Source organism: Lepidochelys kempii, chromosome 2 (assembly GCF_965140265.1).
Source record: "Lepidochelys kempii isolate rLepKem1 chromosome 2, rLepKem1.hap2, whole genome shotgun sequence".
Lineage (NCBI taxonomy): Eukaryota > Metazoa > Chordata > Testudines > Cheloniidae > Lepidochelys > Lepidochelys kempii.
The window spans coordinates 23,981,159-24,053,247 of NC_133257.1; the positions used below are offsets into that span (position 1 = coordinate 23,981,159).

At 43.2% G+C, this 72,089-nt stretch overlaps 1 protein-coding gene across 2 annotated transcripts; it reads left to right on the forward strand.

Moving 5' to 3' along the window:
* The first annotated feature begins 8,076 nt into the window (after positions 1 to 8,076).
* HAS2 (hyaluronan synthase 2) lies at positions 8,077 to 31,125 on the forward strand. 2 transcript variants are annotated; one of them, XM_073329342.1, is made up of 4 exons: positions 8,077 to 8,249; positions 20,844 to 21,470; positions 25,037 to 25,138; positions 29,649 to 31,125. In XM_073329342.1, the coding sequence occupies exons 2-4, from the start codon at positions 20,844 to 20,846 to the stop codon at positions 30,576 to 30,578; spliced, it is 1,659 nt and encodes a 552-aa protein (XP_073185443.1). In that variant the 5' UTR covers positions 8,077 to 8,249; the 3' UTR covers positions 30,579 to 31,125. The 2 variants fall into 2 exon arrangements, with proteins under 2 accessions (XP_073185443.1, XP_073185444.1); XM_073329343.1 differs by lacking the exon at positions 25,037 to 25,138.
* Positions 31,126 to 72,089: the final 40,964 nt, after the last annotated feature.

Here is a 72,089-nt window from a genome sequence, read left to right on the forward strand (position 1 = left end):
TCCTGGCCATTCCTGCAGTGCATGGTGTGACCAGAAACACTGGTCTGTAACAAGCCTTTGCTGCTGCTTGGAGACGAATTGGGTTCAGAGCAGAACCAATGGCCTGTTAAATTGTCTACAGTTCCCAGCCTCAGAGGAAGTACAGTCTAGCAGTTATACCCCCATACCTAGCCTTAAGGGGCCATTCAAGAACCCAAGACAGATAGTGCCAACAGGGTTGCTGCAGTGTCCTCCCCGTGCAGTGCCTGTTAGCTTTGTCAGTGCCTGTGAGCAGTTTTTAATGTCTACATTACCCATTACTTTGAACTTCTGACAGGCAGAATATGGGGCGTAAAGGAACCCAGCCCTACACAGTTCATCCTTCTCTCCAGCCCCATTCAGATGCAGCTCAGAAAGCTCATTATTATTAACATGAGCTCCCCATCCTCTGAGCAGCTCCTGGGATTCCTCTGCAGCATGGTCAAGGTTAACCTCCACATGCCCTGGTATCCTGTCTCCCTTAAGGACTGGTCAACCCCATTACATGCAGGAACCCCTTCCCCCTGCAGGACCCACAACATGACAGTGAGTTTTTTCAGGCAGTCCATGGCTTCTGGGTGAAAGCAAATAACCTTGTTTTCATTTTGTACTGACGGTTATTATTACCACCACCTGGAAGAACTAACCAAAAGTACCAAGGTTAGATGCTTAAATGCATGAAACCAAGACTTCAGTTCAAGCAGTGTGGAATGATTTTATTTGAAAAAGAAGGGTGAAATCACCATTTATGGAATAAAGCCATTGTAAATTAGGCTGCCGGCTACCCTCCAACTGGGCTTTATGCTGATAACACAGGCAGTGCCAGCCAAAGGATTTGGGTATATTCACATCCATAAATTGTTGGAAAGTTTCAACTTTTCAATAGTGGTTTAGTTTTAAAGATAGGTGGTTTTCTGCAAATCCTATAAAGCTCCTTCAATAAATCAATGGACATTTAAATGTCCAGAGCACTGGTAACCTTGGCAGACTCTGTATACAATGAAAACAATCTCAGAAGATTGAAATGTCTTGGTCCAAGACTTCATTCGTTGTGAACCCCGAACTCACAGTGATGTTTACACTAAAATCTGTCTATGGATTTCCAGTTGTCAAAAGTCATAACTCAGAGGCCTGATTCTCCTCTCATTTACACCCCTTTTACTTTCTGTAATGCTGCTGTTTTCAGTGGAGGATGCGACACACCACAATATATGCAGACATACCTGTGATGTCAATAGAGTTATTGACTTTAAGGCCAGAAGGGACTATTAGATACTCTAGACTGACCTCCTGTATAATTTCATAGAATAGGCCACAGCATTTGCATCTAGTTAACCCTGTCTTGAGCCCAATACATTATATTTAACTAAAGCATATCTCCAGAAAGGCCCTCAGTCTTGAACTGGAAACTTGAGAGAGATGGAGAACCCACTATTTCTCTTGACGTTTACTCTAATGGTTAATCATGCTCACTGCTAAAAATGTGTACCTTATTCCTCATGTGAATTTGTCTGGTTTTAAGCTGCAGACGTTGGTTTTTGTTATGTCTTTCTCTGAATATTAAGGAGCCCTTTAGTGCCTGGTATTTTCTCCCTCTGAAAGTATTTATGTAACATAATCAAGTCACCGCTCAATCTTCTTTTGGATAAGTTAACAGATAGAGCTCTTTAAGTCTCTAACTGTAAGGCATTTTTTCAAACCCTCAAATCATTTTTGTGTCTCTTCTCTGAACCGTCTCCAATTTTTCAACATTCTTTTTAAAATGTGGACACCAGAACAGAACACAGTATTCACGTATTGGCCTCACAGTGCTGTATGCAGAGGTAAAATAATCTCCCTACTCCTTCTCACTGCTCCCCTCTTCATACATCCAAGGGGCACATTCACTCCTTTTGCCACAGCATCACACTGGCAGCTCATGTTCAGTTGTCTGTCTACTAATTTCTTTTCACAGTCACTGCTTTCCAGGATACAGTCCGTCATTCTGTAGGTACGGCCTGCATTCTTTGTTCCTAGATGTATGACCTTACATTTGGCTATACTAAAATACAATTTGTTGGAATTGGCCCAGTTTAATTAAGTGATCCACATCACTCAGTATGTATGCCCTATTCTCATCATTATTCACCACTCTGTCAAACTTTGTGTCATCCACAAATTTTATCAGCAGTGATTTTATATTTTGCTTCCTGATCATTGATAAAAATATTGAATAGCATCCAACCTAGAACCAATCCCTGTGGAACCCTTCTAGAAACACCCCTATTTGCTGATGATTCTCCCTTGACAACTACTTTTGAAGATCTATCAGTTAGCCAGTTCTTAATGCATTTAACATGTGCTTTATTGATATTGTAGTGCTAATTTTTAAATCAGAATGTTATTCAGCCATGCCTTACAAAAGTATAAGGCTCAGATCCTCAAGGGCATTTAGATACCTAACTTCCACTGAAATAAAGTGTATTGAACCTACATTCCCCTCTAGAATTACATTATCAGACAAACTCATTATCTCATCACCAAATGAAAACGGGCTGTGTTGACTGGCAGTCATTATATTCCCATCCTTCAATTCTCTAGTAATTGAATCCCATATCAGTTCTTCCATTATTTTGCCTGGCACAACATTAGCACTGGCTGACACCAGAGTAAATGAAAGGAGAATCAGGCCCAATTAGAAAGCTTCAGTTTATTTTAAGAACCGCTTATTACTGCTGGTAAGGTACACAGGACACAAGGATTTTTTGCATGATTGGGACACCTCTCTTCATACTATAATACATTTAGGATGCACAGAGAATAGAGATCTGGGCCCAATATTTAGTTTAGAATTACTTATACCAATGGAGAATGTACATGTAAAGCTTGCAAATGCATTAGAAGGCATTCAATCAAGAAACATTTACCCACAAATGACCAAAAATAGATTTCAACCATTTAAAATTTGAACAAGGAGAAATAGTTCAAAAGAGGACATATGGTAATGAAAAAACCATCACTCTCAAAACATTTAAGAATGTTACATTGTGTCTTTAAAGTCATCTGCACAGGACATGCTTGAGGGCTCAGGCAAAGGAAGGTGAAACAAGCTAGCAGTTTTCCCTCAAAGGATATCTCAAGACTGCAAATGCAGACATATTCAAACATGATTGTGGCCAAGCAGTGTTATAACCTGGTCCCTTCTTGCCGCTGTACAGAGAAAAGCTGATGTTAGGAAATCGTGTTTTAGGACTTACTTGCACTGATTCATGGGACACAATTACAACACAATTAACATCTGTAGTTTTGGCAGAACCTAACTGATCATCCCTAGCCTGTCCACACTACCAGTGTTAATCATGTTATAACCAGCGCTTCCGACTCATTCTTCTACATTAAAGTTTTTTGGGACTTAGCAATGATGGGAGTGATAGGCCTGGTCTACCCGGTTATGGCAACACAAGGCAACCAACCGCTAACATAAGCGCCTTTCTACGTTGATTGAATAACACCACCTCTCTGAATGGTCTAGAGTCATGGTCAATGTAATTAGGTTGCCGCAGTGCCAGTGTAGACACTGCGTTACTTACATCCAGTGCTGCAGGCCTCCAGGAGCTGTCTCACAATGCACCACTCTGATGTCTCTGATCACTACTGTGAACTCTGCTGCCCAGGGCTCTGGTAGACAGGAAGCCACCCTCTCCCCTTTAAAGCCCCACACATTTTTGAAATTCCTTTTCATGGTTGCCCAGCTTGGTGAGCACATCTAGCAACTCTCCACTGTTGAGTTTAACTGGCCAGCTGCCCAGCTGGCTACACGCTGCAAACATGCTCCTGCCTGGAGTAGACAAGAGATGTTCGATCTCCTGGGCCTGTGGGAAGAAGAGATTGTGCAGGCTCAGCCATAGAAACATTGACATCTACGAGCAGATTGCTCAGGGCATGGGGGAGAAGGGCCACAACAGGGACCAACAGCGTTGCCGCATGAAAACCAAGGAGCTGCGGCAGGTGTGCCAGAATGCCAGGGAGGCCAACAATTGATCTGGTGCGGAGCTGCAGACCCGTTGCTTTTACAAAGAACTGCGTGCCCCCCTCAGCGGAGACCCCTCCTCCCCCAAGATCCTTGTGGATACTTTGGAGTCACAGGTCCCACATGAACAGTGAAGAGGAGGAAGTAGACGAGGAGGAGGAGGAGTATGGGGGACAGATGACCGGGGAATCCAGCTGTGCAGCAAGCCAGGACATGACTCCACTGTACCACCTGTCCTGAAAGTCAAGCACAGGCAAGTCTGATGCAGGGGAAGGAACCTCTGGTAAGTATGTTGTTTACTTTGAAGTTACAGGGCTGGCACCCCCATAGTATCAGGATGCATCTTTTGATTTGCTCATTTTTACTTGTGCTAGGAGTGGCAACGGAACAACCAAGAGAGGTGGAGTTACTATCAGCCTTTCATTCCCCTCTAGAGTTAGACAGCAGGAACCACATGGAACCACATGGAGGAACCACATGGAGCAGTTTGTTTATGTGCACCGGGATGTCCTATAGAGATCTCAATTAAACTTTGGTACTCTGCAATATTCTGACAAAGGTTTCTGGGAAGGGCTGCCTTATTTCTTCTTCTGCTGTAGGACACTTTCCCACACCACTCTGTGATTACTTCAGGAGGCAGCAGTGCAGTACACTGGCTAGCAGGGTATGGGCCTGGGTGGCATCAGGATCCCAGCAGCAGCTGTGCTCTCTCTGCATCTGTTACCCTCAGGAGTGAGATATCAGCTAAAATCACCACCTCCTGTGGAAAGTGGTGTCAGTATTCAGTTCCCTTGCCCTATACAACTAGAATCATGCAAGTGAGCTAACCCCTCCTCATGTCCCAGACCCCTGGAGGACCATATTCACCACAGCTGGTGCTGTGACTGGCACCGTGCTTTATCAATCCCAAGCAGAAGTGAGAATGTAGTGCTTAAAACTTGTGTGGAGCAAGGGGAGTGAGTTCAGCACCTTAAGTTTCAATTTCCATCATGAGGACATTGACAATGGCATCTCTGTGTGTTGTATTTGCAGCTGCATCCTTCAGGGTCTTCCCCTCCACACCTGTGGAACGCCTGAGCCAGATAAGGAGGAGAAAGAAGAGGACTCGGCTGACATGTCCCAGGAGATCCTGCAAGCCAGTGCTGCATCAGAGAACGAAACCAGGGCCTGAAGGATCACCCTTGCAGACAGCATGAACAAGGATAGAGTGGAGAGGAGAAAGACACAAGAAAAGGAGCAGGATGTGCAGCAGAAGATGCTTGCGCTTCTCAGACAACAAACAGAGATGCAGGCAGCAAACAGAGATTTTGGTGGACCAGCAGGTTAAATAATCCGGTGCTCTCTTCCCTCTGCAGCCCATAGAAAACTCTACATCAGGACCTCCTTATACTCTCCCTATACCCTCCCTCTACCCACATTCCATGTGGCATCAGGGTTCAGTGCATTACCCTTACCCGGGGGGACATTAAAGAAAATAACAGCTTTTGCATACACTGACCTGTGAAAACCATGGTTGGTGTATGTGTACCTGAAATGGAAGTGATTGTCTTTTCCCCTTCCTAAGTTCTTTCCCCTTAATTTATTAAGTTTTATTAAATTCTAAATGTTTTTAATTGCCTGGCTAATGTTACAGAATAAAATTATATTTTTGGAACATAATTCATCTTTATTAATTCACAACGTATGCTGGCTGGTGATGAGCAGGTCTGACAGCAATCAATTTCAAGTCACTGTGCTGTGTCACAGAACCCATAACAACATTCACAAACAATATTAATAGGTGCATTGACAATGTTATAGTCCTACATACACAGCAATCACTATAAGATTCATTCTGGGCCACAAAAGAGAAAGATCAGGTAAAGAACACTTCAGCAACACATGCTACTCTGGCTCACTATTAAGATGGTCTTTCAAAGCCTCCCTGAAGCCAGATAGCTCTGTGTTGAGCTCTTCTTATAGCTCTGGTATCTGGCTGTTCAAATTCAGCAGACAGCTGCGCCACCTCTGCCCTCCACCCTAGGGGAAACTTTTCCCCCTTGGCTTCACAGATATTATGCAGAACAGAGCAGACATCTATAACCATTGGGGTATTTTTGTCATTGAGTTCCAATCTTGAAAGTAAACAACACTAGGGACCCTTCAAATGGCCAAGGGCGCATTCAACTGTCATTCTGCACCTGCTAAGCCTGTAGCTGAAATGCTCCTTGGTGCTGCTGAGGTGGCTGGTATATGGCTTCATGAGCCATGGGAGCAAGAGGTAAACTGGGTCATCCAGAATCACTATTGGCATTTCAACATTCCCACCGGACTTAAAATAGTTTCCTAAGTATGCATCCGATGAAGTGAGCTGTAGCTCAGGAAAGCTTATGCTCAAATAAATTGGTTAGTCTCTAAGGTGCCACAAGTACTCCTTTTCTTTTAGCATGATTAGAGCATGCATGGTTGTTCCTCCCCCACACTAGCAAATATGAACGGTGATAATAACTCAGTGAAGAGTCACAATCATGTTTCACAACTGTGATTAAACATGACCAGGTCTGTAGACTTAAAAGAACGTCTAGCCCAGTAACTACCTTATCAAGACGAAAGAAAACAGCATGGCTTAAGATAAAAATTAAAATGATCCCTGCCCTCAAAAGATACAACTGTTACATGTACACCAGTATCTGTTAGGCTGTGTATATGTGTGTATATATATGTTCACCCACGTTTACCCTGTCTATTTTAACAACCTATTGATGGCTGGCTGCTGTGATTCTCCACTCAGCATGTGTATCTTACTTCTTATTATTTCCTAAACAGTGCCACCTAGTGGTCCTTTTGAATAACTTCCAGGCTTCCCCAGGAAAAAAAAACGCTCTCCGGATCTGAGAAAATTTACAATGAAGTAGCAAAGGGACATAAAGATAACGATCTCCTATATCAGAGCTAATAATATTTACAGGTCACTGTGACTCTGGAAGCTGATGGAAGGGTTGCAGTTAACCACGTGAATAGATTATTAGAGTTAACTGCAAGCTTACAATACATGTATAGACGGAGAGAGAGAGACAGATCAGTATAAAGATTCTTGGGCAAACCTCCTATGACAATTTGAGGCTTATCTATTTAAACAATATGGTTTATTTCCGAGTTTCTGGAAACTACATCTGCAGAAGTCAGCCATGCTAGTGGGAAGGTTCAATGTTATTTCTTAGTGCAAGTAGTTGGAGAGACAGTGAGCGTGAGGTAATCCTAGAAGCTTGGATAGATCAAGAAACTGAAGTTAATTCAGATCAAGAAGAGACCATTAATTCATAAATCCATAGACGCAGTTCACTTATAAGAACTGTACTGTGTGAAGTATGGTCGCAGGAGAAACTTCTGCAGCCCCAGCATGCAAATACAGCTCAAGGGATTTTAAAAGCAAGGCTCTCCTTTCCGACCTGCTGTACGTGAAGAGGAAATCAGGTGGTGACAACATATGTGTATTGCATTTTTCTGCAAATGTTTGCCGTTAGGCTAATTGAATTCACTCCGTTGAACTGGTTCTAGACCCAACTTAGTCCGAATGGGCAGTTCTTCCTCCCCCCCCCCCCACCCCTCCCCACAGGACCTCCCTTCCTCCTCCCTGTCCCCATCCTCCGCCCTATTAAAACAACCTCCAAGTCTCACTTGTTAAAAGACCCCATAACGTGGAGGAGGCAGAAAAGCAACGGCAGGAAAGGAAAAGTCAAGACGTCTGGAAAATATTACCCGCCCGCCCGCCGCTGCTGCGCCTCACTGACCCAGGCGCTCGAGCTGCGAGGCATCACCACAGAGACTTTCGGCGATTGATGCTGCCCATCCCGCGACTTTCAGAGCCCGCCGCTTCTCCGGGCTCCTGGCGACTGGCGTTTCAAACAGGACCGTGCGCTCGAGCGCCAGAAACAAGCCTCACGTCGATTATTTCGAAGCCGTGTGTTTTGTTTTTTTGTTTGTTTTTTTTTAAGAGAGAAACTTTTGAGCTAGAAACTGAAGCAGAGAAAGGAAAAGGGGGGAGGGAGGGAAAACACGTGGGAGAGAAATGAGGGCGAGTGAATAATTTCCAATGATTATTTGTATTTCTCCTTGATGCTCAATCCTTGAGACCCCCGCGATTTGATCTGTTACCTCAATCCTGGAAACTGTTCCGCAGGAGCTACAAAATACAAGACCACCCAGCAAGCCGAGGACCCTTTATGAGCAAAGGACAAACAAGGTACGTGATTTATATTTATTTCGTCTCAAGAGGAACAAACCGTTTTAAACTTCGAATTAAAGTTGTTGCAAAGGGGACTTGAGATCGATTTATATGCATCTGAATGGTATGTGGGGGGTATTTACCCTCCCCTCATGCACACCTATTCTGGCAATGAACGAGAATGCAGAGTTGCCTTGATGCATTTTGTAGACTAACCTCTCACCTAAAAACATGCTTTAGACCTTGCCGAGCTCACGCTCTTTATCCGCTGGAAAAGCGGGGCACGGTAAGCTGCAAAGGTGCGTTGGAGCTGGAGCCTCCCCGGCCATCCTCACGCACCATATCCAGCCTGCTGCTGGGTTTTTGGATTGCACACAGTGTAGTCATTTATACACTTGTGCAAACATGACCGTGATCCCCTCCCTCTCCGCTGTGCGTTCAGGGGATGGGGGACGTGACAGGAGCACAGGCAGGGATGGGGCTGCAGGGAGGCCGAGTGGGGAGGGAGCTGGGGGGGGGGGGGTGTCCTCCAGCCCCACCTCAGAGGGCGCAAACGCGATCAAGACGTCTCGCTGAAATACAAAGTGGGGAGAAAAGAAAAGGAGTACTTGTGGCACCTTAGAGATGAACTTAGATCACTGCATCCGATGAAGTGAGCTGTAGCTCAGGAAAGCTTATGCTCAAATAAATTGGTTAGTCTCTAAGGTGCCACAAGTCCTCCTTTTCTTTTTGCGAATACAGACTGACAGGGCTGCTACTCTGAAAAGTGGGGAGAGAGAAGGAAGTTTCGGGGGGGGGGGGAGCCTGGGAGGGGGGAGGAGGGGAGAAGAACCTACCACTACCAGGAAAACTTTTAGCACCTCCCCTAAGGCGCCCGGTGGCTGCACAGGCTGAGGAGGAGCGTGTAACTCGGAGCAGCCCTGCTGGGCTCCGATGCCAGCGGTCACAAGTCCCAGCCACGCCAGTTTGAATGGGTTCGCGCGTGTGTGTGGTTGGGGAGGGGGAGATACGTGGCATGCCAGCCAGCGAGCTAGGCACGTGTTTTAAGAGCAAATCGGGGACAGGCTGATTGGCAGGCGGGCTGCCGAGCCCCACCACTGGAGCGACACCCCTTCGTTGTGCCCCCGTCCGCAGGAGGAACCCCCCCCCAAACGCGCCCCGGGGGGGGAGCAGGAGGGCGGATCTGGCCCAAGACGTGGTGCAGCCAGGGGGCGAGCGGCGGGGGTGTCAGGGACAGCCCCCGGTGTCACGTTCCGCGGGGTCCAGCTGTCACGGTGTTGCGGGAGCCCATCCCACGCCCGGCAGTGGCTCAACGCCAGCGGGAGGCGGGTCTCCCCGGCGCAGGAGGCGCCCCGGCCTGGGCTACGTACCGGGCAGGGAGAGCCGCGGCCGCCGCACGGGGTCAAGAAACGCCGGCGCCCAGCGAGCGCCGGCTCCGCTCCCCGGCCCGCTGCTCCAGCCGGCCGCCGCCGAGCCAGCGCCGCCGGGGGAAGACATTTACAAGCGGCAACCCACGTGGCAGAGCGGGGAATACCTTTGAGGTCACTGCATTAGGGGCCGCCCCCCTGTGATGCAAGAGCCCGCCTCTCCCTGATTGGCTAATGCCTGCGGCAGGGGGGTTCCCCGGGAAGTGGAGGTCCGAGCCCAGGGCTCGCTAGCTCAGTCGGGGGAGGGGGAGTTCGCTGGGGGAGGACAGGAGTTGGGAGACTGGTGCTTTCTAGCCCTTTGGCATGTGCCGCTTTAGGAAATGGAGCTGCTCTCTGGCAAAGAGCCCTGGAGCACTGTGCAACGAGCACTCAGCTTCCCTTGCTTAAAAGGTTTGCAGCCTGGGAGATACATAAGTGCCTGGGGGAGACCAGCCCAGGAGCCAGATTGTGATCTCCCTTAACCTGATTAGCCCCTATTGACTTCAACGGAGCTTCTGCATATTTGCCCCAGTGCAAGAGAGATCGCAATCTGCCCCATGCACACTTCGGAACCACGCAGACAACACAAAACAACATACTGATGTGGAGGTCATTATGGATTAATGTTCCTACATCGCTCCTGCCATGAAAGTGTTACGTTAATTTTATTTTGAATTTAATTTTATGTATTATGCAGATGCTCCATCTAAAATAGCAGAGAACCAAGTTCCAAATTTCAGTTGGTCTTCCAGTGACAAGATAGAAGAGATCAGAGGTTTCCTTATCACACATTGGTAGAAGCTGTACAGACTCTTAATGTTTGCTTACTTTAAAATATTAATACATATCACAGTTTTCAAAATGAAAACAAACGTTTTCACTAGTACACACTGAGGCATTCAGCATGAGTGCCTCCATACGTTATTGCAGTTGTGTGTGACTGCACACACATACTTGCATGAGTAATCTCATTAGAACATAAGAACCGCCATAATGAGTCAGACCAAAGGTCCATCAAGCCCAGTATCCAGTCCTCTGACAGTGGCCAATGGCAGCTGCCCCAAAGGGAATGAACAGAACAATCCCAGTTTCTGGCAAACAGAGGCTAGGGACACCATTTCATTACATTGAATGGGACTCCTCATGCAACTCAACAGGAAAAAGAGTTTGCAGGATCCAGTTCTTAGTCTTTTGGGGCTTTGGACATTTTAAAATGACCATATTAATATTAAAGTATTAGTTTCAAGATAGCATCTCTCCTTCAAATACTAAAGAGTCATGGGTGAAAACTTAGACACAATGAAGTCAATTGGTCATTGACTTCTGTGGAGCCAAGATTTCATGCCATTGACCATTAACTTCTGTGGAGCCAGGATTCCATGCCAAGCCTGTAACTCTTCTTACACACTTGCCCATATACCACGGACCAAATTCTCTGCTAGTACACAAGGACACAGCACTTCAATGGAATTTCACACATGTACAGGTTTCAGAGTAACAGCCGTGTTAGTCTGTATTCGCAAAAAGAAAAGGAGTACTTGTGGCACCTTAGAGACTAACCAATTTATTTGAGCATGAGCTTTCGTGAGCTACAGCTCACTTCATCGGATGCATACCGTGGAAACTGCAGCAGACTTTATATACACAGAGAGATCATGGAACAATACCTCCTCCCACCCCACTGTCCTGCTGGTAATAGCTTATCTAAAGTGATCATCAAGTTGGGCCATTTCCAGCACAAATCCAGGTTTTCTCACCCTCCACCCCCCCACACACACAAAGTTTGTGTGTTGTGTGGGGGGGTGGAGGGTGAGAAAACCTGGATTTGTGCTGGAAATGGCCCAACTTGATGATCACTTTAGATAAGCTATTACCAGCAGGACAGTGGGGTGGGAGGAGGTATTGTTCCATGATCTCTCTGTGTATATAAAGTCTGCTGCAGTTTCCACGGTATGCATCCGATGAAGTGAGCTGTAGCTCACGAAAGCTCATGCTCAAATAAATTGGTTAGTCTCTAAGGTGCCACAAGTACTCCTTTTCTTTTCACACATGTACACTAGCAGATAATTTGGCCATACATATTTACGGCATTGGAGGAAACAAATTATTTTGTCTCCTCCTCCATAGTTATATACACAGGGCCAAATGATTCCTGTATTAAAGGTGATGGGACCATTCACATGAGTCAGTCCAGTAGGGTATGGCCTATGATCTATGAATAAGCAGTAAATAAATTATAAGATCACAAAGATATAAACACCAATCAAATTTATTTAAGGTGGGTAACATGCATTACTACTATGTAATTAGTTCAGGGGTTCTCAAACTTCATTGCATTGCAACTCCCTACATGGTCCCAGAAGGGCAGACTGAAGCCTGAACCCACCTGAGTCCCACTGCAGAGGGGAGGGGCTAGCCCGAGCTCCACCGCCTCAGGAGTGCCAAAGCCCAAGTGCTTCAGCCCCAGGCAGGGGGCCTCCCTTGAAGCCCTTGGTCACCCTGGGCGGTGGGGCTCAGGCTTCAGCCCCAAGCCCCAGCCAGTCTAAAGCCAGCCCTGGTGACCCCATTAAAATTGGGTCCCAACCCACTTTGGGGTCCCTGCCAACAAATTGAGAACCGCTAAAGTGTTTAACTCCAAATACTTACCTAAACTGCATGACAGGTAAACTGGAAACGATTGATAAAATAGATTTTTTTTGTACAAGCATGGCTTACCTTTGCATAACCCTATGAGTTTGTCACCATTGTTTACATCAGGGACAGAACTAACAAACAACAGAGGCCTTGCTAAGGCTCATAAGCGAATACATTTGTGTAGTTTTTTGGAGGAGTAGTGAGTAGAAAGAGAAGATTCTTGGTCCAGTATTCAAAAACTTCTAAAGGCAGGCACAGTTTGTTGTCATTAATTCTGATATGCTATCCTGTTCTTTCTATTTAACCTAAAACCAGGTTTAACTTTAGTCTTATGTGGACCCTTTTGAAAAGATAAATGGTATGTAAAATCTAGAAGTGACAAATAACTCTAAACAACAGCTATGGTAACTCTGTTGATACAAAGATGTACAGATGTAACATAACTTTTGTTTCCCCTCTGCCAGCTGTAAACTGGAAGAGGGAATGTGGACAGTTATTTTATGCTTATAATTCATATTTTATGGAATCATTTGTACTTCAAAGTTGAAGTATTTATTATGCTGTCAAAATACATCTACATTTCTTTAAATTGGATGCCAATTCATAATAATCAGATACCATTTACACTATATGTGTATATACAGTGTTTGTGTATATATACACATTACAGCATATATCAATCTGTGTATATACTCTTAGACACACCCACATACACACTGGCCAGACCTAGTTGTTTTACTAAAGCCAAAACCAACTAGTCACATGGGTAAGGAAATCAAGTTTTGGCTTATAAAGGGCTAACTAAATTCTTCCCTTGGCTGTATACATACAACTCCTGCTGACATCAGTGGGAGATCTGTTTATATATTGATATGTGTGTGAGACATTAAAACCTTTTGTGATCATATCTCATAGATATCAACAAGAATATTAGCCTGAGTAAGGACTATAGGACTTGCTTTACTCATCTTAATAATTACATTCAAATCAATTGAATTACTCATGTGGGTAAGGTGAGCAAGGTTTGGACTGACATATGGTAGGGGGAGAGAGAGAGAGAAAGATTAAATTACAAAACTGGTGGATTCTGAATGACACTGAGAAGAGATACAAATCAAATCCTTAGCTCTTATATAGAACTATTCATCAGTAGATCTCAAAGCACTTTAGTGCTTTACTAGGAAGGTCAGTATCACTATCCTTCTTGAACACATGAGAAACTAAATTGTGTGATTAATCTGTTGTGTCCCTTACATTTCCAGGAAATGTTATTCAGTATAATATAATTGTAAAGGTTAAAAAGTATCATACAACTTGGATACATTTTTACTAGGGCAAAACTGGAAATGACTCTGCTTTATAAAGAGTGTTTAATTTTAAGCTATGTCCCTAGATCAGGGCCATTTTGTACTACAGAGGTTTAACTATTTCAGTGGTGTTCATCAGAAAAAGCAATGAAATATTATGGCTTGCAGTATTTGTAATCTCATTTGATGTTCAGAACCACATTTTGACCAAACTTTAAATTCCAAAGCATCCTAACTCCCCCCACCCCCATGAGTATTCTATTTCAAAACCCAATTACAAACGTTCCCAAATAGTATCATGATCATACTGTAAAGTTAATCCTCCTTTTTTAAAGCTTATCCCAGAAAATTTGAAATGGCTAAGAAGTTATTAAAAAACAAACTAACAAAACCCCCCACATAGTTTCCTTTGTATTTGTGACCTTATATCTCACCCTTCTTGTTTTCAATCTTTTGGGGGGGAAAAGTGGCTCAGGGTTTCCTCTGAAAAGCTGTGTGTGCATTGCACATTAGGGACTTCTCTTACAACAGCTGATGTAGTGAGCTACATCCCATGTGTTGCAAACAAGTCTGACTTTAATTTGACCTCCTTTAATAGTCACCAGATCCAAATCCTATATTAGCAGATGGAGAGGACCACCTGAAGGTTTTCACTACTTGAGAAAACTGGCTACATAAATGTTTAAGGGGTCTATGGTAGTGAATGCTGAAGTGTTCTTATATCAATATGTGTTATTTTTGTGATATTTTGTTCCCCAATTCTATTTATTATTCTCTTATCTATTTATTAGATTGAACTCTCATTTCTTGGGCCCTACCAAATTCTCAGCCATGAAAAACACGTCACAGACTGTGAAATCTGGTCTCCCCCCATGAAATCTGGTCTTTTGTGTGTTTTTAATCCATACTATTCAGATTTCACAGGGGACACCAGCGTTTCTCAAATTGAGGAGCCTGACCCAAAAGGGTGTTGGTTGGGGGGAGGGATGGAGGGGGGTTGCAAAGTTATTTTAAGGGGGTCACAGTATTGCCACCTTTACTTCTGCACCTCCTTCAGAACTGGGCAGCTGGAGAGTGACAGCTGTGAGCCAGGCACCCCGCTCTGAAAGCGGCACCCTGCCAGCAGCACCTCAGAAGTAAGAGTGGCAATACCATATCATGCCACCCTTACTTCTGCACTGCTGTCTTCAGAGCTGGGCAGCTGGAGAGTGGCGGCTCCTTACTGAGGGCCCAAGTCTGCAGGCAGCAGAACAGAAGTAAAGGTGGCAATACCATGACATCCTTCCTTCTGTGCTGCTGCTGGCAGTGGCTCTGCCTTTGGAGGGCCAGCAGCTGCCGCTTTCTGTCTGCCCAGGTATGAAGGCAGCGCTGCTGCCAGCAGCAGCACAGAAGTAGGGGTAGCAGTACCGCAACCACCCCTAAAATAACCTGGCAACCCCCCATATAGTCAGGGGCCCGAAAAATTATAACACTGTGAAATTTCAGATTTAAATAGCTGAAATCATGAAATGTATGATTTCTAAAATCTTATGACCGCGAAATTGACCAAAGTGGACCATGAATGTGGTAGGGCCCTACTCATTTCTGGCCTTTGCATTTTTCATATGCACTGATCATGTGCAGCTCCTATTGGTCTCTGAGAGGAATACCCCCTCTGCATCTATGGAAACTGATTTACGCTCTCAGGGCCAGACTGCGCCAGCCTCACTCAAGAGGAACAGTACCTTATGTCACTAGTCCCGTCGATTCCATGGGATAACTTGGTGAGTAAGGCCCTGATTCAGGAAAGTATCCCTAGCCAGGAAAGCACTTAAGGACACCCTTAACTTTAAGCAAATGCCTAACTCTCATTGAGAGTTAAGTGTTCTCCTGGATATATGGGTGAACTTAAACACATATTGAAGTGTTTTCCTGATTCAGAACCTAACATACTATACAACATGAGTAAAAATGGCACAACCTGGACCGTAATTATAAATTAGATGCCACAGTTCCACTTTCTATAGTTGTTCACACATTCTTATCCAGAAGCTTTTATGAAAAGCCCTGTAGAATTTCAGGTTTCAGTTACACTGCCAGGTAAGGCTAGTGTAGAGTAAGATCTATTTAATCTTAGCAGTGGTGAGAAACACTATGTTTCATGCACTTACACCATCATGCTAACGTAAACAGACATTATGCTTGATATTTGCAGTGTAGTTGTAGCCGTGTTGGGCCCATGATATTAGAGTGACAAGGTCGGGGAGGTAATATTTTGTATTGGACCAACTTCTGTTGGCGAGTGAGGCCCACTATCCTGCCACATGGAGCTCTTCCTCAGGTCTGGGAAAGGAACTCAGAGTCACAACTAAATACAAGCCCGCCTACTCCTTAGGCTTCACAGCCCCAGCCCCAAGCCCAAGCTGCAACTTCAAAGTGCTGCCTACCGGCCTATTTGTAGAGCATTAGTGCAAACCCTGCTAGCCCAAATCTGCTGAGCTGGGCTGGAAGGCTCGCCTCTGCAGGCTGTGTACCCCTTGATTTTAATGGTGCATGATTAGGCACTTGGGCTCAGTTTGTCAAATATATTTAGGCTCCTACCTTCCATTGCCTATATACCTGGAGGATCTGGGCCATGATCCCATGCTATGGGCAACAAGATTTCACTCTGAGAGCCTGATCCAAAACCCACTTAAGTCAAAGATTCTCTCTGACTTCAACAGGCTCCAGATGAAGCCCTTAATGAGCGTAGTAATTTATACATGTATTTATAGATCTGATCTTGTTCTCTTTGAAGTCAATGGCAAAGCCCCAAGTGACTTCAACAGGAGCTGGATCAGGGCTGGAATTTCTGGTTTAATCAAAACAAAGGGCCAAATCTGGACACCTTTGAACAGTCTTATTTAGGCAGCACTCCTGTTGAAGTTAATGGTTGTCTGCAGGATTTAGGCCTAAGGCCATAATTTAGAAAGGGGTATTAAAGAAGTCACTGAAAAAAAATGGTGATCTGAAAAGTTAAACCTGGCACTTAACCTTCACTATATGCTTGCCACCTTGGGCCTGATTCAGGAGTTACAGCAGTGTAAAATTGGAATAACACATTCCTGAGTTAGGTCTTTGGTTTCTCTGATAGTTTTGGAGTTGTGCTCAAATGTAAAATTCAGTAAAATCATGTTCAAAGTGTGATTAAGGATGTGGCTAAGAGTTATGCAGAAGGCCAGACTATGTTCATAATAGTTCCCATTGGCCTTAAAAGTCTATGACAGAGCAATTGCCTACTCTGAATGGTGCTGTTTGACTCAGCACTCCTTTTTGGCCCCAGACATGTAAAAATGTGAATTTCCTGTAAGATCCTTGGCAAAATGTTTAAAGCAGGGTGGAGGCTTTTTGGCTCCTCTCTCTTTGTGTATATTCAAACCGATAAAGATCAGGTCTACTGGGCAAAACATCAACAGTCCACATGCTAAAGCTTGAGAACGTTCCTTGAACAGCTTTTTCCAGACTCTCCCAGACAGTCAGTCAGTTAAAAGTCAAACCCTAGTTTATATGTATAAAAGGGGAAAGAGAGTTCACTAAAGCCACAAATTTAGGTCAAAGTATGCATTAGTTTTGTAGCCAGGATTAAGATCAGATTATATTTAGTTAGTTATTATATAATATGCATAATATATTATATATATATTATATTTAGTTTAGATCGTTTTCGATGGGAAAAAAATTGCTGTTTTATCAGGTCCAGAAACCCACTTCTTGATCTTGTGAAAATATTTTGAGGGGAAGTTATGCTGGAAACACAGCAGAACTCAGCATTTTTGTGCAGATATATTTCATAGGAAGAGAGAATTAATATGATAACATGACCAGTACTGTAGCAAGTTTGTTACATATAACTGCTTCAATTCTATTGTAATGTATCAGACTCATAGAATATCAGGGTTGGAGGGACCTCAGGAGGTCATCTAGTCCATCCTCCTGCTCAAAGCAGGACCAATCCCCAACTAAATCATCCCAGCCAGGGCTTTGTCAAGCCTGACCTTAAAAACCTCAAAGGAAGGAGATTCCACCACCTCCTTAGGTAACACATTCCAGTGCTTCACCACCCTCCTAGTGAAAAAGTTTTTCCTAATATCTAACCTAAACTCCCCCACTGCAACTTGAGACCATTACTCCTTGTTCTGTCATCTGCTACCACTGAGAACAGTCTAGATCCTCCTCTTTGGAACCCCCTTTCAGTTAGTTGAAAGCAGCTATCAAATCCCCCTCATTCTTCTCTTCTGCAGACTAAACAATCCCAGTTCCCTCAGCCTCTCCTCATAAGTCATGTGTTCCAGTCCCCTAATCATATTTGTTTCCCTCTGCTGGACGCTTTCCAATTTTTCCACATCCTTCTTGTAGTGTGGGGCCAAAAACTGGATACAGTACTCCAGATGAAGCCTCACCAATGTCGAATAGAGGGGAATGATCACGTTCCTTGATCTGCTGGCAGTGCCCCTACATATACATCCCAAAATGCTATTGGCCTTCTTGGCAACAAGGGCACACTGTTGCCTCATATCCAGCTTCTTGTCCACTGTAACCCCTAGGTCCTTTTCTGCAGGACCGCTGCCTAGACAGTCCCTAGTCTGTAGTGGTGCATGGGATTCTTCCATCCTAAGTACAGGACTCTGCACTTGTCCTTGTTGAACCTCATCAGATTTCTTTTGGCCCAATCCTCTAGTTTGTCTAGGTCCCTCTGTATCCTATCCCTACCCTCCAGTGTATCTACCACTCCTCCCAGTTTAGTGTCACCTGCAAACTTGCTGAGGGTGCAGTCCATGCCATCCTCCAGATCATTAATGAAGACATTGAACAAAACTGGCCCCAGGACAAACCCTTGGGGCACTCTGCTTGATACCGGCTGCCAACTAGACATGGAGCCATTGATCACTACCCGTTGAGCCCGACGATCTAGCCAGCTTTCTATCCACTTTATAGTCCATTCATCCAGTCCATACTTCTTTAACTTGCTGGCAAGAATACTATGGGAGACTGTATCAAAAGCTTTGCTAAAGTCAAGGAATAACACGTCCACTGCTTTCCCCTCATCCACAGAGCCAGTTATCTCGTCATAAAAGGCAATTAGATTAGTCAGGCATGACTTGCCCTTGGTGAATCCATGCTGACAATTCCTGATCATTTTCCTCTCCTCTAAGTGCTTCAGAATTGGCCCCTGCTCCCCTGCTCCCTACCAGGAATATTCTGGGTTGGGCCAGAGAACAGATGGATGGAAAATGAGTAAACATGCTATAAAAGAGTCATTACTGAGACAAATTCAGCCCAGGTGTAAGACGGATAAAACCTTTTGAGTTCAGCTGTCAGGGAACCAGTTTACATGAAAGATGAATAAACACATGGACCACATATTCTGATCTTTAGGATCATCTAATCTAGATGAGATTATTTAACTTATTTTATTCATTTATTTCTAATGCACCTATCATTTGGCATTCATGGTCATGTTCTGTAATGCTTCTCTAAGGCCTGATCTACACTGGGTGGGGTGGGGGGGAAATCGATCTAAGTTACGCAACTTCAGCTACGTGAATAATGTAGAGATCGACTTACTGTGGTGTCTCCACCGTGGTGAGTCGACTGCTGCCACTCCCCCGTCGACACTGCCTATGCCTCTCACTGAGCTAGAGTACAGGAGTCAACGGGAGATCGCTCGGGGGGCTGGGAGGAGAGGTCGATTTATTGCATCTAAACTAGACGCGATAAATCGACCCCTGCTGGATTGATTGCTGCCCACCGATCCGGCGGGTAGTGAAGACACACCCTAAGACTACTGTCATGGAAAGCTTTTGGAGTGATCTTCTCTGCAACATTTCAGACAGGTCAAAATAGGGACTGTCAATTTACAGTCAACAGACTTACTGCTGGCCATAAATTTGCTGATGTGTACCTATGGCACCTGCCAAAATTCGGCTTTAGGTATTCAAGCAAGTTTTAGTTATAGAGTCCAGGTTATGATACTTACTTTACTATTGTCTCCAAATGTAAATTTCAGAACCTTCCTCCCATATTGAAATATATCACTTTAAAATAGCAAAAAGGAAGAAGTGCATTTTTTCTCAGCCTAAAATTCTGTGGTTTATTTTTTGTTGAAAGATTTTTTTCCCCGTGGCTGTAACTTTGCAGACTGAAATGTAAACAGCTGAGTACAGCTGCATTGCTACAGTTTAGTAGCAATTTCCCCCTGTATTTCAGGGGATGGTCTGCAGGCATATATGATGTAAAAGGGTGGTGTTCCAAATTCAACTGTGGCCAACAGATGGTGTGATGAATATTATCAACATGCATGCCAGCTGATAACAGTAGGGAAAATGTGAATAATGGAAAAGGAAAGAGCCCAAAATACAAAGAGAGGCCCTGATTCAGCAAAGCACTCACGTATGTCTTTAGATCAAATGAAATTCAAAGCATGCAGTTAAAGTTAAGAATGAGAATCAGGACTTTGAAGACATGTTACATGTTTTATGTTAGTTTTAAGAAATCTGTTGCATAAAATGGTTGGTTTGACTGTGATTGAAAGAAAGCCAGGAATATACCATACTGCTAATCTGCCTACCTGCCTGCATACTTTTTTACATACCATTTATCACCAGGCTGTATATCTTAGCACCTTACATACTTGTTAGATCTTGCATACCTTGGAGTTCAGTAAAGGGGGTACAAGGGACAGCTAAGCTAAAAATGTAGAAAGTTGTCAGAATCAACTGAAGTTTTGCAGAATTGCAAAGACTGGGTAAAATCCCAGCTATATTGCAGCTGATGAGTATTTTGCCATTGACTTCAAAGGGTAAAATCTTGATCCCATTGAAGTCGACGGCAAAAATTCCCATGACTTCAACAGAGCTGGGAGTTCACCTATATATATAGAATATATATATTCACATACATTACTAGCCAGACATCTATTTTTTAAAAGTCTCTTCAATACTATTATACTTAAGGTCTCATCTAGCAAGCCCAGGTTTCTAGGATCAGATTCTTATATAGATAGCACCTTTTGTCAGAGGATCTTAGAGGACCTTATACATGTTCACAAATTTGTGAAGTATTGGCATCCAATTTTGCAAGTTGGGAATAGTGCAACACAGAGATGATACAACTTGGCCAAGATGATGCAGAAACAGATCCTGTATCTCCTGATTCTCCATCTTGTGTTTTAGCCATTAGACCACCCAGATTACACTCTGTAGCAGGAAACAGCAATCACATTAATTATTTTTCTGGTTTTGTTGCAGATGCATTGTGAGAGATTTATATGTATCCTGAGAATACTTGGAACCACGCTCTTTGGGGTTTCCCTCCTGCTCGGAATCACAGCTGCTTACATTGTTGGCTACCAGTTTATCCAAACAGATAATTACTATTTCTCTTTTGGACTCTATGGTGCTATTTTGGCATCTCATCTCATCATCCAAAGCCTATTTGCCTATTTAGAACACCGGAAAATGAAAAGATCACTTGAGACTCCAATAAAGTTGAACAAAACAGTTGCCCTTTGTATTGCTGCCTATCAAGAGGATCCTGACTACTTAAGAAAATGTTTACTTTCAGTGAAAAGATTGACCTACCCTGGAATTAAAGTTATCATGGTCATTGATGGGAACTCAGAAGATGACATTTACATGATGGACATTTTTAGTGAAATCATGGGCAGGGACAAATCTGTCACTTATATATGGAGGAATAACTTTCACGAGAAGGGTCCAGGTGAGACAGAAGAGTCACATAAAGAGAGTATGCAACACGTAACTCAACTAGTCCTATCCAACAAAAGTATTTGCATCATGCAGAAATGGGGTGGAAAAAGAGAAGTAATGTACACAGCATTCAAAGCGCTGGGGAGAAGTGTGGATTATGTACAGGTAGGTATTAAAGCACTAGGCCAATGCCAATTCAAACATACCTTGACATAAAGCAGCTTTTGTATATTTCATGCAGCATGCTTTAGCCCATCCTAGTCCCTTATGAACACAGTGCTCCTTTCAGTCTATTTGAAAACAGCATGACCGTTGAAAGCATATTTTGTAACCTTTTAAAACGGTTAGACTTTCTGTGAGTATGCTAAATCTGTGCACTATTATTTGAGAAGTCTGATGCATTTCCTGATATTTAACACTACTACTCCCTTATCAAAATCGTTACATTTTTTAAAAAATTATCTACTTTGGAAGATCACTGCTTTGCCAATGTAAATTGAGATCAGAGGTAATTTTTCATTCTGGGAGATGCCCTGGATACAAACATGCAATAACCTATTAGGGCAGGGGTCGGTAACCTTCGGCACATGACCCATCAGGGTAATCCGCTGGTGTGGGCCATGAGACGTTTTGTTTACATTGACCGTCCGCAGGCACAGCTGCCCCGCAGCTCCCAGTGGCTGCAGTTCGGCCAATGGGAGCTGTGGGAAGCAGCAGCCAGCATGTCCTTGCGGCCCGCGCCGCTTCCCGCAGCTCCCATTGGCCAGGAACGGTGAACTGCGGCCACTGGGAGCTGTCGGGGGGCTGTGCCTGCGGACGGTCAATGTAAACAAAATGTCTCATTGCCCACTAGCGGATTACCCTGATGGGCCGCATGCTGAAGATTGTCGACCCCTGTATTAGGAAATATTCTCAGGAATATCTCAAAGCATTGACAGAGTCTGTAAAAAGGAGACATTTTTAAGCCTTCAAAGCCAGCTAGGACTATTCAATAAAAGGGGAGAGAGAAGGAATGGAGTTCTTACAAACACAGATGAGAAATTCTTTAGCTAAGGCCAGAAGTAGCATTTGCTTCATCTTTTACAGCTGCATTACCTCACTCACCACAACTTGGCCTTTAAAGCCTTAATCACACTGTTCACTTTAAAATGAATTAGGCAGAGTCCTATCCCCATTTACAAAGCTGCAAAGACAGATTGGTCTCAAGCTGTCCTGGATTCTGTACAAGTTTTCCTATGTTTTGGTCCTGATTCTGTGATCCACATGCACAGAAGTATTCCTCACTCCTGGAAATGGTTCTATTGCCTTCAATGAATAAAAACTACTCCGGTGAGTAAGGTTTGCAGGATCAGGCCATTTTTTGACACTGAACACCACTAGCAATGGATAAACCTTACAAGGTTCAGGGTTTGGTTTTGACTAAGCCCTGAGAAGTTGTGATGATTGTTCAAGCAATTCAGGCTTTTTAGAGGCTCTCCCCTTCCTCCCTGTGGACCTGAAAGTCAGTTGCCCTGGGTTTCACCTTTAAAAATCCTCTTTTGATGGTCAACCAGTTATGGAGCCTCTCTGCCGGGCTCTGGAAGGGTCAGTGTTCTAGTTGCTTACACTCTCGGGCTAATCCAGAATGCATTGCATGACGAAGTGTGCAAGATTTGAACATCATGCCATCTGAGGCCTTGCAAAGGAGCTACCAGAGTAGCTGGATCAACACCATAGGGTCTTCAAAGGCCAGAGAAGGTGGAGGGGTACAGGAAAGAGTTTCTTAGCAGGATTTTATAGGTACATGAACAGATGGAAAGAGCAGAGAATAAATAAATAAAAATGTAAATAACCACCTTTCCCCAACCCACCTCAGAAAAATTAAACTGGTTTGTTCCCTAAACATGATGAGCCTGATCCTCCATGGTCTCAAATCTTGTGTAGTCCAATCAGGGTGCAAAGTGCTATTCTAATTTGAAAGCATTTTGCATGGATGTAAATGGCTGCACAAGAAGCACAGTGGAGAATCAGGCCTGTCATATCTCCTATTTTGCTGGTTCAGGATCTTTCATATCATCTGTCCAGGAAAACTGTAGTGAAGTGTTTTTGCTAAAGAAACAATGGCCAAAAGTATTAATAGCTATAAGTATCTACATGGGAAACAAATATTTAATAATGGGCTCTTCAGTCTAGCAGACAAAGATATAACATGATCCAATGGCTGGAAGTTGAAGCTAGACAATTCAGACTGGAAAGAATGTGAACATTTTTAACAGTGAGAGTAATTAACCACTGGAACAATTTCCCAAGGGTTGAGATGGATTCTCCATCACTGACAATTTTTAAATCAAGACTGGATGTTTTACTAGAAAATCTGCTTTAGGAATTCTTTTGGGGAAGTTCTATGGCCTGTGTTATACAGGAGATTGCATTAGGTTATCACAGCAGTTCCTTTTGGCCTTGGAATCTATGAATCTATGAAAAATGGGAAAAAGGAAGTGCCTCCCCGCAGAGATGCTGCCAGCACTTGCTAGGTCTATTTAGCACCTGTTCATAGGGGGTACATGACTGACTCATGACATTGACTCAAGAAGTCTGATGAGTGTCTTAGAAACTTCAACGCTAGAGTAAGCCAACCACTGAGTCATGTTAAAGAATGATGAAGTCAACTAAAGTCACATCTACACTACAAATACAACTGTCTCAGTGGGTCTGGTAACAACAGTTGTATCCCACAACACAGTGAAAGCATGGCTGTTTTGCAAATGAAGGCAAGATTTTCAAAAGTGGCTAGTAATTCTGGGTGCCTCATTTTTAGGGTGACCAACTTAAGACACTTTAAACAGGTCTGATTTTCAGACATAGAATCATAGAATATTAGGGTTGGAAGAGACTTCAGGAGGTCATCTTGCCCAATCCCCTGCTCAAAGACAGCACTGAGCATCCACCCTCTGAAAATAGGCCCCTTTTAGGTGTCTTTAAGTTGGGTGCCAAAAAAAAGTGGGCCATCCTGAGTGTATCAATATCATCCATTTCTGTATCAATATCTCTATGTATTGGTGACCTGCTGCTTTTAGCCTTTCCTTTTTTTTTTTTTATAAAACTACTGAAGAAAATACCAAATAGTTTTCATATCAAATGTCAAATCTTTGTATTATTTGTAACGTTCCATGCAACTAAACTGAAAAGTGAATTTGTCCTGAAATCCACAATACGTACTTTCACATGAATTGCTGAACCCTTTTCTTAGTGAAAGTGCTATTGGGGTTCTTCTTAGACTCCTAGCTAATCTACATAAGCATCTGTGGGTTAACTCCTCATTGATCTCCCTTATGAGAATAGGAAACATTTGAACAGGGTGCAAACACATCCGGTTTCCCTGTGCCAAAGCTCAGCCAGGAAACTGCAGACCATCCATAAAAGTTTTGTTTTGATTCATATGGGTCTTAGTGCCTTCTCTCAAATAATATCTCTCTTGTTCAGATTAGCTGATCCAATGTGCCAATAAACAAATACAGATAATATGGAAAATAGAAGATTCTTTGTGACTATACCACAGACAAATGCTCTGTTTCATTCAATGATAAATCTAGTTGTCTGATATCAAATGCCCTCAGCAGAAGTAACAATACAAATTCCAGAGATTTTATTAATATGTACACTGAAACACTATATTCCCTCTTATTTTTAATTTTCTTCTCTAGTGCATTCCCTAACTCCATTTTTTCTTTTTTTCTTTGTGTTACTTATAGGTTTGTGATTCAGATACAATGCTTGATCCGGCCTCGTCGGTGGAGATGGTAAAGGTTTTAGAGGAAGATCCAATGGTTGGCGGAGTTGGGGGTGATGTGCAGGTGGATATGGTGAACTTCAGATTAACTGAGCAGCATTAATAGCAAATATTTCTAAAACAAAATTATCCCCAGACTTGAATTAACACAAGGAATTGGGAATTTTGTAGCAATATTTTAGAGTCCTGTTTATTTTAAGAGATTTTCTATCTCTGGTGGTACTCATCACTACCATAGTATCTAAGGACCTTGTAATCTTTATAATATATTTAGCCTCACAACACCCCTGTGAGGTAGGCCCAGATCCTCATAGATATTTAGGTACCTACCTGATTTCAATGGGAGTTAAGTGCTTTTGAGGATCTGGGCCTAAGTGATTTGCCCAAAGTTACACAGGAAGTCTGTGGTAAAATAGGGAACTGAACCTGGATCTCCTGACTGTTACATTAGCACCCTAGCCAATAGACCACCCTTCCTCTCCATTAATTATTTTACTATTTCCAGCTTTGATTATTAAAACTTAAAGTATTTTTGAAATCTCATAAACTAGTCACTCTGTATGCTGTTTTACTTTTGTATTTCTCTGAGCTAGGACAATAAAAATCACTGAAGTCAGTTCCACTTTTGTTTGTAGTCACATTCTCTGATATTTTCATTAGAATATAAGAATAGCCATACTGGCTCAGAAAAATGGTCCAGCTAGCCCAGTATCTTGTCTTCCAATAGCGGCCAGGGCCAGAGGCTACAGAGGAAGTGAACAAAAGAGGGCAATATATCCAGTGATCCATCCCCTGTCATCCAGTCCCAGCTTCTGGCAGTCAGAAGTTTAGGGACACCCAGAGCGTGGGGTTGCTTCTCTGACCATGTGGACTATAGCCATTGACAGAACTACACTCCAGGAACTTATTTAATTCTTTTTTGAACCCTGTTATGCTTTTGACCTTCACATCATCCCCTGGCAATGAGTTCCACCAATTCTGTGTGTTGTGTGAAGAAGTACTTCCTCATGTTTGTTTTAACCCTGCTGCCTATTAATTTGATTGGGTGACCCCTCGTTCTTGTGTTATGAGGAGTAAATAACACTTCCCTTTTCACTTTCTCCACACCATTCATGATTTTATAGACCTCTATCATATCCCCTCTTAGCCATCCATCTCTTTTCTAAACTGAACAGTCCCAAGCTTTCTAATCTCACTAACGTGGAAGCTGTTCCACACCCCTAATCATTTTTGTTGCCGTTCTCTGTACTTTTTCCAATTCTAATTTATCTTTTTTGAGATGAGGTGAACAGAACTGCACACAGTATTCGGTGTGGAAGTATCATGGATTTATGTAGTGGCACTTTGATATTTTCTGTCTTATTATCTATCCCTTTCCTAATGATTCCCAGCATTCTGTTCGCTTTCTTGACTGCTGCTGCACATTGAGCAGCTGTTTTCAGAGAACTATCCATGATGACTCCATGATCTCTTTCTTGAGTGGCAACAGCTAATTTAGACCCCATCATTTTGTATGTATAGTTAGGATTGTTTTCCAATGTGCATTACTTTGCATTTATCAACATTGAATTTTATCTGCTATTTTGTTGCCCAGGCACACAGTTTTGTGACATCCCTTTCTAATTCTTCACTTAGCTTTGGACTTAACGATCTTGAATAATTTTATATTGTCTGTAAACTTTGCAACCTCACTTTTTACCTCTTTTCCCAAATCATTTATGAGTATATTGAACAGCGCTCATTCAAGTATAGATCCTTGGGTGAAACCCCACTTTTTACCCCTCTCTACTAGAAGACTAACCATTTATTTCTGCCCTTTGTTTCTTATCTTTTAACCAGTTACTGATCCATGAGAAGGACCTTCCATCTTTTACCATAACTGCCTACTTTGCTTAAGAGCCTTTTGTGAGGGACTTTATCAAACACTTTCTGAAAGATCAAGTATGCTATATCCATTGGATCAACTTTGTCCACATGTTTGTTGACCCCTCAAAGAATTGCAATAGATTGGTGAGCCGTGATTTCCCTTTACAAAAGCCATGTTGACTCTTCCTCGACATATCATCATTCTGTTCTTTTCTATAGTTTCAATCAATTTGCCTTGGACTGAAGTTAGTCTTACTGGCCTGCAATTGCCAGGATTCCCTCTGGAGCCTGTTTTAAAAAAATGATGTTACATTAGCTATCCTCCAGGCATCTGAAACCGAGGTTGTTTTAAGCAATATGTTACATCCCACAGTTAGTAGTTTCGTATTTGAGTTCCTTCAAAACTCTTACCCTCTGGTTCTGGTGACGTTTTAATTTATCAATTTGTTCCAAAACCTCCTCTATTGACATCTCAGTCCAGGACAGTTCATCAGATCACTCACCTAAAAAGAATGGCTCAGATGTGGCAAATCTTCCCTCACATCCTCTGCCGTGAAGACTGATGCAAAGAATTCATTTAGCTTCTCCCCAACAGTCTTGTCTTCCTTGAGTGCTCCTTTAGCACTTCAGTCATCCAGTGGTTCCACTGATGGTTTGGCAGACTTCCTGCCGCTAATGTACTTAAAAAAAAATTGATGTTAGTTTTTGTTTCTTCTACTAGTTGCTCTTCAAATTCTTTTTTTGGACAGTCTAATTATACTTTTACACTTGATTTACCAGAGTTTTTGTTTCTTTCTATTCTCCTCAACAGGATTTGACTTCCAATTTCTAAAGCATGCCTCTATCTGCCACTTTTACACTGGTGTTTAGTTATTGTGACATTTTTTGGTCCTCTTACTGTATTTTTTTATTTGGGGTATACATACACGAGTGTCTTTTATATTTTTAAATAGTTTCTATGCAGCTTGCAGGCATTTCACTCTTGTGACTGTTCCTTTTAATTTTCGTTTACTAGCCGCCTTATTTTTGTATTTGCATTTTGTAGTTGCATTTTTTGAACTTAAATACTACTGTAATGGGTTTCTTTGGTCTTTTCCTCCCTAGAAAAATGTTAAATTTAATTATGTTATGGTCACTATTACCAAGCAGTTCAGCTATATTCATCTCTTGGATTAGATCCTGTGTGTCATTTAGGACTAAATCAAGAACTGCCTTCACCTTGTGTGTTCCTTGACTAGCTTCTCCAAGAAGCAGTCATTAATGATATCTAGAAATTTTATCTTTGCATCTCATCCTGAGGTGCCATGTTCCCCAGTCAATATGGAGATAGTTGAAATCCCCCATTATTATCAAGTTTTCTGTTTTTGTAACATCTCTAAACTCCCTTAGCATTTCATAGTCACCATCACCATCCGAGTCAGGTAGTCAGTAGTATAAATTCCTATTGCTATATTCTTATTATTCAAGCATGGAATTCCTATGCATAGAGATTCTATGGTACAGTTTGATTAATTTAACATTGTTACTATGTTTGATTATGCTTTCTTTAACAGATAGTGCCACTCCCCCACCAGCACAACCTACTCTATCATTCCTATATATTTTGCACCCTGGTATTACCATGTCCACTTGATTATCATCATCCTGTGATACCTGTTATATCCATATCAATTTAACACCAGCCACTCAAGTTCACCCATTTTAGTGCATTTTCAGTGCTGCAATGTTTGGGTTGAAAATGCAACAGAGGGCTGTTTATTTCTTTCAAAACAATTGCTTCTGATGGGATTTATTTAAAAAAATGCATAATAACAGTTTCACTGGTCTTCGGTTTTTATAAAAAAAACTTCTAGTTTCCCTCTCCACCCAGTAGACTTTTAACATGGGATGAAGGAGAAATATCTTTACTCTTGCAGCCTGCTAGCTATGTGGTCAGATGGCCAGACAGCTAATAGCTGAGGCCCAGGGCCTGGGAGTTAGGCACCTAAATACCTGGGCCTGAGTCCCTGTCTGAGCTTGCTGCCCACCTTCCCTGCTGCTGCACCCTGCTCAGAACAAATCAGGCATTACACTTACCTGTGAGTGTGAGAGTTAAGGAGGTGGGAGACAGTGTGAGCTCAGAGAGGGAGGTGAATGGTCCCTAAGCAGCGCTTCTGCTCTGTGGCACACAGCAGAAATGGAGCACAACAGGGGGTGTGTCCCCAGGAGTCTTTTGGGGTCTGTTAAGTGGGAATGGGCAGAGTGGCACAGAGGAAGAGTCAGTACATGGGGCTGGAAAGGAAGATCAATGAGTCGGGAGGGTGATTCTTTGTGGGAGTGAGGGGAAGGTTTATGTTGTTTTTGGACAGAAGGGAGAGAAGTTTTGGTGGGACAGGATCCTATTTAATGTTTATTTTGACCTCCCTAGCAATGCCCTTCTGAATAGACATGTCTGGGACTCTGAACAGTCACTGTCAGTGAGGAAGCATGGCTTCTGCAAGAGCCAATTCAGCTTGGTAGGAATTGATAGTCTAACCCTTGGTTTAAAGTGCTGACGTTTTAATGGTAACTCTTGATGTTTATCCTGAATTGTCAAGGTGGACAGCTCTTCCCACAATTCATTGTCCCATATTTTGGTTAGTGCCATTCACTTCATGAGTGTTAGTTTCTGATCCAGAAATATTTCCATTTTTTAAGAGCTAATTTTTGAAATTTCCTTTTACTTGCAGATTTTGAACAAGTATGATTCCTGGATCTCCTTTCTTAGCAGCGTGAGATACTGGATGGCATTTAACATAGAACGAGCCTGTCAGTCCTATTTTGGCTGTGTACAGTGCATCAGTGGACCTCTGGGAATGTACAGGAACTCCTTACTGCATGAATTTGTGGAAGATTGGTACAATCAAGAATTCATGGGCTCCCAGTGTAGTTTTGGAGATGACAGACATCTGACTAACCGAGTGCTGAGTCTGGGTTATGCCACAAAGTACACAGCTAGATCAAAGTGCCTTACTGAAACACCTGTAGAATACCTAAGGTGGTTGAACCAGCAGACCCGCTGGAGTAAATCATACTTTAGAGAGTGGCTGTATAATGCAATGTGGTTCCACAAGCATCATTTGTGGATGACTTACGAAGCTGTAATCACTGGATTCTTTCCTTTCTTCCTCATTGCCACAGTCATTCAGCTTTTCTACCGGGGGAAAATCTGGAACATCCTCCTTTTCTTGTTGACAGTTCAGTTAGTAGGCCTTGTAAAGTCTTCCTTTGCCAGCTGCCTTAGGGGGAACATCGTCATGGTGTTCATGTCACTCTACTCAGTGTTGTACATGTCAAGTTTACTTCCAGCGAAGATGTTCGCAATAGCCACCATAAACAAAGCAGGGTGGGGCACATCAGGAAGAAAAACCATTGTCGTCAATTTCATAGGACTTATTCCAGTATCTGTTTGGTTTACAATCCTTCTCGGCGGTGTGATTTTCACTATATGCAAGGAATCAAAAAAGTCGTTTTCCGATTCAAAACAGACTGTTCTCATCATTGGTACAGTACTCTATGCATGCTACTGGGTTATGCTTTTGACTTTGTATTTGGTTCTTATCACCAAATGTGGCAGGCGGAAGAAAGGGCAACAGTATGACATGGTGCTTGATGTATGATGTTTCTGCAGAACGTTACACAGAAAATTTTAAAGCAACCCAACAACTTGATAGTATTTGTGGCATCGAATTAATGTCACCATGAGAAATGGATCACTGCTGCTGGGACTTAAACGTTCATGTTTCTATGGGTTCATCCTGCCAAAGTAAAAACACACCATTGTTTTTTCTGAAGGGGGAAAAAAACCACACAGATTCAACCTGTTCACAGGAAAATGGGAGGACTTCTTTGTTTATGCACTTTTTTTTATTGTGCATACGCCTGACAGTGTTACGTTCTATATACCTCACTAGTCATGCTTATGTGGGTGGACAGGAAGGAAAGGAGTTTGGTGAATCAAGCAAAGGATCTTGCAACCTAATTTATGAACTCTTTTAAATAGTTTTGTTTTATAGGGTCTTTTTGTGTTAGGCTGACAAATGTAATGCCAAAGGTAAATTTTAAGAGGCCATTGGCTGAGCTGTATTTTTATATTATTGTCTTATTTGTGTGTGTGTATTTTTACACCAACTTTTTGAAAAATTTCCATATTTTATATTTTACTTATCTGCCAAAAGAACACCTCCCTGACATTTTGCTCTCTATCTATCCTTCTAAATACGTTTTGAAAGAATTCACTCTCTCTCCCCCCAAAAAGCTGCCCACAATGTGAAAACGTGTTGATTTTGATATTGTTCACAACAAAAATAATAAAATGTCTCTCTACATTTTTTAAATTGCTGAATGGTTATTTCTGTGAAAAGTATTTAAATGTTTTCTTGAACTTTTGATTTAATTGTATCGAAAAAGGCCAACATTGTTGTCAGGTTTTGAATAGAAACATATTTGTAGGCACGAAAAGGCCAAAGGGGTACAAATGTGCAATTTTATTGGAGGACATTGTAAGAGGGAACCCTGATTCTCTAAAGAGAACACTACAGTCTTGGCATATGGCCATGGGTATACAATGGCCTGTTCTTGATGCCATTGAAGTTAATGGCAAAACTCCCTTTGGTTTTGATGGGAGAAGGATTTGGGCCTACAGGTTCTGATCCTAGGACATGTTGAGCACCCACAACGCTTTGACTTCCATGAACGTTGCGATGCTCAGCATTGCTCAGGACCAGGCAGAGAGTGCACATTTTCTTAGGATAAAAAGTCAACGCATTGAAGACAAAAATGGCCACAATTTTCAAACCCTGGGTGCCTAAATAAGGCTTCTAAACTGACATCCATATATCTTTTTTTTTTTTTAAGACCAGAAGAAACCATCAGATCATCTAGTCTGACCTCCCGTATAACACAATCCATACAATTTCACTGTTACCCCTGTACAGAGCCCCATGACTTGTGTCTGACTAAAGCATATCTTCCAGAAAGACATCCAGTCTTCATTTCAAGAGATGGAGAATCTACTACTTCCCTGGCCTAAATATAATTTAGGACACTGGGTTTGAAAGCTTTGGAAAGTCACTTTTAGCACTAAATTCTGCAGTCCTTAACCAGGATGTTAGCCAAAGGAATGCAGCATTGAGCCTTAAAATACGAAAGCTTATGCTCAAATAAATTTTTTAGTCTCTAAGGTGCCACAAGTACGCCTTTTCTTCTTGTGGATACAGACTAACACGGCTGCTACTCTGAAACCTATATAAAGAATGATAGAACATTGGCTGCATATAAATATATGCCCTTTTGGATTCTGGCATAAAAAGGACTGTCGCAAAGCAGAAACCAGCATATGATATTTTTAACAACCTAGAAGCATGCTCACCTTCCTTTATATGCAGACGTGAATATATTCTGCTGTAGAATGAATGGGACACACACTACCTTCTTGTCTGATTATGTTAAGGTACATGGTTGCTTGAATGTTATACTATGTTCATGATTGAAGAGTTGATCTTTGTGGGTTACAAAATAGAACAAGCAGTATTAAAAACAAGCAAAAAAAACATTTTAAAAAAACTTGAGTTTGCCTTTTAACTATTTATGTTGTAAGTTAAAGCTTGAGTAACATTCAAATGTCAAATAAATCCTCTCATTCTATAAGATATTGAATTAATTGCCTGTATTTATTCTAGCAATTATTCAATGTACTTCCAGTATAGGTGGTATAGTATAATTGTTACTTTCATAAATAAAATATTTTTGATAAGATCATGACTAATTCATGTTGTTTTTCTATAGTGCTTTTGCAGCTATTGCAGCACACTTTAATGGTAGCAAATTTACAGCCACATGCCTGATTTCCGGGTTGCAATTCAATAACATGTCAATGAACAGTTCATTTCAATTTGGCAATTTTTCAGACCTAGAAGAGAGCAAGGATGGTCTTGTGGCTTGAGGAAATGGAAAGGAAACAACCGGCATGGATTCAATCTAGCATTACTACTTGTATTAGGTTAATATTTAAGGTCCATGATTCTTGATTGGGAGTCCCATTGTGCTGGGTACAATGGTAGATGGGGTGGGGAGTGTGGTAGAACTCTGAACTGGAATTAGGAAAACAAGGTTCCATTCCGAGCTCTATCACTGGCCTTACGGCCTGGGAAAATCACGTGGCCGCTCCCTGCCTCAGTTTCCCCAGTTACAAAACAGGGATGATACTTTCCTCCTTTGTAAGGTGATTTGAGATCTCTGGATGAGCCAGACTATAGAAGCTAGTTATTTTTAGGCACTGTACAGACAAGTACTAAAGAAGATAGCTCTCTAGGATAGGGATGCTTTCTGACGCTGGCACCCACCTAAGTAATTAATACTCTATTCCCAAATCTACCACAAACTTCTTGTGTGACCTTGGGCACTTGTACTTTTCTGAAGTCAATGGGAGCTGCTGGAGCTTAGCACCTCTGCAAATCAAGGCACTAACTTCTCTGTGCCTCCATTTCCCCATCTATAGTAGCAGGAGGGTTGCAGGGCTTCATTTAACACTTGAGGTAGAACTGGTCAAAAATTTTTTGAAAATCTTTCTATTGAAAGTAAAAATATTCATGGAAAATTTTCTGCTATTTGGACCAAAAATGAAATGTTTTCTGCAAAAATGATTGGGTGTCAGCGAAATTCAGTTGTCCTGAAACCCATAATTCTTAACCAAAAACATTCTGCTTTCAGTTTTTCATGCAAAACCCAAAACATTATGGGAAATTTCAATTAAAACAAGTTTTAGTTTTAAATTTCCTGTGAAAAACTGGCATTTTTGACCAGCTGTTATAAGTTCTCTAGATTCTATGGTGATGAATTCCATTAAAAACAAAAAACAAAACCCCTATGCATAATACAACACTTAAAGCCTCATTAAAAACAAATTCCCATGAACTGGATATACAGATATAAATGTATACATACACACAGACACTGTATCACGGTATCTATATCATGGCTACAATCCATTCCCAGAGCTGAACCAATTTAGCTCAAGAACAAGCATCTGCATTCATCAGGTGTAGAGCAAGACCTAGGAGACCTCAGTGGTAACCTGGAGGAAGAAGCCTTCCTATTATGATTGCTTGTGGGCTTTGTTTTGGCCACAAATCAGGATTCTTTCAAAAGAATATCTATTTAGCACAACTTTTTAACAGGAAAAAAATTGTCATGCATTTGCTGCTAAGAGTTCCAGTGCTTGAACTATTGAGAGTCAGCATATTGTAATTTCTGATTTTTAGGCTTAACAGGAGCAGGGTGGGAAGTTCTCTGGTGGAAAAAACCTGTAACTGGCCCTGATCCTGCCAGGTGCGCCATGCATATGGAACCCTGTATGCCCAGGAAGACCAATTAACTTCAATGCTGCTATGCATGAATTCAGGGGGCAGCCCACTTGCAGCCTTCTGTAGGATTGTGGCCTGTATTTGCTTTCCATAACTTCACTGTGTTCGAGATGGAGCTGCAGATAGCATTTGCAATACAGGACCCAGCTCTCCCTTCCTTTTAATGGGTGCAACACACAGAAATTTCCCTTAGACTTATATGAAGGCAGAATTGGGACCACAGGACTTGACTCTGCTCCCACTGAAATCAATGAGAGTTTTTTCATACATTTCCACAGGAGCTGACTTGGGCCCACAGTTTGTTTTTATCACTGGAGTCCTGATCCTGCAAAGTACCAAGTACCTCCACAAAGTGCTAAATGCCCTCAATCTCCATTAACATCACTGGAAACTGAGGTTGCTCAGCAACCTGTAAGATTGGGCCTCAAATTACAATAGCAAATTGTGGGCCCCACCCAGCTCCTGTGGGAGTCAATGGAGGCTTGTAGTAGTGTGATCCATGTGATCACCAGAGCCCAGTGGCAAAAAAGAGGGACCATGGTGGCAAAAGATACTGAAGTAGAAACAACACGGGAAGGGTAGGAGTGCATAATTCTTAAATAGTATTTCCCATTTGAAAATAAAGGATGAAAATCACCTGTTCAGGTGACACAAAATTCTAGGATGACAAATTCATTGTGAGAGACAAAAAGTGGGTGTGGAACTATAGAACAAAATGAATGGAAGAATGAGAAAATCCAGGAAAGCAAAGATATAAGTACCAGTAGAAAAAGCTAAAGGAAATTATATTAGTGACTCCTTGGCAAGGTCTTGAAACACAGAGACCCAGCATCAGTTTAACTAAGCTGGTTCTAAATCATGCTTTTCATTAATCTAGGGTGATTGCAGTGTGTACCAATTCTAAGGGTTTGTCTCACAAGATTAACTTCAGTTTATCTTAAATTGATTAGGAATGAGTTAAAGCTAAACCAAAATAACCAGAAGACACCTTTTGGCAGCACATGCATGCGTCCACACCTAAATCTGAGGTAAGCCGACGAAACCCAGTCTGTCCAAATAAAACCACTTCCCCAAATTACACTAGTCCACAGCCAATCAGAAAGTTCAGTCAAACCTGTAGAGAGTTTGAATGTCCAGAAGTCCCTACTTTAGCTGCTTCTAGTCCTCCTGGCTCGAGTCTCTCCCTGACTCGTCTCTGCAGTTTTTCTCCATGGCCACATGACTGTGGAGGGGAGGCACCAACTGGATCTTAGTTTCCCCAGAGTAGAGGGGTCCCACCCATGGTTCCCTCTAAGGTGTACGCCTGGGCGTGCACACACAGATCCTAAACCCTGCACACACGGTGAAACACTGCTTGCACAAAAACGTGCACAGAAGCACAACAATTTGCACAGAAGACATTTTTTGAGCACATGGCCTGTCAAAAATTAGAGGGAACATTGGTTCTCCCCCCCCCCCACCCAGTCCTGCATCCAGAGAGGTGCTAGGGTGAGGGTTGCCCCATCCGGGCCCTATTTTACCCTCTCCCCCCAGTGCAGCAGTCCCTGCTTTGGCTGCTTCTACAGCTGCTCCTAAGTTTAGTTGGTTCAGCCCTGTTCCAGGACTAAAACCACCACCACTACCATTCACATGGCCTCCTTTACTGGTGTTATAAGTGAAAAGGACCACACAGTGAAGAGATGTGGAGAATGAACTTTCCTCCCACCCCTTCAAGTGGGTGTGCCTGGTCAGGGTTGAGGTGGATTTATTGATTAGGCAAGGTGGGTTCGTTTGTCCTGTGCCCCCCTGAGTAAACTTTGCTGCCAAATCAGCAACTCTCTCTGTCTTTTTCTCATCTAATCAAAATTATGTTATTAATTTAATTAAAGCAATGTACAGCTCTACCCATGCTAATAATGACTAGAAACTAATATTCATATTTCTCCAGCAGCTTTGAAGGCTGTCTGTATCACGCTAGCACTGTAGAATCTAAGAAGCAATGGGGAGCTATATAAACATATCGATTAAACAGATGGATTTCAAAGTTACTAGGGAAATACAGCTGTTGTCTTCCAGCAATGATTCTTTCCGTAATTGTTGTGGAAAGAATCTGTCAGCAAAAATACTCTTTCAAGAAATACATTGCTGCAGTGTGTTTGCAAAAGTTGTCGAAAGCACTAGTCTGTGAGTGCATGTTATGTACCAGTGATTAATCAATCCCCTGTCCACGCACTCCCAAATATCTTTCCTTTGGCTTGTGAAAGAATTCACTGATGACAGGGACCATTTTAGACCATATTCTTTGTCAGCGTCAATGACTGAGAATTGTGTCCAATTTTCTCAATCCTATGTCAAGGCAGAACAAAAATAATGATCTCTGCAATTTTTACTGCCCATGCCTTTTGTTTGACTCACATGTCAGAGTGTGCTGTCAGGCACTGCCCTGGGCCAGTAGGCAGATTCAGTCAACAGTGGATGGGACACCTGCATCCCTTTGTTCTCCACCCACCTTCTTGAACCTATTTCGTTACATCTGTTTCAATCAGCCCAGCCAGTCAGGTGTAAAACTACTGTCTTAACCACTTGTAGTAATTAACCACCATATTGTGTAAGAATAGGCAGGATGTCCTATATAAATTCCAGTGTCAGTAATTACATTCTGCCTACCAGAATTGCCCCTGCAGTTTCACTTGAACTGGTAATCTTCATTCTCTGCTCTAAATTCTTTTCTATTGCAGTACTTCTGAGCAATGGTAAATAGCTGTGTTCCACCCCAGCAACGTTTCCATTTCAGTAGCTGGTGAAGTGATGCCTCTTTTTGTAAAGTCTGTGAAATGCACCTGATGGAATCTATTATGATTACTGGTATTAAATCATCTTCCTCCAGAGCTACCACTAATCTCTTCGATGTTGATAGCAAAAAGGGGGCTGGAAATGATCATGTCAGATACTTCAGCATCCTAAACTAACAGTAAAGGATCCTCTACTGTCCACTATATTTCAGCTAGAGGTGGGATTAGAAAAGTCTAATAAACACCTGTCAATTTGCTGAGAATTAATGCCTATTAAATCTTTCACCTAAAGCAAAAGATGGCTGGGCCTGAATAGTCTGCCAGGCATGGTGCCTGGCATACCACCACGAACTCTGCTGGGAGTCAGTCAGTGCAGCCCACAAAGTGGGTGGGGACATGCCATTTGGGAGACCTGTGCTAGTGAGGCTTCTAGAGAACTCCAACCGTAGTTTAAAGCTGTCTCCCTTGGCGGAGAGTGGTGGCAGCTCTGTCTGCCCCTCTCATCAGGGGTGAATTAAATCTTTCTGTCTAAGAAAAAAGAAAAGGAGGACTTGTGGCACCTTAGAGACTAACCAATTTATTTGAGCATAAGCTTTTGTGAGCTACAGCTCACTTCATCGGATGAAGCTGTAGCTCATGAAAGCTTATGCTCAAATAAATTGGTTAGTCTCTAAGATGCCACAAGTACTCCTTTTCTTTTTGCAAATACAGAGTAACACGGCTGTTACTCTGAAACTAGTTCTAAGAAATGCACACTTCATCACAAGCTATGGGACAAGTCAACAGAATGCAGTGGAAAGTAGGGTGTGTGTGTGTGTGTGTGTGTAAGGAGATGGGAGTGGCCCACAAGGGTCAGTCTTTTGATCCATTTACACTGCAAAATATATGGTATTGGGAGCCTATGGGTGAACCATAAAACATCATGGCTGTGGAAATACTGTATTATACAAGATTGATGTGTAGAGGAACTCTTCCACATGTAGGGTCCTATCTAGTTGATATGGCATTTCCCCGCTTGCCACCAAACCTCTGAGAGAAAGGAGTTTAAAACTTCATCTACACAGGAACATTTATTCAATATAAGCTAAGGTGTGAATTTAAACTGATGAAATTATACCAGTAAACCCCAAAGGGGTGACAGTCATTCTCATATAAGTGAGGCCTTTCCCCCTCCCCCCTGTTTTTGTTATGCATATGTTGTATAGGAAAGGGTTTAAGCTAAACCGGAAAAAGCTACTCTTCTGCTGTAATAAGTGTGTCCACTCAGGGGGTTATAAGCAGTATAACTATATGGTGTAACTGGTAATGCTTTCCCATGTAGACAAGCCCTAGGTCATGTCTACACTGGACAATCACTCCTCTTCACAAGCCTGCCTGACATAACTAATGCCATCAGAAGGCTGTAGCCCAGACTTGACCTCAGTCATTTCAAACTAGAGTGCACCAACAAACATGCACTTGTAAGGGGGAGGGATAGAATGATCTAGTCTTTTCCATCTCAGATGGCTTTGATTCTATGACTGAGCTTCTTGTCCGTAAATTCTAAAACATTTGTTTCAGAGTAGCAGCTGTGTTAGTCTGTATTCGCAAAAAGAAAAGGAGTACTTGTGGCACCTTAGAGACTAACCAATTTATTTGAGCATGAGCTTTCGTGAGCTACAGCTCACTTCATCGGATGTGTTCTCTACAGTTTACAATTGTCTCCCTGGAAAGCATTTTGCCAACACCAAGGATGCTGTCTAAAAATAAAAGGCAGCGTCGTTAGCAGCTCACACTGTGAATCATCAAGGTGACAGCCAGAGTGAATAAAACAATCAGTTTCTAAGGTTTTTCTTTTTTTTTTTTTTTTTTTTTTTTACCACCACTGAGGTCTGGGGTACTTGCTATGGATTTTAGGGTCACATCAATTAACAACAGATAGCTGAATAATGGCTTTTGTAACCATTCAACTAGGGTTGCTAGTCAGACCAACATAATCCATTTAAATTGGTGATATACTCGAACAGGTTTTGAGAAAATGCTATCAGTTTTTTAGGGAGTCTTTATTAAAGAAAAATTTTGATGTATTGCCAAATGCACCAGACCAAAATGATCTAATCTGTATGCTTAACACACAGTCAATCAGAATGTTACTTTTCAGCATTTTCATTTGAAGAAACTGAAGATTTTCAGCAACCCTTTGAATACATATTCTATATAGACAAATGCCAAATGAAACCTGCTTCTCCTCCAAAGTGATCCCTGGGCTGCAGGAACTTTCCATCAAGCAGGGTGAAAGGTTTTGAAAGTATCTACTGTGAAAAATATCCATCTAAGGCCAATGCCGGACTCAAAATCTGTGGTATTACCATCATGTAACTGAGTTTGATCCATATTCTGTAGTCACTATTTAGCTGACCCCGAAATGGTTAGCTAGCAAAATACTATCACACAATGACATCTGATGTCAAAACACTGTGGTATTAGACAGTGATAGTGAATTACTGATCTTGAATTTGTCCTGAAGGGCAAAATGGAGAGTTGCCTCCTCCAAATCATCTTGACCATTAATATGCTGAAGAGTTGGACAGGACTCTGATTGCATATGGCAAAAAGCTTTGCTGACTCAGAGTTAAGGTTTGTAAATATATATCAATTGCCAAGGGCAGAGTGGAGAACATTCAAGAATACTGTAGCTTTCGCAGAAAGCAGAGACATTAGAAAATCTGGAAATTCAAAGTTACCTCTCTCCGGCAACCCAAGCATTGCTTCTTTTGTCTCTGTTTGCATAGTAATCTACTCGATGGTTTAGCAAGGATGCTTTTTTTCTTTTCTTGTGCTAAGCATTTACCTCAGCTCCCTTTTAATCTTTATCCTGGTAGATTCCTCCAGCCCTTCCACTGATACTTTGTGGATTACTAGTGAATCTAGCAAATCTTTCATTACTTTGAGTTCTCCAAAAACATTCTGGAAATGGTGTACACTCCTAGGAACCAGTGTCTACCAAAGAGGAATCTGTATACAGTAGCTGTCATAGTTGTCTAAGGAGGTGAGGAGTGGCTACTCATGCAAAATTTATCCTCTATTTTGGAAAATGGGATTCTGAACCAGATAGAATAAAATTGGCCTCTACCTTTTAGTGGCAAGTTCTGCTTCGATGTTAAGCTCTTTGGGGCAGGGACCATCTTTTTGTTCTGTGTTTGTACAGCGCCTAGCATAATGGGATCCTGGTCCATGAGTGGGCGTACTGGGAACTATGACAGTACAAAATAATGTACAATAATAATTTACTTTTAAATATTTGTTTTATTCCTTCTAGCCATGTTTTCTATTCGATGCTGAGTAAAAGGTCAAAAAGGAAGTAAAAACATATTACCAAAATGTAGATTGTTTGTGGTAAATCTGTGGAACTTGTTTTTGACACACACAGCCTGTCGCTCTAAACCAGATTATCTCTATAGGCAATGGGTGTAGCTGTGCTCTCCTCCATAGCTCTGCTGACCATGGCACTGTTTCCTTCCCCTTTAGGTTGACTAGTGCTCAGGGAGCAGTCCACCTAAGGGTTTATGTACATGGAGACGCTCAAGAAAGTTATTCAGAATTAACTTTTAAAGTGGATTAATTAAATTTCATTAAACGCCTGTGTGGTCACTCTTAAAGAGGTCTTGAATTAAACTAAACAGAATTAAGACATTTTAATTCTGGATGAGAGTTTCCACACAGGGTTTAATGCAGTTTAATTAACCCACTTTTAATTCAAACCTTTTAGTTAATTCAGATTAATGTTCCTGAGTGTCTCTCCGTAGACAAGTATAATTCACTTTAAAAGTTAATTTGAATTCATTTTCCTGAGAAGTTACATGTAGACAAGCCCTCAGGAGAGCACAGGAACTATAATCGTGCCAGGCCCTCTGGGTGGGGGGACTAAGAGGGAAGATGATCTTACTGCCTCCTCCCTTTGTTCTTCTATGCAGCAGCTGGCTCCAATCTGGCCCTCTGCCTCTATCGTGAGACTGAGGCTATTTGAACCTTTAATTTCAGCTATTCGCTCAGAAATGTTTTTCTTATTTCTTCCAACATTTGATCTATTAGGACTTGAGTGAAAGGTCAAAAATTAAAAGAAAAAAAAAGAAAAAAAAGCATTTACCAAAAGGCGGTTTGTCATAGCTTGGAGGGGCCTTTCCTCCTCCATCCAGCTTTATCAGGCAGCAACTCCAACTGGAAATTAGGACTGTGTTGTCATTAAACCTTGTTTACATTGAATCAGTGTTTTTGTTTATCTGGAAACTAGAACCGATTATTTTCTTAATTTCATTTTACAGTTTCATTTTACATTTAACAGGACATTAAATGCATTAGATGCACATGTGCTAGGTTAATAGGGACACAGATAACAAGAAATACTCTAGTATCAGAGGGGTAGCCATGTTAGTCTGGATCAGTAAAAGCGGTGAAGAGTCCTGTGGCACATTATAGACTAACAGACGTATTGGACGTCGAAGTGGGTATTCACCCACGAAAGCTTATGCTCCAATAAGTCTGTTAGTCTATAAGAAATACTCTGACACACTCCCCTTATCTCCTCCCCTCCCCAACTCACATGTCATAAAATTAAATTAAAAGCAAACCATATTTTAATAACAGTTGGTTAGATGTTTCAGTTAGTAGTGCATGTGTAGCATTGTTTGCATGATGTAATTATCTGGGAAAAAAATTCCAAGTTTCAGGACCGGCTCTGCATTCCAAAGGGCCCACACAAACTTGCAAATCCCCCTGCATGTCTGCTGGATTGGCTTCAATGGGAGTTTTGACCAAGTAAGAAATGAAAAAAACTGGCCTTTTGCTTTGTTAGTTTTGTTTGAATAAACTTATATTGGAATTCAAATCATTTGTCTAATGTGGTTTTTATTGTAATATGCAGATGTATGTAGAATGTACTGCTTTTTATGTTTGTATCTTATCTATATATTGTTTCTAGTAACTAGCACACCATGAGCTGAAAAGTAGAAATCTATAACACTTTTTGCCAAGATATACAGGATATCTACAGGGACTTTGCAGAAATCACACAGATTTGACGTAGTTATTTTTCCCCTAGTTGGCCCTGCCCTTATAATTTAAATCCAGATATTGCTGTCAGACACAAGGAAAGTCATGATAACTCTGTTTAAATTATTAAGATTTGCTGTTGCTACTGTTATGGAGCCAGATTTCACAGAAACACAAAAAATCTTACCTGTTGAGCTGCACTCCAGAGTCCTACATATTTTAGTAAATGACCCTATGTACATTATTTACCGTAAGAATAAAAAGTAGCTGAATTGGATTCTATGAGATTTAAATATTCCTTTAGCAATTTTTGATCTAATTTTGTATTTTGGAAAGTTGTTGGATTGTCGGGTTCATAGATCAAAGGCCTGTATCTTTAGGGTTGGTACAGCATAAGCAGTGGCAGTACAATTGTCCTCATACAGACCCATCGATGCTCCTCAACGCTGACCCCAAGAGACCACATCTAGCACAGACACGATAGTTCTGCTTCCACGCTCATCTTTCTCTCCAGTTAGAATAGGGTAGTTTTGTGACGTGAACACTTGTCTGTTAGAAAATGGATTGAACCCATCAACTCATTTGCCACTGAATTTCACTTAATATTCTATCTGCATATTCAAAACTTGGAAATGTTGCCCCATGGAATGCCCTTTACAGGGTTCACTTTGGGCTGGATTGTACCAGGTCAGTGAGACTTTTTTTGGGGGGGGGGCGAAGGGGGAGTTGTCATTTTGTTCTCCAGAACCTCCATTTTCATTAAAAAAAAGAGACTCCAGCTGTTATAGGGTGACCCGACATTCTGATATTATTGGGACTGTCCCAACATAGGGGCTTTGTCTTATATACGCAACTATACCGTACCCCCGGCTCCCCCAAAAAAGTGTCCCAGTTTTTCACACTTGCTATCTGGTCATCCTACTCCTGTCCCGAGAATGCTCATGCAGAGTGGGGCGGAATACAGCCCTCCATTTGGACAGTGGAAAAAGGATAAATAATTAGGGAGAAAACATTTCATATAAATGCAGTGTAGTCTGCATAAAGAATGAGGAGGACTTGTGGCACCTTAGAGACTATTTATTAGGGCATAAGCTTTCGTGGGCTAACACCCACTTCATCGGATACATGCAGTGGAAAATACAGTAGGAAGAAAGATAGATACACACACACATACACACAGAGAACATGAAAAAATAGGTATTGCCATTCCATTTCTTCATGTTCTCTGTATATTTTTTCATGTTCCTACTGTATTTTCCACTGCATGCATCCGATGAAGTGGGTGTTAGCCCACGAAAGCTTATGCCCTAATAAATAGTCTCTAAGGTGCCACAAGTCCTCCTCATTCTTTTTGTTGATACAGACTAACACGGCTACCACTCTGAAACTGTAGTCTGCATGTCATCTACATGGCAATTATTCATTTCAGGTTATATTGTTTTATTTATGTATTTGTTTGTTCAGGCAAAAAGTGCTGTATAAGAGCTAGGGATTATTAATGTTAGGCTCTGGGTGCCCTTTGACAGATATTTGAAATACAGTCCCCATTAATAACTAATCCATCGGTTATGTCTCAACTGTCTCAACTTCCTCATAGCTACAAATTACCAACCAAAAAGAAAAAAACAAGGAAATATCTCTGCCTTCCGCCCCCCCAAACCAACCGTCGACACACACATCCAGTACCAATTGTAGCCAACCTCCAGTCCTCCTCAAAATCCCTGAAACCATAGATGGGATTGATAGCATTTCAAATTTCAAGAGAACTGAAGTATTTTGGATCAAAATCCAGGGACCCATCCTCTATTTAAAGCAAGAGAGTTCCAGCTTAAATGCCTCCTTTTACCATAACTACAGTAGTATCACACAAAAATAGGGTGACCATATTAGCTCTAGAGCCTCTCCTCCCCCCCCTCACACACACACAGGGCTGGCTCAAGCCACACTCCCAAGCACGCTCCCTGCACAAGGCTGGCCCAAGCCCCTTGCCCGAGCCCTGCCCCTCCTCCATGCACAGGGCTGGCATTGCTGCTTGCTCAAGCATTGCCCTTCCCCACTGTGAGGGGCTGGCATCGCCACTCCCCCCCCCCGACCACACATTCCTCCACGCCCCTGATTAAGTTGGCAAGAGCAAATGGGACAAATGCCCACATTTGCCAAAAAAGTTGGGACAGCCAGGACAGGGCTCAAAAAAGGGACTGTCCCGGCCAATGGGACGTATGGTCACCCTCAACAGGAGCCTCTTTTTGTCTAGCTCACCCACACGGCCGCAAGACAAGATAGTGATGAATAAATTCTTCAGTTCAGACAGACTTGAACAAGAGGAGTGAGGTAAATTTTTAGGTAGGCTTTTTCATGTTTATAAAACTTAATAAGCAGTTGTAAGAGGGGGAATAAAAGTTCCTTTTCCTGCTATAAATCAGTCTGAACCAGCAACAGCCCTTAACCTTAAAAAATCCTCTATAACCTTCAGTTCCTCTGATCAGTCCCTCACTCAGCCATTCCATGTCTCTCTAATCTCCCTTGCCCACTATGTTCTCTCCCCGGACCATTCTAGCTCTTTTAATCTCTTTCCGATCAAACACAGCTTAATAAAACTCACTTAGCATAGCACACCTGGCCAATTTTTCTTTAAAAATAAAATGTTCAGTGAGCTGTTTTCTTTCCCATATTCCCCTAAATGTAAGCAGTAGAAAAGACATATTCCTAGCAAAACACACACATCCTTTGGGCACACAGTATGTACTCCTTGAATATTCTTTTTAACTCTCAATTAGCCTGATTCTGTTCTCTCTTACTGGGGTGTAAATCAGGAGAGAAACTTATCTGAAGTCAGTTGTGTTATGTTGGTGTAAAACCAGTGTGAAATCAGTCTACTATGTGTTATTCTTTTCTACTATTTTTTAAAATTATTTGCACTAAGTCTAAATATCAAATATGATCGAGTTTGGATTTCTGCAATCTTTATTTTTTTTCCCCTTTACTGTTGCCTAGATGAGATTGAGATAGAGATCCCAGATTTTCAGCACATTTCTATCTTCAAAAGCATCCTCTGCCACTCCTTGGACTGTACAGCAAAGGAAAACTGGCAACTTCAAGAGCAGTAACCTTTCCCACCCACTCAGAGTCCATGCTCATCTACTCTTTGATGTGGCTGACCTCTGTTGAACTGGGAGAAGGCTACTGCTTCTGAACTCACATTCCCCCCCAGGGCAATGAATTATCCTGACAAGTGACTACTGACAACTGATACCTACCCAAAGGGCCCAGTCCTACTGTGGGAATAAGCACATCAGTGGGAAGTTTGGATGTGTAACACGTGATAAGAATGGCCCAGAGGTTTTAGTGAATGTTTATATTTTATTCGGAGACAACTGTTAACTGCTGATTTGGAATTTGAATCCAAATTTCCCCAAAGTTTGAGGGGATTTAGATCTAAGCATCAGTTTAGCTCAGTATTGAGACAGAAGAAAGGTGTGAAGGCTGGAGACAAATCCAAATTTCCCTAATGCTTAGAAAAGGTGTTTTGGTTCAGACAAATCTTTAGTTTTAATAACACAGCTCCTTTGATCCTCCGTATGTCTGTAACAGTCTTCCACAGTCAAGCTCCTCCCTGTTGCCAGGCAAAATACATGGATTACCACAAAGAATAAACCAATAAACCACATGAAAATCCTTCATTTATGCACATTAATTAATTTTAAGTCTTGTAAAATTATTTATATTTACTTCAAACATTTTGGCCTGAAAAATCTTTACACTCGCACTATATGCGATAGATAGAGTGTCTGAAAGAGAGTTTTATATGGTAAGACTCATCATCTCATCTGTCCTGACTGTAGTCTTGCACATTCTTAAAACACACACTAATACAACAAAAATACCACTCTGCCCTAGTCAGGGCTTGTCCGTACCATGGGGGTTTTCTTGCACTGGTGTAGTTATACCAGTGCAGCTGCAGCAGTTCAAATCTAGAATGGCAGACATGTTGCATCAGTAGAAAAAGTGACTTACACTTTCCTGTGATGCTGCCCCTTGTCAGAGACATGACACCGAACTACGGGTTGGACTAGTCTGGCAATTCCTATGTTCCTATATTGTTACATGCAGCACTGGTATGAAGAATGACTTGCTTGGGGTAAACTGCATTCATGCAAGCCACTTTTTATATCAATGCTGCTAGTATAAATCAGCATAGCTCTGTTGGCAACAGTGAAGTTACGCTGATTTACACCAGCGAGAATCTAGTGCCTGGAGCTGACAGCAGTGCAGATACATTAGTGTAGCTACACCAGGGAAATGTACCGTCCACCCACTCGGTGTAGACACACCCTGATTTTACATGCTGAGTTTTGGAATATCACTCTCAAGAATCTGACTGCATTTATTAACACAAACTCTCCCCCTGGGCTCAACAGGTCTTGAACTCTGTTTCTTTTATTTCTCTTATCCTTTCAATTTACAGAGATCATGATTGTTTTCCAGGTGTTGCTGATCGGAAACAAATGATTTCACATGAGGCCACTTTAACTGATTGTATCTACTGACCAGAGGATCTGAATGTGCTAATTTAGCTTCATGATAAACAACAGTTGGGGTAACTTTTTGCAATGCAAATGGCTAGCAGGGTGCATTTTATGACACTTCACAATCACTGGTCATTGTTTTCCTTCCTGTTAAACCATTATAAAGGATCCATAACACTTCAAGGCCCCATTTGGCACAAGGATAAGTGAGGCCCTTTTTCCCCTGGTGGCTTGTTTTTTAAAAGATGACTCAGTATTGCCAACTAGGAGCATTAAAAAAAAATAAAAAAAAAAAAAATCAAGAGTGAGGTCCTCAAAAGACATGAGATGGGCTTAAAAATGGAGATTTAGGAAAATTGGGGTTCTTTTTATTTGTCTTCTGGTTTCTGAGCTGTTAGGGTTCTCTTGGTTCATATTTATAAGCTTTTCTGTGCAACCTAATTAACATGAAGCCTGACTAAGGTTCTTATGTAATCATGGATCCAGGAGCTGAGGCTTTGAGAAAACACCTAAAATTGCAAATTGGAAACACTAGATGCGTTTAAAAAAAAAGAACTGCACTGATCTAGAGAGAGATTTAAAAGCTTGCATTAATTGGAAATTTAAACAGGTAGAGTTTGCAGTCACTCTGGCTTGTTTATGACCAGATGAGAAACTCTCTTCATACTCATTACCAGCTTCATCCAATGCAATCAGATCACAGAGGCAGTTAACTTTTTACTGTCACTATTCACATCCTCCCTTTGATTGGTGATGCTAGACTTGTGTTGTGGACAAGATGAGGTGTCCGAAGATTGCAGCATTTCCCAGGAAGCAGGTTTATTGTGGGGGGATTTTAACCCAATTGCTTACATTAGCCTCCCATAAAAGTCTGTGTAGCAAATCACAGTATGTGGCACACAGGTAGCACAGCAAGACCTTAGGCAGTGGCCTCTGGGGCTGAAAATAACTGGGGCTGCAGGTGGCAAGTCAGGACTTCCCCAGCCTCTTCTGAAAGTTGCAAACTAGCCTCCTCTTTTCCCACTCTCCTACCTTCCTCTGCACTTTTGAAACTGGCCCCTCCCACAGTTTCTAACCCTCCCCTAAAGGGTAAGGCAATGTCTACACTACCGCTTATGTCAGCATAATTTATGTTGCTCAGGGAGGGTCAATAAATCACCTCCCTGAGCGACATAAGCTACACCAACGTAAGCACCAGTGTGGACAGCGCTAAGTCTGTGGGAGAGCTTCTCCTGCCAACATAGCTACTGCTGCTGGTGGGGGCTGGCGTAGTTAAGCCAACCAGAGAGATCTCTCCCGTTGGCTTACAGTGGCTACCTGAGAGAACTTACAGCAGTGCAGCTTCATCAGTCCAGCTGCATCACTGTATACTCTGTAATGTAGCCGTTCCCTTAGATAAATAGATTCTCAGGCCATAAAGGTCCATTGTGATCTAATCTGAGCCCCTGTATAACACAGGCCATAGAATTTCCCCATAATAATTCCTAGAGCAGATCTTTTGGAAAAACATCCAATCTTGATTTAAAAAATGCCAGTAATGGAGAATCTACCACAAACATTGCCAAATTGTTCTAATTACTCTCACTGCTAAAAATGTCCACCTTAGTTCCAGTCTGCATTTGTCTAGCTTCAGCTTCCAGCCAATTGGATCTTGTTACAGAATCATAGAATCATAGAATATCAGGGTTGGAAGGGACCCCTGAAGGTCATCTAGTCCAACCCCCTGCTCGAAGCAGGACCAATTCCCAGTTAAATCATCCCAGCCAGGGCTTTGTCAACCCTGACCTTAAAAACCTCTAAGGAAGGAGATTCCACCATCTCCCTAGGTAACGCATTCCAGTGTTTCACCACCCTCTTAGTGAAAAAGTTTTTCCTAATATCCAATCTAAACCTCCCCCACTGCAACTTGAGACCATTACTCCTCATTCTGTCATCTGCTACCATTGAGAAGAGTCTAGAGCCATCCTCTTTGGAACCCCCTTTCAGGTAGTTGAAAGCAGCTATCCAATCCCCCCTCATTCTTCTCTTCTGCAGGCTAAACAATCCCAGCTCCCTCAGCCTCTCCTCATAACTCATGTGTTCTAAACCCCTAATCATTTTTGTTGCCCTTCGCTGGACTCTCTCCAATTTATCCACATCCTTCTTGTAGTGTGGGGCCCAAAACTGGACACAGTACTCCAGATGAGGCCTCACCAATGTCGAATAGAGGGGAACGATCACGTCCCTCGATCTGCTGGCTATGCCCCTACTTATACATCCCAAAATGCCATTGGCCTTCTTGGCAACAAGGGCACACTGCTGACTCATATCCAGCTTCTCGTCCACTGTCACCCCTAGGTCCTTTTCCGCAGAACTGCTGCCTAGCCATTCAGTCCCTAGTCTGTAGCAGTGCATTGGATTCTTCCATCCTAAGTGCAGGACCCTGCACTTATCCTTATTGAACCTCATCAGATTTCTTTTGGCCCAATCCTCTAATTTGTCTAGGTCCTTCTGTATCCTATCCCTCCCCTCCAGCGTATCTACCACTCCTCCCAGTTTAGTATCATCCGCAAATTTGCTGAGAGTGCAATCCACACCATCCTCCAGATCATTTATGAAGATATTGAACAAAACCGGCCCCAGGACCGACCCTTGGGGCACTCCCCTTGATACCGGCTGCCAACTAGACATGGAGCCATTGATCACTACCCGTTGAGCCCGACAATCTAGCCAGCTTTCTACCCACCTTATAGTGCATTCATCCAGCCCATACTTCCTTAACTTGCTGACAAGAATACTGTGGGAGACCGTTTCAAAAGCTTTGCTAAAGTCAAGAAACAATACATCCACTGCTTTCCCTTCATCCACAGAACCAGTAATCTCATCATAAAAGGCGATTAGATTAGTCAGGCATGACCTTCCCTTGGTGAATCCATGCTGGCTGTTCCTGATCACTTTCCTCTCATGCAAGTGCATCAAGATTGATTCTTTGAGGACCTGCTCCATGATTTTTCCAGGGACTGAGGTGAGGCTGACTGGCCTGTAGTTCCCAGGATCCTCCTTCTTCCCTTTTTTAAAGATTGGCACTACATTAGCCTTTTTCCAGTCATCCGGGACTTCCCCGGTTCGCCACGAGTTTTCAAAGATAATGGCCAATGGCTCTGCAATCACAGCCGCCAATTCCTTCAGCACTCTCGTATGCAACTCGTCCGGCCCCATGGACTTGTGCACGTCCAGCTTTTCTAAATAGTCCCTAACCACCTCTATCTCCACAGAGGGCTGGCCATCTCTTCCCTATTTTGTGAGGCCCAGCGCAGCAGTCTGGGAGCTGACCTTGTTAGTGAAGACAGAGGCAAAAAAAGCATTGAGTACATTAGCTTTTTCCACATCCTCTGTCACTAGGTTGCCTCCCTCATTCAGTAAGGGGCCCACACTTTCCTTGGCTTTCTTCTTGTTGCCAACATACCTGAAGAAACCCTTCTTGTTACTCTTGACATCTCTTGCTAGCTGCAGCTCCAGGTGCGATTTGGCCCTCCTGATATCATTCCTACATGCCCGAACAATATTTTTATACTCTTCCCTGGTCATATGTCCAACCTTCCACTTCTTGTAAGCTTCTTTTTTATGTTTAAGATCCGCTAGGATTTCACCATTAAGCCAAGCTGGTCGCCTGCCATATTTACTATTCTTTTGACTCATCGGGATGGTTTGTCCCTGTGACCTCAACAGGGATTCCTTGAAATACAGCCAGCTCTCCTGGACTCCTTTCCCCTTCAAGTTAGTCCCCCAAGGGATCCTGGCCATCCGTTCCCTGAGGGAGTCGAAGTCTGCTTTCCTGAAGTCCAGGGTCCGTATCCTGCTGCTTACCTTTCTTCCCTGCATCAGGATCCTGAACTCAACCAACTCATGGTCACTGCCTCCCAGATTCCCATCCACTTTTGCTTCCCCCACTAATTCTACCCGGTTTGTGAGCAGCAGGTCAAGAAAAGCGCCCCCCCTAGTTGGCTCCTCTAGCACTTGCGCCAGGAAATTGTCCCCTACGCTTTCCAAAAACTTCCTGGATTGTCTATGCACCGCTGTATTGCTCTCCCAGCAGATATCAGGAAAATTAAAGTCACCCATGAGAATCAGGGCATGCGATCTAGTAGCTTCCGTGAGCTGCCGGAAGAAAGCCTCATCCACCTCATCCCCCTGGTCCGGTGGTCTATAGCAGACTCCCACCACTACATCACTCTTGTTGCACACACTTCTAAACTTAATCCAGAGACACTCAGGTTTTTCTGCAGTTTCGTACCGGAGCTCTGAGCAGTCATACTGCTCCCTTACATACAGTGCTACTCCCCCACCTTTTCTGCTATACCTTTATACCTTTGTCTGCTAGATTGAAGAGCCTATTATCAAATATTTGTTGTCTATGGTGGTATTTATAGACTGTAATCAAATGACCCCTTAACATTCTCTTTGTTAAGCTAAATAGATTGAGCTCCTTAGGTCTAAACACTATAGGACATATTTTCAAATAGTTTAATGATTCTTGTTGCTCTTCTCTGAATCCTCTCCAATTTATCAACATCCTTCTTGAATTGTGGACACCAGAACAGGACACAGTATATCAGCAGCAGTCACACCAGTGCCAAATATGGAGGTAAAATAACCTCTCTGCTCCCTACTCAAGATTTCCCATATGGATCATCCAAGGGCTCCATTAGCCTTTTTGGACACAGCGCCAACTGGGAGCTCATGGCCAGCTGATTATCCACTTTGACCCCCAAATCTTTTTCAAGACAGAATCTTCCCAGGACAGAATATCGGGATAGGTTGCAAGCTAGCCCTTTCCCACTACTTCTAACCCTCCCTTGAAGGAGAATCATATTTTCAAAGTGGAAAAAGCTGGGACTTTGTAGTCAGAGGGTGTCCCGGAGAGGTATTAAGAGATAAGGAAGGGTTGCAGGGAAGTGGGAAGAAAGACGGGACATCCTCTGCCCCTTTCGAATTGAAAAACTGGGGCAGGGTGGGAGAAAAGAGTTCTGACCCCTCTACTGTTCGCTCTTAATCAAATCTAGCGGTTATCCTGCTGGCTGACATGTGTCTGCGCTTTGCATCCTCCCCTCAGCCTCTCCCCCTCACTCCCCAAACCATCCTTTCCAGTTGGCTCCATTCACTTATGAAAATGTAGGGCACATCATTTAGAAAGGATATTGAGTAAAGAGCTCCCCTTCCCTAGGATGGGTTACTGAGGAATGGATGGCCCAGGTCTTTCCCATCTCTAACTTCTGTGATTTTTATACTGCAACAAATGCTCATGATTCACACTATTGAAAAAAACAATGTCAGGGCTAAAATAATCCATTTGATTCATTTCTCTGCAGTAGCAATGCCTAATGCCAACTATCCCTGTCCTAAGTCAGTAGTCGTGAGACACAAACGGGCTGTTCTGTCATATTACTGGACTCCATATTTTCAATAAAAACAACAAGGAGTCCGGTAGCACCTTAAAGACTAACAGATTTATCCATGAAAGCTTATGCCCAAATAAATCTGTTAGTCTTTAAGGTGCCACCAGACTCGTTGTTTTTGTGGATACAGACTAACCAAGCTACCCCCAATACATATTTTAAATGTTTTTCTCCCTTAGTTTAAAATTATATATATATTCAGTACAACCGGCTGCAAACTGTAGGATATTTCCAGTGAAAAAAACCCACAAATTCCCTTAAAATATCCCTGCAAGTGAGTACTGTGAAAGCTCAGGAACACTATGGGGTGGTGCATCAACACTACAAAGGCCGTGTGTCCTCAGAGCTCTCAGCTACTTTTAGAGCCTCTCTTGGCCCATGAAAGTTCTGGTCCCTTTCTAAAAGCCATTTGTCAGTATTTTTAAAACTTCTCTCATAAAATAACATGCAAATGTTTGCCTCTCAATTTACAGGAAGGCTGCAGGAAACTTTGTGGAAACACAAACACAAATGGATTCTGTCATGCGTTTTATGATGTCATGAGAATATTTACCATTCTTAATTCAGGAGCCAGGGAAAGCTAAAACCTCACTTGTGTTTACCACTCTGTCTGCTGAAATGATTTCAGATTTCTCTAATGCACCTCTCAGTGGGAAACTGACATCAACGGGAGTGATATCACTCCCATTGAACTCAATGAGAGTTTTGCTGAATTGAGCCCACTGTGTTCAGCATCCAACCATGCAGCACATACAGGCCTTCTCCTACAAAGTGTATCCTTAGGTGAACCATAAGCAAACACTACATAGATTATTTTGATCCCATCTTCTGCCAGTAATCTTGCTTATTCAGCACTTGGGCATAGCGTTGCGAAGGTAATTGAAATTTCTTTTTCCTTTGCTGGTAAAGATCGGTTTATTTTGTAACAGAAGGCACCTGATAGATGCTAGCTCAAAAACAAACAAACTCTCAGATCTCAAGAGTCACATCCTTTCTAATATTAAGTCAGGCTGAAATTTGTATACACTAGAGGGCTTTAATTCTGGATTTCAGACTTACTAGCACATTATGTAACTAATTTTTTATTATTATTAATAACAATATATCACTTTTCACGTTGAAGGAACCCAAAGCATTTGGCTTTTGTGGCCAAATTATTTGATCATTGTGTAGAATATTTATTCAGGTTACCACATTTTTTTCCACTCACAAAATATGAAAACATAAGAGGGCCAATTATATGACTCAGCACAGTAAGTTCCACTGACGCAGAGAAGTAGCTAATATTATAGAGCAGTGGTTCTCAAAGCTGGTCCCACTGCTTGTTCAGAGAAACCCCCGGCAGGCCGGGCCAGCTTGTTTACCTGCCGTGTCCACAGGTTCAGCCTATCGTGGCTCCCACTGGCCGCAATTTGTTGCTCCAGGCCAATGGGGGCTGCGGGAAGGGCAGCCAGCACATCCCTCGATCCTCACCGCTTCCAGCAGCCCCCGTTGGCCTGGAGCGGCAAACTGCAGCCAGTGGGAGCCGCGATCGGCCAAACCTGCGGACATGGCAAGTAAACAAACTGGCCCGGCCTGCCGGGGCTTTCCCTGAACAAGCGGCAGATCGGCTTTGAGAACCACTGTTACAGAGCACTGTAGAGATTTTGTAGCTGTGCATTTTAGAGTTACTTCAGAGACCAGATATAATTATACAACTGTTCTATAGTGTACCAGGGTCAATGGCCTTGTATATTTAGTTAGGTCATTGTTAGCTAGGACGTGAATGTGTTCAGTGTTGCAACAGGGGTGGGTCTTCGTGGCTGGGTGACAAAAGTAAATCCAGTTGTTGTTTTGGCTTTCTTTTGGGGTTTCTAGAGTTGCTCAGTTTCCTTCAGTCTGGTCAACCATCCAGATAGGTCTTGGAGATATGGGGTGAGAAGTTACTCAAGTCCCAATTTAACAACATATGGAATAAATACTTTGGAAAATTGTTCATCTGACTTCTCTGGGATGAATGAGAGCTTTCCATATCTCATACGTTTAAGTCTTGAGTTCAATAGCCCAACATATGTCTAGTGCTTGATCTCTTAGTAGGCTTTTTGTTGTTTTTCTGTTCTGTGTAGCAGGGTTCACTTGGGGGCAACAGGCCTAGTGGGCAGGCCATGGCTCAGTCTCTCAGAGCCTTGAGATGGCCATGTCAGACAAACTGAAGGCCTAGCGGCCAAGTTACAGTCACCATCCCCTAGAGCTCCCCAGGATCCCCCAGTTGGGTGGAGGGAGGGAAGGGTCGGGGGACCTAGGCCCTCACTCTCCACTGTGTCCCGGCCCGGGGCCCAAGAGGGAAGAGGTGAGGAGAGATTATCACTCCCCTTTATCTGGTACAACCAGGCTTCCCTGGGCCACTTCATACCTCCTCCTATTCTCTCTTCAGTTTGGGATGTGGCACTCATTTTCCCTCTCAGCAGAGATTGCTCCCACAGTCTCAATAGTTCTGTTAGAAGGGTCTTCCCAGTTCACCAACCAGCGTCCACTGGCTCCCTCTTGTCAGGGAGAAGGGTGGGGTGAGGGAGAAAAAGAGGATCAGACCCTTGGCCTCCCAGTTGGGTCTGATCCATAGTCCAGATTCTGCCCCTGTAAATCCCTCTGTTTCAAAAACTGCAGCTCAGCTGCCTGCTTGCTGCCAGTCTGTCATTCAGTCTCTCCGGGCTTGCCTGTCAGAGTCTCCTGTGAAGCAGGCTGTGACAGGGTGAGACTCACCACTGTGGTGCCTCCTGCCAGCTGTCATGGGAATTAGCTCTGCTCACCAGGGCACCTTCCTCTGGTGGTGCCTCGCAACCATCACTTTTATTCCAGAACCCACGCCACTCCCAGGACTGCAGCATCCTCTTCTGTGTTCCCCCCTTCTGGGGGACTTGCAATTTCTGTACAGCCACGGCCTCAGTGGCAACTGCAGTCCATTGTCCCAGGGCCGCTTTCCATGTGGCTCCAGCACCCTCTTCTGCCCTTACCTCAAGGCCTCAGCTTACAGGCCCTAGCAGCCAGCCAGGAGCTTTCTCTAGCTCCCCTGGTCGCTGTTTGCAGTACTGCTCTGCTCCTTCCTCCTCCTAGGAGCCGGGGATTCTCCCCTCAAGTTCCAGACAGCTCCTAAAGCTGCTCTGACTTGCAGCTCTTCTTATATGGGCCTGCCCAGCCCTGATGGGCTGCTCCTCTCAGCCCTTCTCTGTCTGGCTGCCTCATATACAGCCTCCCTTGGGCTGCTTTTAACCCCTTTTCTGACCGTGAGGGGCAGCCGCTCCGTCACATAGGCCCTCCATTTGGAGCTTGCTTTGCTGCTAATGAGTGGAAGGCCCTTGCTGGCCCAGCACTGCTCCAAGACTCCTTTAGTCTTAGTCAAGGGTCTGTAAAGCCCATTACATTTTGTTTTCACAGTCAAGAAAAGTGGGCTTATCTTCAGGGTGCTCCTGTGTCACATTTCTATGATATCGGTTCCCAGCAGGCAGGCAAGGGGGTGCTGTTATTTCTCTCCTTTCCAGTCAGGTCTATACAACATTTACATATTTGTTTTAAAATTTAGACTCAATCTTCAAGTGTTCCGCCACAGGAGCAGCAATGTGTAGGTTCTAAGGCCCTGGTTCAGCCGCTAATGCCTATACAGCAAAGCATTTAATTTTAGACACATGCTTAGGTCCCATTAACATCAATGTCCCAACGTGTAGTCCCAGGTAGACAGTATTACAGTGGTCTTATCTTGATGTGAAAAAGATGTGGCAGTGACAGTGAAATCTGCAGCCAAAAGAAAAGATCACACACTAAAGCAGAACACAAGCTACAAAAATCCAAGACTATGACCCTGTTCTCCAAATGGCAGAGTCATTCCTTTGCCCATGGGTGCAGGTATTACTCTTAGCTCTTCCACACACTACTTCAACCCACCAACATTAGGCTTCTCTGGACTTAGTGTCAGCCTGCTAGCTCTCATTCATACCCCACTATCAAATAGATACTGGGTTATTCATCGCACTGCACAAGGCAGGTCTGATGTGATGGAGCCATAGACAAGGGTGTCATCAGTAGAGCTGGGCAAAATTTTTCAGTTGACTGGTTTATATGCTGAAAAAATGCAATTTCAGTCAACCTGAAACTACTCATAAATTTGAACTGATAGTTTCAGCTGGGAAAAAGCTTTTCAGGGTCAGCTTCAGAAACCTGCAAGCATTCCTCTACATAACCTAGGCCCAGTAGTTAGGGAATTTGTGTAGGCTGCAAGAAACCCAGATTTGCATCCCCAATCCGGAGCTAGGACTTGAACTTTAATGTCTTCCTCTCTAATGCACATCCTCACCGCTTGGCTATTCTGGAGGGGAAGGGGGCTCACAATCTCTTCAGAGGAAGCTGTTCCACTTTGTATAAAGGCTTAAAAATCATTACACCAAAAAAGACTAAGAACATAGCCTTGTGATTAATATTTCCCCTGATGTTTCTGTTTGTTAGCTGAATCTCAACAAATCAAGTATTCACCCAGCTCTAGTCATCAGCCTACTGAACACATCACAGCTATGTCTCCACAAAAATTCACCTAACAGCTTTGCCCTGCAATGACTAAAAACACTAGCACCACCCTCATGGCAGACAGTTAAAAAACAGGACACAACCAATTTGGGGGTTGTAAGTACTATGTTTAGATTTCACCAACCAATTATCAATATAAACTCCTCAGGCACTATAACAGCCGAATCATGGACTCACTGACAGCCCCCCCGGGTACTCCGAAGTATCTTGCCACGCAGAGAGAACACACCTTTGTGATAGATGGTCCCTTACACCAAGAATCACAGCAAGATTTAGGTTACTCCCAGTCCCAAAGTGCCAGTCACTTTTCCCCAGGTCAAGGGATAGCTCAGTGGTTTGAGCATTGGCCTGCTAAACCCAGGGTTGTGAGTTCAATCCTTGAGGGGGCCATTTAGGGATTGGGGCAAAAATTGGGGATTGGCCCTGCTTTGAGCAGGGGGTTGAACTAGATGACCTCCTGAGGTCCCTTCCAACCCTGATATTCTATGAAACTGCATCTTAGATCTCACACCAAAGACAACACTTGCAACCAATCCTCTAAAACACTGTATAAAGACTTATTAAATAGGAAACGGACATAAGACAGTTATTTACAAAGTTAAAGCAGGTAAACATATATGCACAAATGAGTTACAGTCTTAAGTTTCAAAGGTTAAACTTCTATAATAAGCAAAAGCTCTATATAACCTTTAGGGCTAACCCATGCTAAGCACTGGGGATCTTTTGCTTATGCCTACTAAATCTTGTCCCCTAGAATTCAAGCAGCATAAAGACACAGTTCCTTCTTGTTAGGGGTTTTTCATTGCCCTCCTCCCATGTGCTCTGAGCTCTGAATCCAGCTGATGGGAGGGATCCACTTGCATGACTCATCTTCTAGGGTGTGGGGGGACGGGATGGCAAAACAAAGTTTTTTGTCCTCTTTAATGTTCCACAATAGTCTGGTGTTGATGGACCTTCTCTGTTGGGCAGGACATAACACCTCCTGTTGGAGACCAACACTTCACACTATTTAAATGTCTCTCTCCCATCTGGTGATTTACAGTCACAGAGGTTTACAGTGCAACCACTCAAATATTACCTTACAATATTGCATACAGATGCTATAAGTGAGATTAATGCATACAGTAATTCACAAGCGTTCAATAAAGTCTAAATACTGTTATAATTCGAATACCTGTTTTAACAATAGTAAACACAGGTGAGCCAGACTGATTCTTGCTATGTTTTTGTAAATGTTTCACTGAGGCCTGTGCACCTGGGCATGAGCTGGCATCTGGTCTGCCAGCATCACAAGCTTCTTTAACATAGTGACAACCATGAATGGCCAGGGCCTGAGCTTTACATCTCATCTGAAAGACCTCACGCTCAACAGCTCAGTGCCCCCTAGAGCCAGGCCAGAGTATGGAATCAGTACTGAATGAGAGGGAAGAGTGCTTTCCATTGATTGCCAATACCACTTCCTGAAATTCTGAGATTGATATGAAAGCTATGTACCACTCTCAGTTACCCAGCAAGTTCCCAAAGCAGTTCTCAGTATCATAAAACTTGGGCACCCTTGTGATGGTTTACTGAGTTACTGTTTAAACAAGGAACACTCCTACTATAATGGATTGAGCTGCTAGGAGAAAAGTTAACCCTCTTCACCATGAAATCAGGTCAACCCAACATTCTGAGAGCTGCATGATACACCATGCCTTGCTGAACAAAAGTGCAGAAGTGGAGAATCTTGGATGATCATTAGCTGTTGACAGGTTTCAGAGTAGCAGCCATGTTAGTCTGTATTCGCAAAAAGAAAAGGAGTACTTGCGGCACCATAGAGATTAACAAATTTATTTGAGCATAAGCTTTCGCGAGCTACAGCTCACTTCATCGGATGCAGTCAGTGGAAAACTGACTGCATCCGATGAAGTGAGCTGTAGCTCACGAAAATTTATGCTCAAATAAATTTGTTAATCTCTATGGTGCCGCAAGTACTCCTTTTCTATTAGCTGTTGAGTGGACTATGATTTATAACAGAAAGGGCTGCCCTATCAGACTCCCACTTTGAAACTCCCGATGATGATGCTTCTTCCTCTACTGCTCTGGGAGAGGATATTTCTTCTGCAGACATACACCTTCTGCTGCTGAAGCTGCTACTCAATCCCAGGATAATCCAGGGGCATTTTACAGGCTCCGCCACAGCCAAGAAAAGCACAACCAATTTGTCTTTCACAGCAACACACTTCTGCTGGAGAAGATATGGTAACTCTCCCTTGCAATTTATGCCACTGGTCTGTCAGTGTCAAGCTAACTGTGTTATAATTGTCTATAACTGTTTCATAAATGAGCATCTGTAAGTTTGTTTCTCATACTCGTGTATTGTCTTGGGACAGTGCTCAATTCTGTTTGTTTCTCTGTCCATCTTCTTCCCACCTCTCCCTATAACCCTTAATTTTCCCTCTGATATAAACCATGGCTAATCAGAGTATTTCACATTCCTGCTAAGAGGGCACTGGCCTGCAAAGCTAGTAATTACAGGGGCTGACTGTTTCACTAATTGCAGGTTTTCAGATCTGTGGGTTTATTAGGGACACAGTAAATACAGGTGACATTTTCCCCTCAAGATGTTTTAGGTTACATTAACTAATAAGCAACCAGCATAGGAAATAATTATTTGTCTCTCTTCAAATTTCTCATTCCAAAAATAGTTGGGATCATTCCAAAAATCGCCTTTCTTTGCTCTGTCCGTGGAAGTAAATTGAAAAGAAAAGTGGAAAGTTAAACATGTTAAAGCACTGCAGGAGATGAGTTTTATAGTGAGATTGATTCAGCAGCAATGCTCTGAGGCTTATCCATTGTTGTGGAGAGAAGTCATACATAAGGTTGCAATGTGACTTAAAGGTGTAGAAGGCAGTTTGAAAGGTTCCGGACAAGCTCTTTATTTTACCTTTTCTTCCTTCCAACCCAATTTCTGTTTTAAAATACTCCCTTCATAGTAACTCCTCCCACCCTTACCTCCAATAAACTAGAAGTCTTTGAAACCATGGATGTAACAGTCCCAAAATCTCACTTCCTGAGTATTCTGAGACCTTGGGTCAAAGCCATCCTAATGTAACTCCAATTAAATCAAATAAGTTACTGGTGTAACAAATCTGGATTCAGGAACCTTGCCAATTTCAGTTTCCTGGTGGCTCACGCTAATGGAGTAATGGAACGGCTAGTTTAATGGAATCTAATGTCATGATGCACTTGTGTGATGTTACATATTCATGTTCGACATGTGTAAAGCTGTTCAAAAGAAATGCAGCAAGTCATCAGTTCCTAGGCAGCAGGAGAACTTTAAGCATTACCTCAAATGAGAAAATTCAAATTGAATGCCAACTATATAAAGTATATTTCATATAATACATATATGGTCAAATTCTTCTCTGTTATATCATTGGAAACCCAGGGATAACTCCTCTAAGTATATGAAGTTGCTCCAAATTTCCAGGGGTGTGACTGAGATACTGTTCCAAGGAAAGTGGTGGAAGCCCCATTATACATTTGATTAATTTTTCCTGATATTCTCAAATATCAACTAATTCTCAATACCCCTTTTGAAGCATACAAATTATTTCCCCTCCATTCTTGGGCTTTAGATCCTTGAGAGAGTTTGCTGTGTTATGTCAAAGAATCCAAAGTATCTGATTATTGGTTTTGTAATCTGAATGCCACCAGCAGGGCCAGGGTGCTTAGTACCGTACAAACCTAAAGGAAGAAGTTATCTTTGTCCCAAGAAATTGACACGCTAAGCCTATCACAGATAAAGTATGATGATAGCAGCATGAGTCGATGTAACTGTAGCAGAGCAAAGATTCACCAGTGCGGTGCCTCCTGCTGGCCAATAGGTGTTTTCCAGCCTCAGAGCACCCTCGGCTGGCCACCTTCCAGACCCTGGTACCCCTTTACCTCAGGGTTCTGCCATAGCAGTACCCCCACACTCCAGGTCTCCCCTCCCAGGGGAACTCCTTCCCCCTACACCCACCTTGCCTCAGTAGCTACTGCCAGTTATCATCTAGACTTCTCTAACTAGGGCAAACTGCAGTCTGTAATAGCCACTCATCATAGGCAAGGGACCTGGACCAGCTGCCTCTACCTATCCCTGGACTACACCTCTGCAGCCCCAGTACCTCTTTAGGCCTTGTACAAGACCTCAGCCTACAGTGTTGCCAGGCTAGAGCTCCCCAACCCTGCTTTTCTTCGGGTACCCTTTTCTCCCAGGCAGCTAGATTCTTCCCTCTAAGGCTAGAGAGAGACTGACTCAGTGCCTGGCTCACAGCCCGGCTCACAGCCCTTTTATCAGGGCTTGCCGTGGCCTGATTGGGCGTGGCCCCAGCTGTGGCTTCTTCCCCAGTCAGCCTAGCCTTTTCCACCAGAGCGGGGGTAACTGCCCTGCTACAGTAATCCACTGGTGAGTGTGTATTACAGTCCCCCTCTGTGCAGATCTGCAAAAGACATGTGTTGCATAGCTGCTGGCTACAGAGCATCAGCTCAAGCTCTAGCAACTCAGGCTTTCTGTGTGGGAGATCCTTGGTTCAATCCCATGTGTGAGCCAAGATGACAGCCATCATGCAGACTGCGATGAACCGGTTCTGTATCTGTAACAGGGGCCTGAAGCCCTTGTTGTCCAGTAAACCCAGTTAATTCCCAGCTTCAAGCTTACTAGGGCATAGAGAGCTGAGTAAAGTAGCAGGGCTGGGAAGATAAGACCTAACCTGCTCTAGAAGGGAATACAAGGGGGAAATGCCTTTGTGAAGGCAGAGCACTAATGATCAAGAGACTGGCGTATACCTTAAGATGAAGGACTTTTCTGTTTATAATCTTGTTAAAACAATTGGGTTTGCTCCTATAAACACTGCCCTCTAGCCTCAAAGATAAAACCCTGTGGAAGAGCTCTTACTGAAAGATATTTTTCCCCTACAGACCCACTGTATTCATTCCAGGTTTCAGAGTAGCAGCTGTGTTAGTCTGTATCCGTAAAAAGAAAAGAAGTACTTGTGGCACCTTAGAGACTAACCAATTTATTTGAGCATAAGCTTTCGTGAGCTACAGCTCACTTCATCGGATGCATCATTCCAGGAACAGCATTCAATAGAGCCAACCATTTCTTATGCACCATACACAATGCAAAGTCTGCTTCTTGAGTCTAAACATTCACTGACTTGTTCAATCCATATTGGCACTCAAGTAGTTTACATTTATGATAAAAAATTATCATTCCTTCAGTCAAGACTCAAAACTAGTACAGAAGTAACAACAGTTTATAGCCTGTCCAGATGCTAGCAAGAGGGTACATATTTTCAATATTTTCAATGTTAAATACTGGGCATTTGACTTACCTGTCTTTCTGTGTAGAGAAACTGCACCAAAAGGAATTGGAAAACAAACAAAACAGCTTTAAATATAGCCAAAAACTTCCCTATTTTTATTTTAGTTATACATAATCATTAGAGTAGCTCAGTCATTGGGATCATCAGTTTCCCTTAGTGAGCTCCAGGCAACTACTAGAAGGAAGATTGTGGGTTTTTTTCATTTCTTCCCGTATGTGATGGGGTGCCTACCACACACAAAGCCTGACTAGTGAACCCTGTCATAGGCTACACCTGAAGGAGAGTCAAGGCTGATAAGGCCTAATGGCTAATGAATCCCAGTTTGGGGAGGAGTTGGAATAGGCATAAAGAGAGGAAGCTGATGGTAAAAGAGGGACAGCAAGAAGGAACTCTGCAGCTACTCCCTAGAGAGGAGGGGATGTGAAAGCTCTGGGATCCTGCCTTAGATGATTGACTCTGGCAAGAAACCATGAAGGGTGAAATAGCCCCAGGGAGTAGAGGAAGCTCTAATGGTAACCCAGAGGGAGGCTAGAGCTAGAGAAGAAAGTTAGGAAGCAGACCAAGGAAACAGCAACACAGTCTGGGATTGCATAGACCATGGTTACTAGTATTAGGGTCCTGGGCTGGAACCCAAAGCAGTGCATAGGCCTGGGTTATCCTACCAGCCACTGGGAAGTGGTAAAATCTGGGCAGTGGATTGGAAGACTGTGTGAGACAGTTAGTCCAGAGAGACTTTGATACCTCAGAAGGCGAAAACAATGGTGACCTGGTTGGAAGGCCAAGCCATAAAGACCGAATAACCTGACTCCAGAGAGAGAGACTGACCATGGGAGTGAGAAACTGAAAGAGGGGATGTCAGACTGGTCATGAGCTAGTCCCCAGGTGAAGGTACCCCAGTAGCGAATCCCGTGATACCATAAGGAAAAATATGTTTTGAGGGTAAAATTTAATCACATCTAAAGCTTTTGTATCAATCAAGTTCTTTTCAGTCTGATATACAGATGGAGAAGAAATTGTGGTTTAGTGTTAGTCTGAAAAAAAACCCCAGATTTAACCAGTTTTGAGTAAGCTGCTTTGGAAACAACCTTCAGATTTGCAGAACTGTCTCCTCCCTCTTCCTGTTTTATAGAGTTCCCTTTCCCTGATGTTTCTGGCACAGATCAGACTGTCAATTCCCAATGACAATAATTAGCCAGACAGCAGTCTTCCTTAAAGTGCTGAAACATCTGGTTCCTTTAATTAGCCAACAATATGTTTCACTTAACCAAAATCCCTGCTCAGAAACTTCCCAAGGACTAACCAATGTTGTTTTTTTGATGTTCAAATGCTCTTCTCAGGAATATCAGCCAATTTGGCTTTATGCTCAAGAAGTTCCAGGTAATGAGAATTGAAATAGTCAGAGTATCTGTATGGGTGTGGTTTTGAGTTTGCACCCAGATGCAACAACCCTTTTCTTGACAATAAAATGCACGCTTAGAAGTGACTTAGTCATTTAAAATTTAGGTCCAAATCTGTCCTTGGATGTACATGTGGCACTCCGTGAACTTCAATGGAGCCACACATGCATATACAATGGCAGAATTTGACCTATAAAATCTAAATATTCATATCTAATAACAATATATGCACTTTTATGGTTCGTCTAGCCAAAGATCCCAAAGCACTTTACAACAGTTACTGAGTGAACCCTTACAATACCTATAAAATAGATAACTAGCCAAGGTAGGCAATGCCCCTTCTTAAGTAACTTACTCTACAGGTAATCCCATTGATTAAGGGTGGAAAAAATCAGGGTCTAAATGACATGCCCAGGATAACACAACAGTCAGTAGAAGAGCTGGCAACTGAACCCAGATCAATTAATACTGAGTCCTGTGTTTTAGCAATTTCTCCTGGGAAGAATTCCTTTTGTTATGATCTTTACCTGTAAATAATGATAATATTAGCTGAATCAGATGCTCTTATATGTCCTTGCCATTAAGCTGTGGCACATATCAGTCCCTTCTTTTTCCATAAAGGGTGTTCTTATGGTAACTTAAAGAGTAAAGGCACTGAATGTCTGCCTAGCCTCAACTAGGCCTCCTTTTTTGCACCCAAACATTTTAAAATATAAATAACAGAAGGCACAATTTTGCATCCATAAATTATTTGTCAACACAGCTCATATCATTTGGACATCTAAATAGCTGATTTCACCTGAAAACCAGGAACTTGGCCATCCAAGCGATTACTTTTCTCCCACTATGTCTACATGAAGAAAGGAGGCCAGCTTTTGAAAATCTGGCTCAATACTGATGTCAAGGACTATATGGCATTTTCTAAAGTGGTTTAAAACCATTTTTTTTCTGGGTACAAAGGAGGGGGAGATTGTGTTTAACTCAGGAGCCCACTTAAGAGATCTCTTGACAATATTGAGGCCACTGACAGAGACACCAGCCTAACCCAGCATTATGAAACAGTGACAGGAGTCAGTACAAACTCTTCAAAAAAAATTTACTGTACATTTTCATGCAGGGCGCATACATTAAGTCCTTATGTACTCAAAATTCCCCTTAAAATCAATGAGGGTTTGTCTGAGTGAGGACTTCAGCAGTGACCCTATACATATCTCTGGGAGAGATTTAAAAGAGCAGCTAAAGGATTTAGGAGCAGAAGTCCCATTGAAAACCAATGACAGGTTTCAGAGTAACAGCCGTGTTAGTCTGTCTTTGCAAAAAGAAAAGGAGTACTTGTGGCACCTTAGAGACTAACCAATTTATTTGAGCATGAGCTTTCGTGAGCTACAGCTCACTTCCATGGTATGCATCTGATGAAGTGAGCTGTAGCTCACGAAAGCTCATGATCAAATAAATTGGTTAGTCTCTAAGGTGCCACAAGTACCCCTTTTCTTATTGAAAACCAATGGAACTTTTCCTTTTAACTTCCATTGGTGCTTTTGAAAAGCTCCCACGCTGTATTTATATAAATTTTCCTTTAGCGCTGGCAAAAAGACTTTGCAGCTTTAAAACGTGGATCATAAATCTTTCCTTTTGCCTCAATCTTTCATTCTCAAAGTAGAAGCAGCATAGGGAATGCTTTTCTCACATAAAGATGTTTTCCCTACTGGAGAATGGGACCATATTAACTGCACACATGAGGATAGGGAATGACTCCAAAATGATCAGATTCAGGCCAAAGTAATTTCACTGTACAGAGATTTTTAGAGATGGAAGTTCATAAATCACTCTTACACATATGGATTTAATGGTCTATTTATTAAAAACTGTATTCAGAGAACATGCTGCTTACCCCTGCATTATACAGAATGAAAGGATATCTTGTAAAATGAATACCTAAAAAGGTGACGCAATCTGGATTTGAGCTACAAATTATCATTTAGATATAAAAATTACGGATGTTCGGGGGGAAATAAGCCCCCAAATAATAAGACAATAAGTAATGTTACTGCAGAGTTACTTACAAAACAAGTGTTTCCTAGAACTATCATATTTTAAAAAAGAATTTGACAAAACTTAAATCCTATTCTGCAGAGAGGAAAATAGAGTGAAGAAACACATGGAGGTCAACCTGGGTGTAACAGCCCATTATTGCCATGACGCAAGCCTCATTACTCATCCAGATATTAAAAAAAACAATAACAAGTAAGCATATCATCACTCTAAAAGCATGGATGATATTACAAGGGAGATTGAAAAATACAAATCAAATATGAAGATAAGTGAACCCAGAAACTAAAGAGCACTGGTCAGTTGACATTCTGTTACATGAATAGCAGGGACTGAATGTTAGCACTATTAATACTTAGAATGCGAAAGTACCCAGTGCGAGATGCTTTCCAAACACATGACGACTCAGTTCCTGCCCCAAACAGTATGATCTAACAAGGTGAAGACGGATGCAGGATTGAGATATAACATATGAGCAAAGTGATCTAGGCACAAGGGTGATGATAGGTACAAAGATCTTTAGTTACATGGATGTTTTGTTGTTGAAGATAAACTCATTTAAATCCTCACTCACTAAATATCCCTTCTCCTATCCACCCTCTCATACAGCCCTCTTTCCCCAGCTTCATATCCAGTGATCTTACAACCCTTCCTCCCATCTTTCCACCCATCCCTTCCACCCAAAAAAGCAATCAATTCACGAGACAAATAAGTGAGATATATAAAAAGATGACCTGGTTGGCAAGCTTCCTGTAGGTCTTGTGGAAAGACTCAAGTAAGGACTTCAGTGAGAAATGGGTAGTAGCTTTGCTCAGGGTAGAAGCACGACAATGACGCTACAACTATGCCCCTGTAGCACTGTCGTGTAAACACGTGCAGCCGTAATGGAAGGCGTTTTTCTGTTGCTGTAATAAATCTGCCCCCTTAAGAGGCAGTAGCTAGGTGGATGGAAGAATTCTTCCATCAGTTTAGCTATGTCTACAATGGGGGACAGGCAGACTTAACTATGGTGCACAGGGCACAACATTTTTCACAGCTCTGAGCAACGTAGCTAGGTCGGCCTATTTTAGGTGTAGACCAGACCTCAGAAAAAATGTTCCAGGTGTAGGTGGCAGCATGGGAGAAAGTGCAGGGGTAGCTGTAGGAAAAGCAGACAAACAGGATGTAGATACGGGCACAAAGGGTGGAGCGGAACGGATTGGGGGATATTGTGAGTAGAGGCAAACATGCATATATGGAAAGGCTCAGAACTGAAGGCCCCCCTAAAAACTTGATTATCCTGTAGCAGTAAAGTGGAGTTAGTGGAGGGATTCAAAGAGAGCAGTGACAGGGTCCGAAGGATGGAATATCTTAGGAGATGCATTTTGTGTAGACTGGAGAGAGCTGAGATGAGGTGGTGGTTATAGTAATCATGATGGGAGATGATATGAGTTTGAATGAGAATTTCAGGGCTTGTCTACATGGACACTTAGTGCACAGCAAGCAGAGGTGTGAATCTACAGTACACTAGTTTGCTGCCCTCTGACTGGCTATATGGACCCTGCTACTGCACATTAGAAGTCCCATAGTGCACTCTGACTTACTGCTGCAGTACGTCAAAGCAAACTATGGCATTTTTAGTGCATGATAGCAAGGTCCATATGGTCAGTTAGCGGGCAGAAAGCTAATGCACTATAGATTCAGACCCCGGCTTGCCATCCGCTTAGTCTCTGTGTAGACAAGTCCTTTGTTGTGTGGACAGAAAGTAAAGACTGGGTCCCAGAAGTATTGTATAAGGAGAAAAGGCATGATTTGGACATGGCCTTGATGTACAAAGAAAGAAAGAAAGAAAGAAAGAAAGCGGGGACAGCAGAGCAGCACACAGCAGGAGTTTGCCTGGGACTGGTAAGTATCCGAGTCTGTGTTTGTTTGCTTGCTGAGGAAGTATCCGAGCGTGTGTTTGCTGGGGGGGCAGTGTGAGAGCCTGAGTGAGTGTCTGATTGGCTGCTAGCCTGCAGGGGGCGGGCAGTAGGGTGTCTGTTTGTTTGCGACAGGGAAGCCTGGCTGTTTAAAAATAGCCAGAGCTTCGCGAACCAGCTGAGCGGCGGAGAACCAGCTGAGCAGCGGGGACAGCAGAGCAGCACACAGCAGGAGTTTGCCTGGGAGTTCGCCTGGAGGGAGCCCAGTGAGGCTTACGTCGTGCAAACTGCTCTGAGGAAGCTCATAGTAGGAAGGTGATATGGAAGGGGGGGGTTCAGCTGTTGTGACCTGCACTGGATGTGCCATGTTTGTCTTTCTTCCACAGGACAGAAGCGACTTTGTCTGTACAAAGTGCAAGCTGGTCTCCATATTGGAAGAGAAGATTGAAGGTCTGGAGCAACAGATAACAACCCTGCGTTGCATACGGGAAACTGAGGATTTCCTGGACGAAACTCAGGATAGGCTTCTAGGGGCACAAAGCTCTACAGATATAGAGCAGGTTGCACAGAGGAGCCAAGAGACCAGTGAAGAAGCTTGGCAACATGTGACCTCCAGAAGAGGTAAGCGGAATGTCCGGGTTCCAGTAACACAGACACAGGTAACTAACCCCTTTCATGTTCTCTCCACAGGTATCGTTGCGGAGAGTGGACCAGATGATATGTCTGGGGCGAGAAAGCAGAAGGAGACTCCGCTGGTTGGAAGGCATGAGATGCGCTGTCCTGAGGTTGGGGGTTCCACGACCACCACCCCCAAGAGGAGAAGGCGGGTGGTGGTGGTCGGGGACTCTCTCCTCCGGGGGACTGAGTCATCTATCTGCCGCCCTGACCGGGAAAACCGAGAAGTCTGCTGCTTGCCAGGGGCTAAGATTCGTGATGTGACGGAGAGACTGCCGAGGCTCATCAAGCCCTTGGATCGCTACCCCTTCCTGCTTCTCCACGTGGGCACCAATGATACTGCCAAGAATGACCTTGAGCGGATCACTGCGGACTATGTGGCTCTAGGAAGAAGAATAAAGGAGTTGGAGGCGCAAGTGGTGTTCTCGTCCATCCTCCCCGTGGAAGGAAAAGGCCTAGGTAGGGAGCGTCGAATCGTGGAAGTCAACGAATGGCTACGCAGATGGTGTCGGAGAGAAGGCTTTGGTTTCTTTGACCATGGGATGGTGTTCCATGAAGGAGGAGTGCTGGGTAGAGACGGGCTCCATCTTACGAAGAGAGGGAAGAGCATCTTTGCCAGCAGGCTGGCTAACCTAGTGAGGAGGGCTTTAAACTAGGTTCACCGGGGGAAGGAGACCAAAGCCCTGAGGTAAGTGGGAAAGCGGGATACCGGGAGGAAGCACAGGCAGGAATGTCTGTGAGGGGAGGGCTCCTGCCTCATACTGGCAATGAGGGGCGATCAACAGGTTATCTCAAGTGCTTATATACAAATGCACAAAGCCTTGGAAACAAGCAGGGAGAACTGGAGGTCCTGGTGATGTCAAGGAACTATGACGTGATCGGAATAACAGAGACTTGGTGGGATAACTCATATGACTGGAGTACTGTCATGGATGGTTATAAACTGTTCAGGAAGGACAGGCAGGGCAGAAAAGGTGGGGGAGTAGCACTGTATGTAAGGGAGCAGTATGACTGCTCAGAGCTCCGGTACGAAACTGCAGAAAAACCTGAGTGTCTCTGGATTAAGTTTAGAAGTGTGTGCAACAAGAGTGATGTAGTGGTGGGAGTCTGCTATAGACCACCGGACCAGGGGGATGAGGTGGATGAGGCTTTCTTCCGGCAGCTCACGGAAGCTACTAGATCGCATGCCCTGATTCTCATGGGTGACTTTAATTTTCCTGATATCTGCTGGGAGAGCAATACAGCGGTGCATAGACAATCCAGGAAGTTTTTGGAAAGCGTAGGGGACAATTTCCTGGCGCAAGTGCTAGAGGAGCCAACTAGGGGGGGTGCTTTTCTTGACCTGCTGCTCACAAACCGGGTAGAATTAGTGGGGGAAGCAAAAGTGGATGGGAATCTGGGAGGCAGTGACCATGAGTTGGTTGAGTTCAGGATCCTGACGCAGGGAACAAAGGTAAGCAGCAGGATACGGACCCTGGACTTCAGGAAAGCAGACTTCGACTCCCTCAGGGAACGGATGGCCAGGATCCCCTGGGGGACTAACTTGAAGGGGAAAGGAGTCCAGGAGAGCTGGCTGTATTTCAAGGAATCCCTGTTGAGGTTACAGGGACAAACCATCCCGATGAGTCGAAAGAATAGTAAATATGGCAGGCGACCAACTTGGCTTAATGGTGAAATCCTAGCGGATCTTAAACATAAAAAAGAAGCTTACAAGAAGTGGAAGGTTGGACATATGACCAGGGAAGAGTATAAAAATATTGCTCGGGCATGTAGGAATGTTATCAGGAGGGCCAAATCGCACCTGGAGCTGCAGCTAGCCAGAGATGTCAAGAGTAACAAGAAGGGTTTCTTCAGGTATGTTGGCAACAAGAAGAAAGCCAAGGAATGTGTGGGCCCCTTACTGAATGAGGGAGGCAACCTAGTGACAGAGGATGTGGAAAAAGCTAATGTACTCAATGCTTTTTTTGCCTCTGTTTTCACTAACAAGGTCAGCTCCCAGACTGCTGCGCTGGGCATCACAAAATGCGGAAGAGATGGCCAGCCCTCTGTGGAGATAGAGGCGGTTAGGGACTATTTAGAAAAGCTGGACGTGCACAAGTCCCTGGGGCCGGACGAGTTGCATCCGAGAGTGCTGAAGGAATTGGCGGCTGTGATTGCAGAGCCACTGGCCATTATCTTTGAAAACTCGTGGCGAACCGGAGAAGTCCCGGATGACTGGAAAAAGGCTAATGTAGTGCCAATCTTTAAAAAAGGGAAGAAGGAAGATCCTGGGAACTACAGGCCAGTCAGCCTCACCTCAGTCCCTGGAAAAATCATGGAGCAGGTCCTCAAAGAATCAATCCTGAAGCACTTGCATGAGAGGAAAGTGATCAGGAACAGCCAGCATGGATTCACCAAGGGAAGGTCATGCCTGACTAATCTAATCGCCTTTTATGATGAGATTACTGGTTCTGTGGATGAAGGGAAAGCAGTGGATGTATTGTTTCTTGACTTTAGCAAAGCTTTTGACACCGTCTCCCATAGTATTCTTGTCAGCAAGTTAAGGAAGTATGGGCTGGATGAATGCACTATAAGGTGGGTAGAAAGCTGGCTAAATTGTCGGGCTCAACGGGTAGTGATCAATGGCTCCATGTCTAGTTGGCAGCCGGTATCAAGTGGAGTGCCCCAAGGGTCGGTCCTGGGGCCGGTTTTATTCAATATCTTCATAAATGATCTGGAGGATGGTGTGGATTGCACTCTCAGCAAATTTGCGGATGATACTAAACTGGGAGGAGTGGTAGATACGCTGGAGGGGAGGGATAGGATACAGAAGGACCTAGACCAATTGGAAGATTGGGCCAAAAGGAATCTGATGAGGTTCAATAAGGATAAGTGCAGGGTCCTGCACTTAGGACGGAAGAACCCAATGCACAGCTACAGACTAGGGACCGAATGGCTAGGCAGCAGTTCTGCAGAAAAGGACCTAGGGGTGACAGTGGACGAGAAGCTGGATATGAGTCAGCAGTGTGCCCTTGTTGCCAAGAAGGCCAATGGCATTTTGGGATGTATAAGTAGGGGCATAGCGAGCAGATCGAGGGACGTGATCGTTCCCCTCTATTCGACATTGGTGAGGCCTCATCTGGAGTACTGTGTCCAGTTTTGGGCCCCACACTTCAAGAAGGATGTGGATAAATTGGAGAGAGTCCAGCGAAGGGCAACAAAAATGATTAGGGGACTGGAACACATGAGTTATGAGGAGAGGCTGAGGGAGCTGGGATTGTTTAGCCTGCAGAAGAGAAGAATGAGGGGGGATTTGATAGCTGCTTTCAACTACCTGAAAGGGGGTTCCAAAGAGGATGGCTCTAGACTGTTCTCAATGGTAGCAGATGACAGAACGAGGAGTAATGGTCTCAAGTTGCAGTGGGGGAGGTTTAGATTGGATATTAGGAAAAACTTTTTCACTAAGAGGGTGGTGAAACACTGGAATGCGTTACCTAGGGAGGTGGTAGAATCTCCTTCCTTAGAGGTTTTTAAGGTCAGGCTTGACAAAGCCCTGGCTGGGATGATTTAACTGGGAATTGGTCCTGCTTTGAGCAGGGGGTTGGACTAGATGACCTTCTGGGGTCCCTTCCAACCCTGATATTCTATGATTCTATGATTCTATGAAAGAGAGAGGGAGGAATCAAAGATGGTTCCCCAAAGCCTGGGCCTGACTCCTGAGTGAGAGGGAGGATGGTGGTATTGTCAACAATGACAGAGAACTGGCAGAGAGGATGGAGAGGGCTTGTGAGGACAGATCAGGAGTTCCGTTTCGGCCACACTGAGCTGGCTTCATGGCAAGACCTAAAGAGGAAATATCAGAAAGACAGGACAGGATTTTGGACGGGGTAGAAGAAGGCAGGTCAGAAGTTGAGGCAGATTTGTGAGTTAAGTGGAAGCCAAGTGAGTAGATGAAATCACTGAGAGAGAAAGAAGTGGGCCTGAGACAAAGCCATGTGGAACCACCTCAGAGAGTGGAAAGAGAGAGACCAACCAGAAAAAGTTGGAACTTCTTAATGAAACAAGTGGAGGGGTGAACTAGGAGGGGACAAAAAAATCAAGTGAGGA

Bases quoted from the DNA above. Each gene is read 5' to 3' on its own strand.
- HAS2 (XM_073329342.1), top strand. From the start codon at position 20,844: ATGCATTGTGAGAGATTTATATGTATCCTGAGAATACTTGGAACCACG. The intron at 21,471-25,036 runs GTAGGTATTAAA...TGTTACTTATAG, and splicing joins GAAGTGTGGATTATGTACAG to GTTTGTGATTCAGATACAAT. The intron at 25,139-29,648 runs GTGGATATGGTG...TTTTACTTGCAG, and splicing joins GAGTTGGGGGTGATGTGCAG to ATTTTGAACAAGTATGATTC.